Here is a 72,089-nt window from a genome sequence, read left to right on the forward strand (position 1 = left end):
GTTATAGATGCATCTCTTGCACTCTGCACTTGAGTGAGTTATTAGTAGAGGGTTGTCTGTGTACATGAGGCAATTGCTACACTGCCTCAAGAGACCCAAGTCAACAAGGTTGGCAGGAGAAACAAAGTAGTCCAACTATCCATTATGTATTGTCTTGGTCAACATTTTATTTTAGAGATCTTTCTGATGCTGATATTGTCCACTGGGAAAGGTCATTAACAAATGTGCCCCCTGACGCTGGGTTATATTAAAAAACTGTCTCGTTCAGCGTCTTTTGTGTCTTGGACCTTTACATAAAGTTTCTGAATGTAGTTTGCGTGCGGATTTTAACAGGAACACACTTTTACACAGAGCATATACTTGTAGCCCATTTCTGCAGCATAACTACTTCCTAGCATTAGGCCTAGGGGCCTCTACCCCTGGCTATGAAGGGTAGGCATCACTGATGCATGCATGCATGCATGCAGATCCAACTTTGGCTGTTTCTAAAGATGCGGATCCATAGCTCAACATTCTCACCTTACCCATAATCCTCCTTTCTAGTCAGAATTACTTTAGACCTCATTTGCCACTTCAGTGAATGGACACACTCTTTAGTAGCTCGGGCATTTTAGAGCATATAGGATAAGTGCTGTCATTTACAGTATATTATAACTACTCTTATTCTTGTTCTTGTTTTTTCTCCCCGTATACTATCACTAATATGTAAAAAAGTATGTTTTAATCTTGTGTATAGTACTCCTTCCACTTAAACCTAATGTTTTCTTAGCATAGTTGAACTTCTCATTTCTCCTACTTCTACCCTTTAATAGGTACTTCTTTCCTTCTATTTTTGGTAGTTATGTTTTTTTAATACAATCATTGGTAGGCTGTACTATTTTTCTTTCTCCTTTGTCTTTTTTCTGTTTCTTCAATGTTGAATAAGCTCAATTGATTTAAAAAATGCACCTCCTGTGGGTGCGCACAAGATCCCCAACTCCCATGTCCACTAGGAGTGTGTATATTGGGCTCTGCCCATTTGGACATTGAGTGTGAAATCTGTGCGAGGCCCAACCACCATGCTTGGTTGAACACTGTAACAAGTTAGTCCTCAAGGATTTGTTGCCATCTACTTCATCTTCTGGTGGATCTCCCCGTCCTTCCAATAAGCTTATTGAGAAGGCTAAGGGGGATTCATCTGCCAAGGGTAAAAAAGGTAGGAAATGATCCTCTGATTGTCCTCCCTCCCTGATTTCAGGCTTGGTTCCACCAAGAAGATTGTTAAACCATCAGATCTGTCTGGCTGTTCAAATCTGACTGGATCAAACTCCAAATCTCCAGCTCACCGCTCTCTCACCTTCACTTTGGAGCCAATTACTTCTTGGATCATTTACCTTCCCTACAGAAGACCCAGAAAAGGACTTCCAGGCTATCCTCTATCTCATCATCTCTCAAGCTGGCCAGAAGCCTAACTGACACAGATGTGGACAAGGTGATGTGAAACTTTCTAAGGGCTCAGATTCTGTTGGGGAGTTCTACTGGCTCAGTCTACTATCTGCCCCTAACCAGGTGATGACTCCTACTCTGATCCGGCCTTTGGAGCCATGCATTGGATCTGAAGGCTCGGCTTTCAACTCCATTGACCTCTCTAATCCATTTGGCACCAACTTTGTAAGAGCTGGAGAGATCTTGCCGCTGGATCTGGGGGTTGAGGTCGATACTGATGCCCTCAGAGCATCAGCTTTGGACAGCTCAGACTTGTGCCTTGAGGCAGAGTCATGGTAATTCTGTGAACCATCCTGGGCAGTTACTTTTTGCTCCTGCCAGGGAAGCCCTTGCTTCTGCTATGTTTTGTGCCTTAAAAATAGTAGAGAGAGCCTTCGCTATCACTGCAGATAAGACATACTTGCCCCTCTCAGGTCCACCTTTTCCACAACGGTTTACTGTTATCTCTGAGCCTGTATATCTTGTCACATTGGGGCAACAGGTCCTAACAAGCATTGAGACAGTCCTCCTTCAGGATTCTGGTCACATTTCTGAGTCCTGTCTGGAGCATCCCACTGGTTAGCCTCCTCAGAAGTGTACATGCAAGAAGGGGCACGTTAATTCCCCACAGTTATCCCTGAGAGAAGACAACAACTTCGATGAAGGGAAAAGGTCATCCAGATTACCCCTTGATGATGTCTTCGGTGAAATACTAAAGCTTTTGAGACAGGTGGTCTTCTGATCTTCCTTCCCAAGAGAAGTCTGTTTCTTGAGGCTTTTGGAGCTGGCTCAGCTATGTCCTTTGTAGTCCCCCCGGAGGACATGATGGTGGACCTCATTTCCTGCCAGGCCTGGAAGGAGCCAGATAACATGGAACCAGTTCCTGAAATGTATTTATTTATTGACATTTGTTTACCAGGAAAGTCCACTGGGTCAAAAACACATTTTAGTGGAGGCCTGGGGAGAAAAGCTCCACAAAGTATTACACAAATGCAAGTTTAACATGGGTATAATGAGATTACATCCCTAAAAGCAGAGATATGCAATTTAGTACAATACATAGTTTACATTATTAAATCTTTAGGATCACAAATACAGGCCTGTCAAGATATACAAAATCAGCAGTTAAACTAGAAAAAATAAATAACTGTATACAAGACAGTAGTTATAGATCCTGCTGGCAGACATTTTGCATATCATAAATAATTAAGGGACAGCTTTATGGTGGTTTGCCAGTGTTGCAGGGACAGGAGGGGTTATTCAGGTAATATGATTTTAGTGTCGATTTAAAAGTTTTTATACAGTCAATTTGAGTTATGGGGGGGATTCCAAAGTTTAGCAATGCTGTGGGAGTATAGACATTGTCCTGCTCTTTTGTTGGGTTTGGTTATGGTTAACAGCTGTTTGCATGAGGATCTTAGTGTTCATATAAGAGTATAAGTTTGTAGGATGGAGCTGAGTGCTGGGTAGCTGTTAAGTTTATAAATTAGTTTGTGGGCTAATGTTAGTTGAATATAGTACAGATGGTGGGAAAACTCAAGTCAATTTAGTTCTAAAATAGCCTGGCAATAATGTGAGCGGTTAGGCTTTCCTGAGGCAAATGTAGCTTTTTTATAATAGCAGGATTGTTATTACTAAGGATTAAGTGAAGGTTTGTAAAGATGGCACTACCATATAGAAGGGAAGGGATGAGTAGGATGCTAGTAAGTTTAATTGGTGTGATTGTCTAGCTAGGTACAGTTTGTGATGGTAAAGTTTGACTAATTTAAAGTGTGTTTTCTTTATTGTGTTGAGAATATGTGGTTCAAAGGAGAGTTTGTCATCTGTAGTCATGCCTAGCAATTTAGCTGTTTTCACTATTTCAATTTCTGTACTATCTTTAGAAAAGATTTTGAAATGTGTGTCTGGTGATTTTGTAGAAAATAGTAAAAGTTTAGTTTTTGGGGGGTTTAACAGCAATTGTGCATCGTTTAGCCAAGATTCAAGTCATGTGAAAGCATTTTTCATAACTGTAAGAAGGTGTGAGAAGTTATTGGAGGTAGATATTATTGTGGAATCATCAGCGTATTGGATGAGATTACCTACTGGGGAGGCTTTTGAGGTTCATTGATGAAGGTATTAGAGTATTGGCCCTAGATTCAATCCTTGTGGGACTCCTGTATTGTTTTCTTGATAGTCAGATTGTAGATTATTCCATCTTACTGATTGTTCTCTGTTGTTTATGTAAGAGTTAAACCAGATGAGAGGTTTAGTGGAACATCCTAGTTTAGATAGTTGGTTTAGTAGTTTAGTATGTGATGCTGTGTCGAAAGCCTTAGATAAATCCAGTAAGATTACTGAAGTAAGGTGACCAGCATCTAAGGCTTTGTTGACTGTATCAGTTAATTAGAGCAGGGCTGTGATAATGCTATGGCCTGGACGGAACCCATGTTGGGTGACAGCAAGAAGAGCATTATCAGAGAGGTGTTTATGTAATTGTGTATTAACACATTTTTCTAAGATTTTTGATAATGGAGAAAGAATAGAAAGAGGATGACAGAGGGTTCATGAGAATTTCCCCCTTTGTGTAATGGCGTAATAGATTTTTTTCCACAGCTGGGGGACATAGCATTCTGAGATCGAATGATTTATAAGAATGCTAATTGGATATGCTATTGCATTTACTGCTAGTTGTAGATTCTGGGGGCAGGTTATCTGCAGAAAGAGAGCAGGGTTTGAGTTTGTTTAGAGGTTTGAGTGTAACAGAGGTGGGTACAGGCTGAATTGTAAATGAGGAAGCTAAGGGAGTTTTTGTAGAGTTATCTAAGGAAGTGGGTTCGTTGTTATGTAAAGAATTGAAGGTATAATGAGAGCTTTAGTTTATATTTGTTGAGAAGTCTTTGATTAACTTTTGAATGGTAGTAATGAAATGGGTGTTGAAGTCATGGGAAATCTGTTGTGGAGTCTTATCAGGTGCAGGGGATGGGTTTTGTAAGGTGCCAGGATTAAAAAGTGAAGAGAAAGACTTCCAGAACTTTTTTGGATTGTTGTTTAAGGAGGATAGCTAACAGGAGAATTATTATTGTTTGTTTTATCTTGTATGACTAGCTTTTTGGCTTTATTACGCAGTTGTATGTCGTTAAGTTCATTTTGTTTTGTTTTATTTTTGTCATGTTTTCCATTCTTTGTGTCTAAGTAGGAGTGTTTGTTTGGTCTGTTTTGTTAACCATGGGGCATGATTCATTTTTGTTTGCTTTTTCGTATTGGGGCTAAGCTGTTGAGATTGTCCAGAAAAAGTTTGCTAAAGTAGTTAACAGCTTCATCTAAAGGGAGTGTTTTTAGTGGGACCCAGTTTTGAGCTTTTAAAATGCTTATGAATGTATTTTGGTTGAAATGGGTGAGGTTCCTGGATGTTTTGTAGGAGTGTGTTTTGATTGTTTGAGGGTGGGTCCTATGGATATATGCTGGGAGGTGGTCACTTAGTATGTTGGGTAGGGTGCCCAAGTTTGAGTAATTGTGAGGGTGGGATACTAATATCCAGTCTAAGGTAGACTTGGATATTGTGGATAGGCCATGGGTAGGAGTACTGATAAGTTGTGTGAAGTTATGGAGATTTATACTATTGACTGGAGAGGTGGAAGTTAAATTTTGCCAATTTATGTTGGTGTCTCCAAAGATTATGTTCTCTTGTGAGACATTTTGGTTTATCCAGGATAGAAAATCCTCTAGAATGGGAATATTATATCCTGAGGGGATGTAAACTACATCAATACTTGTTGCTATTAACATGTAGAGATGTTAGTAGAAATTCCAGATTTCCAAAGAAAGGGACTGGTTTGGGTAGGTTGTAATATTTGATGAGTGTTGATAGAATAATGCTACACTGCCTCCCTTCCTGTGGAGTCTTATCGGAGCAAATAATATTATAGCCTGGTGGAAGGATTTCAGTGTCAGCAATATGTGGTTTTAGCCATGTCTCAGTTACTGCAACAATGTCAAGCATGAAATTCAGTGATTTTATTACAAATACTGCATCTGTTTGTTATGAAATGTAGGTGTGTTTTGGTATACGATGTGGGCCAGGATTGGGGTGGATGTTCCTACATTGTGTTAGAGAGGTGGAGGTAAATAATAGTATGGGGTTGATGGCTCTGTGAGAGGGGTATGTGTTGGTATAGTGGATAAAATTTATACTTGGAGTTCAGAGGGAATGGTTTTATTTTGGCTTTATTGTGGATATATATGACAAATAATGAGGGTGAAATGTCTGAGTAACTATCTGTGCAATCAGTTTGTGGAAGGGTTTGCGTAAAGGATGTTGGTGTAGTTGATTTTAAGGTGGTATGTGTGGAGGTATCTTGGGTTAGTAGGGCTAAAACAGCAGTGAAAGTGATAATGAAAAGTATGAATGTCGTGATGGATTGTGTTGATGGGGGAAGCCATTGGAAAAAGGATGCGAGTGTGATGTGTGTAGGAGTATGGGGGTGGGTCTTGGGTATCTAATTGTTTGAGGGATAGTATTGGTGAGTTAAATCTAGGGGGGTAGGAGTAAAGAGATTATAAATGTAATTAATCAGGGGGTGGGTGAGAATAGGGGTAGGGAAGGGGAGTGAGCCCGGAGCAGGTAGCGCCAAATCCGAACAAGCCGTGAAAAGCAATTAAAAAACAACCTCCGCCCAGAAACAGCAAAGTGAGTCAAAATGAGATAGGAAAGTGACCAAAAATAAGTCGCTAGGTAGGGGTATGTGAAAAGACACACTTTCACTGTAAGAGAATGTTTTACTGGGGAGAAAGGTTCAGAAGGCCAAATGTTGCAGAGGAATCACAGAATAAATAGCCTCAGCCCATTTAAAAGGCTAGATGCTATTTAGTTTCATGAGTGTGCGGCATGGCTGAGGGATAGATTTATAATTTAGGAAAGGAGTGGACAGATGTAGTATCTAGGGGTTACTGAGGGTTCCTAGCAGCGTATTCCGATACAGTTTACACAGGAGGTAAAAAGGTGTACAGCAATATTACATAGTCATACATTTGGTTGTTGCTTGGGAGGTCTATTCCCGCGTTGTAGCTGGTGAACCCAGTAGTGTGGATTAATGGGCACTGGCTCTAGGTGGAGTTTGCTTCGCAATTTGCAGAGTTAGGGGAACTGTAATAGAAGACAATAGTGTAAGGGTGATGGGCAAACCAAAAAACAACTGAATACATAGAGTGACTCAATACAGATATATTAGCAGTCACTGCTGTTACCAACATAAATTTAAGACTGTGGTTCAGTTATTTGGAATATGCGGCAAGTATGTAACCCTTTACAGACACATTACAAACCTTTGTCGGTAGCACTATATTACACAGCCATGTACATGTTAGAGCGACTGAGATGTGTGCACTGTAATTATAACGCAAGGCTACATACAGCTATGTTGGTATTACAACACAAAGATGTATGGCTGTCACCACAATGCTACATGAAAGAATGCTGGCCTAATTCTTCTGCTGTCATAAGGTGTACGATCTATACCACAAATGCACAACAAACAAATACAACTCTGCACTCTAGTTATCCACAATGTGAGTGACAAGCAAGTTGCAGTAGGAATTAGCCTGTCAGCTAACCCAAACTGTTATTTAAATCACAGCAATAACCTCTGCTCCAGGTAATAAACTAAACAGCAGAATTGCATAAGTATTCCATTCTCAAATAGACTTTCTAAAAAAAAACTATATACAATATAAATCTCATAAGATACAAGTTGACAGCTTACTCGTGAGCACGCTGCAGGGAGATGCTCAGTTGGGGTAAATGTGGATTTAAAAAATGGCTCTCGTAGGTAAAAGGCCTGACCGGTACCTGTTGCACCTAAGGATCAGGCCCACTGGAGTAATGGTCCCCAGTAGATGTTAGGGTGGTAGGAGTGGCCACCAAAAAAGAAGTTGCTGACCAAAGTTCTACTGTCCATCCATCCAGTAGATAGTCCAGAACATTGGACAAATTTGAGAAGCATGTGTATGCATCAGTGACCTTCACACTAAGGTCACTTTTCTATTTGGCATACATCACAAGACTTCAAAGGGACTTGATCAAAGGGTTCTCCAATGGCCTTTCTGGGTCCATATCTGCGGAGGACAAGAAGACCGTTTTTTGCAACTAGTCACCCTGCAGCCCCTATCAATTACCTGTATGAGATTAATTTCCCATGCTTTAGAAGGTGCTTCAAGAGCTATGGGTTCTGGAATAGTTGAGATGGCATGCCTGGATGCACCTCTGTGACTTTGAAGAGCCTTCATACATCAGTGCTCCCTTTGAGGGGATCTACCTTATTTGGCCCTAAGGTTAAAGAAACCCTATCCAGAAGTGAACAAGATGAAAAGATTGCATCTGCTATAGGTGAAGAATTAATTATCAAGGTGATGCTTACTGTGATGGATCAGAAGTCTTCTTAAGGCACTAAGGTCTTGCTGGCTGGATTCTGCTGAAATCAAAGTCTAGTTATAATTGCATTCACAGTCTGTTGCCCACAGAAACTTGCAGAGTATAACTGATGCAGCACCAAACTGTCACTTATACACTGATGCAGTAATTAATAAATAGCTTTTCTATAACAAACCACACGTACTACTGTTGCAGTTTTAGTTACACTGTACAACATCTTACTTCTTGTTCAGCATAAATGACAACGTTCTTGTACAAAGTACCTCTCCTAACAATTTAATTTGCTATAGTGTCTTTATAGTGGTTTTACATCCCATTTTTCCCCTTGGTTTTCTGTTTTGGTCTTTGTATGAAAGCATCTGTTTGCTGTTGTTTGCAGAAACATAGGTTTTCATCCTGTAGAGAAACAATACTGATTTTGTGCAAATCCTGACTTGCTGAAAGCATATCCAGTCAAACTTTCCTTGCTTAACAGTGTAATATGATAGAAACATGTACAGATTGTTTTCCTGTTGTCCATTCTTCAAAGAAGCTGCATACATCTTGTTTTTTTTAAATTTTTGCTAAATCTGTAAGAGGTCAGCTTTCTTGTTGACAGTGTGAAATGCATACTGATTCTGTAGAAAAACATGTCCATTAAGCAAATTCCTTATTTTTCAAGCCACAGTCATTTAGCATGGATGCTAATCACATATTGCTAAACTCTACTTCTGCATTTAAGCAAGCTTTATTTTATACCTTACTTATGTTGCATATTTGTAACAGAATTACTTTCAACCCTAATACATTGTTGAGCATACTCTTGCAATAGGGATCTATTTTTTTTTTTACCCCTCAAAGGACCTTGTCCCAGAACCAGAGAGGTAGTAGGAAAATATGCTTCCGAATTTGCAAGGCTCTTCCCAGGACTTCTATTGGGACAGGTCTCCCTGAGGCAGAGGGGGGAACTCTAATAATACACTATGCCCTTGTGGCAGAGGAGGCCAGCAAAATCATGGTTTTAGGGGATTCCTTCTCTGAGAAACCCTACCAGTGCTCCTGAAGGTTTGCCTGTTTGCTGCTCTCTGGAGGCAGTCTGGGGAGGGGGGCAATTATCCCTTCATCCACAAGCCTGGACAGCCATCACCAAAAACATTTGGGTGCAGAGGATGATTTCAAGAGAATTATTACATACCCTTTTCCCTACAGCCCTCCATTTGATCTACAACACTTCCCAATGTTCCTTCCAGTCAGAGAAAACCAGCAGTCATGAAAGTACAAAAGATGCTGTCAGAAAGAGATAAACTGACCAGGAGATAGGTTCATGGGTAGGTACTAGGCTATCAGCCCAAGGGCCTAAGTAAGCCTAGCCAGCAAGGTTCCCTGGCTTAAGCCACCCAAGAAAGTTTTTTTTTCCTGTGCACCTGTCGAGCAGAGCCACAGAAGTGATCCCCGGGGTGTATTTCCTATATTTCATAGATAATGTTCTCTGAAAGCATTCAGATTTTCCCAGCTGGGAGAGCTATAAGGATGAGACAAAGCCAGTTAGCACTTAGCAGAAGTACAGGCTGTACCATGTCTTAACATGGATAACATGTCTGTGAGTGTGGCTGTCAGTTTGGGACATTTGTTTCTATTAGTAGGATAACACTTCAATATTTGAAGATGTACATAGTTTTGTGTGTTATTATTAAAGTGATAGATTTTAGGGGGTATTGGGGGCTTTTTCTGATGGCTTTCAATAAAACAAACAGTTTTGTAAGATGTGACATATGCTCAAACGGATATGATATGAAACAACTATATAAAAGTTCAACCTGCCAAAAAGTGTATGCATATAACACAAAAGCTGACAAAAAAGGTGTTATACAAAAAAGATGGGAATAATAACTTTTTAATACAATGTTGCTTTCTGCAATGTCTTAGAATATCAGTGGTCTTGCAGAAAAATACAAAAAAGAGGGAATAGTGACCTTTATTAAAAAATGTTGAGTGCAAATAGCTATATTACGGGAGACGCACTTGGAAAGAACTGAACATGTGAATTTGATAAAGAAAGGTTTTCAGGATGGTTATTCAGCGTAACATCTGGGACAAAGGAAAAGAAGAGCACTTATATTAACTGCAAGAGGAGCCCCAATAGTGATAGAACAGGATAAAAAAGATAATGGCAGATTTGTAGTGCTAAGGGGCTACTGGCAAGGGAGTAGGATTACACTGGCATGTATTTGTATTCCAGCTAAAGCTGCTATAATGGAGCTTAAGAAAATTCTGGGAGAAATAATCAGTTTTCAGCTAGGAATATTACTTATAGGTGGGGTCCCAGAAGAGAAAATATAACAAAGGGGGTAGATTTTTGAATGAATTTATGAAAATGTTTGCAATGGAAGATGTGCATTCGGTAATAGGAGTTCGGAGTGAATTTACATATTATTCGGGCTAGGCTAGACAGTATTTACACTTCACAGGAACATGTGCATTTAATTGAAGGTCTTGATAGGCACCCAATAACTATTTCAGATCATGTGCCAATCTTCTTCTCTTTTGGCTGTTCCCATTAGGGGTCGCCACAGCAGATCATCTGTTTCCATTTCTTCTTGTTCTCTGCATATTGCTCTGTCACACCAACCACCTGCATGTCCTCTCTCACCACATCCATAAACCTTATCTTAGGCCTTCCTCTTTTCCTGTCACCTGGCAGCTCCATCCTTAGCATCCTTTTCCCAATGCACCCAGCATCCCTCCTCAGCGCATGTCCAAACTAACACAATTTTGCCTCTCTGACTTTGTCTCCAAACCGTCCAATCTGAGCTGACCCTCTAATATACTGATTCCTAATCCTGTCCATCCTTGTCACACCCAGTGCAAATCTTAACATCTTTAACTCTGCCACTTCCAGCTCTGACTCCTGCCTTTTTGTCAATGCCACCGTCTCCAACACATACAACATAGCTGATCTCACTACCCTCTTGTAGACCTTCCCTTTCATTCTTACTGGTACCCATCTGTCACAAATCACTCCTGACATTCTTCTCCACCCATGCCACCCTACCTGTACTCTCTTCTTCACCTCTCTCCCACACTCATCGTTACTCTGAACTGTTGATCCCAAGTACTTAAACTCATCCACCTTTGCCAGCTCTTCTCCCTGCATCCTCACCATTCCTCTAGCCTCCCTCTCATTCACACACACACATTCTGTCTTAGTCCTGCTGACCTTCAATCTTCTCCTGTCTAGGGCATATTTCCACCTCTCCAGGGTCTCCTCAACCTGGTCCCTACTCTCACTGATAACTAAAACAAAAACATGGGGTAATGAAGTAAAAATGAGACACTGACACTTTCCTATCTATCTGTTGAAAAGAGAGGAATTTAAGGAATGGGTAGTGGAGATTATTCAGAAGCTGTTCGAGAGGATAGAAATTACTTCTGAAAATAAAGCTAGGAAGAGGGATAAAATTAAAATGGAGTTTAAAAATAGGATGGAAATGAAAGAAAGGGAGCTATGGTTAAGAAGTAACAATTATTTAGTGGGACTGACAGATGTTAAAATATTGCAAAACTGGGGGGAATCTCACAGAACAAGAACAGGATCAGCTTCAGAATGCTAAGTAGAAAATAAGGGATTACCTCAGTAATATACACAAGTTTAGAAAGATTGCTGTTAAGCAACTGTTTTTGATAAAAACACTAGAGCACACATACTTTTACTGTAATGACTCTGGTAACAGAAAGTAGAAAGGGCTGAAGCCAAGCTTAGGGAGCCTATAACAAGGAAGGTAACAAGAGATCCAATTGAGATATTAGAAATATTTCGGAAATTCTATGTAAGTCTGTATAAGCAGAGAAATATAGAAATCAAGAAATGGAAATGTTTATGGAAGAATTAAGTATATCAAGGTTAGAGGTAGATGAGGCTCAGTTGCTAACGGTTAGGATAGGAGGAGATGAGATTAAAATTGTAATGTATAACCAATCTACAGGAAAGTCACCAGGAACAGATTGGATTCCTTTGGAAGTTTGGAAGCTAGGAGGGAAAAACTGATAAAGACCTGGAAGGTTTTGTTAAATAGTATTTTAAGAGGAGAAATACCAGCACCCTGGAAGAAAGCAGTGGCAGCTGTAATACCTAAAGAGGGTAATCATACAGGCACATTTCAATACTAAACCATGATTATAAAGTGATCATGTCTATAATGGCTAAAAGAATGGCAAAAGTAATGCCAAAATTGATAGCTATGAAAAATATGGTTTTATGGAGGGAAGGCAAACATTTGACAACATTAACAGAACATTGATTATCCAGAGGGAAGCAGAATGCAAGAAAATACCAGTGTTGTTGGTGGGTCTTGATGTGGAGAAAGCATTTGACAGAGTAAGTTGGGACTTCATGAGTAGGACAATGGAAGCATTTTCATTTCCTGAAAAAAATAATAAGGTTGATCAGGGGGATATATGAGGGATCAGAGGTGAAAATTAAAGTGGGTGGGGTCCTCTCTGATAATTTTTGCTTGAGCAGAGGAACCAGGCAGGGGGTGTCCCCTTTCTCCTTTGTTATTTGCATTATATTTAGAACCATTTGGGAAGAAAACAAGGGACCCAGAAATTCAAGGATATAATTGGTTTGGTAGTCAAGAAAAGCTGGCTGTATTTGCAGATGATATTACTTTATACCTGCAAAACCAGGAGGAGACATTGCAATGTTGTGGAACATTTTGAGACAGTTTCAGATCTTTTTGGGATACAACATTTAATGAATCAAAACAAAGGCAATAACACTAAATTATGCAGCCAAATATGAATTGGTTCAGAAATATCCATATTTATGGGGACATGATAAAATGAAGTATTTATGAGTATCGATTAAAAATGATTCTGGTGTAATAGCTAAGTATATGTCAGAAGCAACTAAACAAAAGATAATACAAAAACTGAGAAAATGGAAGCTTTGTTATATGGTTATGGATGGTAAGATACAAACAATTAAAATGATTTTAGTCCCTTTAGACTTGTACAAAGGTCAGGCATATTTTTATCAATCAGAGAAGATGTTGTGGATAGTAATTAATAAAGAGCTGAAGGACTTTATTTGGGAGAGGATGACTGCAAGAGTCAAATATGATAAGCTGATTCTTCCGTAGAACAGGGTGGATTGGGATTACCTGGTTTGAAGGGGTTATTTCAGAGCTACACATTTAAGGCTCCTGTGCATAGCACAAGCAGAACTATAATTCATAATGAATCTAAAATCAACTGTACTAGAAGTAGTGAATATAGTGACAGAGATAAAACAACTGGAATTGAGATCTTTAGAAAAGGGTAGGAGCAAACAACTACATAGGAAAAATGGGAATTGTAGGAACAATACATACAGGGGAGGAATGAGGTTTAAAATAAGGCAGGACTTAAATGAGTTATTTAATGTTTGACTGAAAATGATTGGGTAGATTATAAGTGATGCATAATTTTTGCGGGTCTTTAGTTGGTCGTTGGGCGGGCTGGCCATCCGGCGGTGTGTTGTCAGGGTCTGGTTTTCGGGTATCTATTGGGCGGGTGCTTAATCAGGCCTGTTGGCAGGGGGGGTGGCTGGTTGACTGACACTTCCCCATCTCACAAATGGCACTTTTTCAAGCCCACCCCCCCAACTATGTATGCCAAATCTGAGGTCAAACTACAGGGGGAAAAGTGAGATGGGGTGGTGTTGGCTGGCTGGTTCAGTGGGGTGCTCGTTTGGTGGGTGGGCATTCAGCGGTTGGGTTTCGGTGGTGTGCCATTCAGTGTTTTTTCTGTTTGGCGATGGACCATAGACCCATGTTTGCAAGTGGGAGTGGATCAGTATGGTTTGTGATGTAAAATGCTTGCAACTAGGATTGTGTGTTGGTGTGAATTGTTTTTATTTATATAAATGCATGATTGCCTATGTCATAAGTGATGGTTTAATAAAGATGTTTCTTGTTTACAAAAAAAGGAGAGACAGGAATTGAATAATTTATGTAATGCTGCTTGGGTTGTATTATATATAGCAATATGTGTAATGTATAATGTTTGTAAATGTGAACTTGTTAATACAGTTTGATTACACTTTTATAAATGTAAATTTGTTTATGTCACAAGTGATAATTCAATAAAGGTGTTTAATAGAAAAAGAAAAACTGCTGTCCAAAGGAGTCATCCAAATGGATCCCCCAGACCAACAAAGATTCAGAACTTACTCGGGGAAACTTTCTGGTGCTGAAAAAAATGGGAACCTGAAACCTATCTGGGATTTCAGAAACTTAAACCAGTATGTCAAATGCCCCAAGTTCTGAATGACCATGGTTCAATACGTTCAGTCGCCTTTGAGCAAGGATGATTAGATGTGCTTAATAGAGCTCCAGGATGTGTGCCATCACATCGAAATACACAGGAAATCCAGGAGGTTTCTTCACTCGGAGCCAATCATTACAAGTTTAGAGCCCTTGGTATCACCACAGCCCATAGGGTGTTCACCAAGTGCATAGCAGTTTTTGCAGATCACAAGAGACTGTTGGGATTCTGGGTGTTTCCATACCTCAATGACTGGCTGTACTTTAGTCCCACTATCCTCTACTGATTCAAGTCAGGGAGTAGAGTAGAGCCAGTCATTGAGGTATGGAAACACCCAGAATCCCAACAGTCTCTACTCTACTCCCAGTATCCTCTACTGATTCAAGCCAGGGAGTACAGTAGAGCCAGTCATTGAGGTATGGAAACACCCAGAATCCCAACAGTCTCTACTCTACTCCCACTATCCTCTACTGATTCAAGCCAGGGAGTAGAGTAGAGCCAGTCATTGAGGTATAGAAACACCCAGAATCCCAACAGTCTCTACTGTACTCCCACTATCCTCTACTGATTCAAGCCAGGGAGTAGAGTAGATCCAGTCATTGAGGTATGGAAGCACCCAAAATCCCAACAATCTCTACTCTACTCCCAGTATCCTCTACTGATTCAAGCCAGGGAGTAGAGTAGAGCCAGTCATTGAGGTATGGAAACACCCAGAATCCCAACAGTCTCTACTCTACTCCCACTATCCTCTACTGATTCAAGCCAGGGACTGCTTGCAACCATATCTTTTTTTAGTACCCATTCCAGCTATTTTAGATTTTCTTGTTTCCGTATTTAACAGTGGTGCTAGTTATTCTACTAGAAAGAGTTAACTTGCATCTATCTCCAGTTTTTATTTAGGACATAACTAGTCCTCTTCAGCCTCATCTAGATTATGTAAAGCTTTTCTTAAAGGTACCTTTTTACTTTGACCCTCTTTAAGGATCTCTACTCCACCCCGGGAGTTAAATATACTTCTTCAAACCCTGACTCATCCCTGATTTGAACCAGCTGCCGAGGCAGAATTTAATTTTTTTCTGGGAAACTATTCTTCTAGTTGGGACAAGTATCAGAACTGAAGGCCCTCTCTTCTAAGCCACTATATCTGCTTTTTCACAAGGACAGAGTGTGTCTTGTCTGCACTAATCCTTGCTTTGTACCTAAGGTTGCCTCGGAAACAACTATCAAGCAATCTATCAGCCTACTTGTTTTCCTTCCAAATTTTTCCAATAAAGGAGAATGCATGCTGCACCTTTTAGATGTGCATATTCACAAAACAAAAGATTTAAAAAAATCAGACCAGCTGTTTATTTCCTTTTTCAAAGCCAAACTGGGTAAATGTCGTAAAGGTAACTAAAGCCAAGTGGCTCACTGATTTAATTTCCTTTATCTGTAAATAAAATGGATTGACTCTTCCTAAACCTCATAAGGCTCCTACCACTGGATCTGCAGCCACATTGTCTAACTTTTGGTCTAGAACCCCTATAGATGACAACTGCTGAACTGCCATTTGGTCAAACTTGCATACCTTCATCGCTTAGTACAAACTGGACATATTATCTAGGAATAGGGCAGTGTTTGGCTCTGCTGTACTCTGGAATATCTTACTTTGAGAACTACTTTGGGATTTCTCTAGCTGGGGACTGTACCCCATCAATTGAGGAATGGATGAAAAAAACATCAGATATAGTTACGTACTTAACATAACTATGCATCTGTGTTGTCTGTTTTTGTCCTCCCACAACCTCCCACCCTCTATCCCCTTTCCTACTTAAAATGTTTATTTCCTAGCGTCCTTGTTCAACCTGAGGAGTGTTGTTTTGCTTTAATGTTGATAAGCTCCAACTCTTTCCTCCTTTGTCTCCTCCCTTATATAGTTTTTAATTGAGATGATGTTTAATTTTTCACTGTATTGATGTTCTTCATTCCACATTGCTGCAGTCCTAACCATAGGGTAGTCCGCTGTCCAGTCGGCCCGAATACCAAAGTATATGGCTGACGTCGGTCAAGGCGCATTAGACTGATGTCAGGACGTCAGGGTACTAATGCGCATGACCGACGTCATATCCTCAGTCTTTTTTGCCGCATGGTCCGATGCAGAAGCAGTTTTGCGAGTGCAGGTTGGCGTTCTGAAATTTTCTGAAGTCGGAGTTTCAGACCGAATCAAAGTTGGCTAAGTACCCGTTGGGAACATTTTGTTTTTTCTTGCCTCAGTATTTAACCGGATGTCAGAAAAAGTGAATAACTGTATTTCTTGTGGGAAGCAGATACCTCATAGGGATTACCATACTTTGTGTATACCTTGTTTAGGGCCTGAGCACGACGTTGTTGGATGCCGCTCTTGTGCTAGATTTAACAAACGCACTATTAAGAGAAGGTTAGACTGTGCCAGGTTAGTGTTTGGGAAGCGTTGTAATTATAAAATGCCGTTGGATGCTCCGGAAAGCGCAAGGACAAAACAGCAAAGCCTAGGGTTGATGAACCGCAGTCCCGGACGCCGGTTCTTTAGAAGGCTCAGTGGAGCCAGAGGTTTTGCCAGGAGTTTCTTTGGAGTCTCAGGCAGAGACTTTACTGTTACAGGATGTGCCCTCTCAGGAGGTAGGCCAGGCTGAGGGGCTTCTCAGGTAACTGTTCTTCCCTCTCTTCCCAAGGTAGTTAGAGCCTCTCCTTCTGTTTCCAAAACTTCTTTGAGAGGTAGGCCAAGTTTAGCTTCAGTGGGGGCTTCTCCTGGCACTTCAGGTTCTGTGCCTAAGAAACATATGCTTAAAATGGCAGAAGATTTGATTACTATGATTAGAGGTTCTATGCCCTCCGGATAAGAGGCCTAGGGTGGAACCTGAGTTTGAGAGTTTTGAACAGTGTTCAGAGGCTTCTGAGTCTTCTGAAGACTTGCAGGAGTATCCTCCTTATTCTGATTCTGATGTGGATGATTCCACTCCTACAGCTTCTCCTCCTGAGGATTTCTCATTTTCAGAGACTCTGCATTCCATGAGGGAGCACTTTAAATGGGAAGGCCAAGATTACTCTGATTCCAGGAAAAGGCTTAGGAATTCTTGTTTTACCCCAGCATAGGCCCTTAGCTATTCCTCCTGTGTTGAATGTGGTGGAAGATGTTTTGCAGAGGCTTCCTTGAACCCTGATTCTTTGCCTCCTGCCCCTGTTAAACCTGATAGGTACTATAGGGTGCCTGAAGCTCATAAGTATCTTTTAAGAGTCCTAGGGCAGACCCGAAACTGTTTCTCAGGGGCCTAAAGGTGTTAAGGCCTCTGTTGTTAAAAATCCTGTTCCCACTGATAAAGAGGCAAGGGTTTTGGATAGATGGGGAAAGAAAGTGTATACTTCTTCCACTTTAGCCATGAGGGCGTTGAATTGTCAGTTTCACATGCTAAAATATCAAAATTATCTCCTTTCACAATTGAAATCTAAGGTGGATGCTTTGAAGGCATAGAGTGTAAAGAGTTGCTGGATTTAGTTCATGTGTCTGAACAAGTGGGTAAGCATTCTTTGCAATGTGGTTTTGATGCTGTGCAGGCCTCCTCGAGGGTGGCTGCCACTAGTTCTGTTCTTCGCAGGCATGCCTGGTTGAGGGATCAGAATTTAGCAGAGCATGTTAAGACAAGGATTTTGGATGCTCCTTTGCAGTCTGATGTGTTGTTTGGTTTGCCTGTGGAAGCAGTTTTAAAGAAAATGGAGGACAAAGCTAAGTCTATGCAAACTGTTAAAGATTTTTTGCAGGTGCAGCCACCGAAGTTTAGTAGAAATTGGCCTACTAAGGGATGGACATATCCTGCTTATGATTCCCAGTCTAGGGGTAGGTCTAGACGTGGTAGGGGCAGAGCTCAAGGTTCTTTTAGGCCTAGAACAGGGAGTTCACCTGCTCAGACTTCTGGTGAGGGCAGGGGTCAGTCCTTTAACAGACCCAATGACCTGCCTTTTCAGCTGCCAGTAGATTCTCGTCTGGCAGCTCCTTTGGGAGGAAGACTGTCTCTTTTCAAAGAAAATTGGGATTTAATCACTCAAGACAGATGGGTGTTGGATATCATTCACCACGGTTACAGGTTTTATTTCCATACATTTCCCCCTTTCAAAGGCATGCCAGACGTTCCTCCTCCACAAAGGAAAGAGGCTCACAAGCAAATTTCTCTGTTACTCCAAATAGGGGCCATTCAGCCAGTCCCTGTACCAAAAAGGGGCCTAGGATTTTATTCTCGCCTGTTCCTAGTACCAAAGAAGGGGAACATGTGGAGACCAATTTTGGATTTATCTATCCTCAACACTTATCTGGACATTCCCAAGTTCAAGATGTTGACGTTACAACAGCTTTTACCTCTGCTGGGCAAAGATCATTGGATGGTAACTTTAGATCTCAAGGAAGCTTACCTTCATGTGCCTATAAGACTAAGTTGCAGGAAGTATCTGCGAGCTGGAAATTCTCATTATCAGTTCTCTGCATTGCCCTTTGGCTTATCTACTGCCCAGAGTATTCACAAAGGTTCTGGCTCCAGTGATAGCTTACTTCAGGCTAAAAGGAATTCAAATCTATCCTTACTTGGACGACTGCCTGATTCTGGCTCAAGAAAAGGAAGACCTTCTACAGCATCTGGAATATGTCATAGCAGTGCTAAGATGCCTAGGGTATTCTGTGAACGAAATAAAGTCCAGTCTAGTACCCTCTCAAGACATGTGCTTTCTGGGTGTGAGACTGAATACAGCAGCCCAGATGGCCTTTTTAACCCCGGACAAACAAAAGAATCTTTCCAGTTACTTCCATCAACTATCTCTTCAGTCCGGGCTGACTGCAAGGACAGTCCTTCAAGCCTTAGGGTTCATGGCATCTTGTATTCTGGTGCTTCCCAATGCCAAACTGCATATGAGGAAGCTGCAATGGTATCTCAAAATGTGTGGACACAGCACTGCCAGGATTTGGACACTGTCATTCAAATAATACCTTGCATTCAAAAAGAATTTTTGTGGTGGGCTCAGGAATGTCACCTAAACGAGGGACTCTCTGTGACCCGGCCAGAGGCGAGTCAGATTTTAACGACAGATGCCTCGGACATTGCTTGGGGAGCTCATCTAAATGGAAAGTGGATACAAGACAAGTGGCCTGCCAGACTACAGCATCTACATATCAACATGAAGGAGATGTTAGCAGTCCAGTTTGCATTAATGGCTTTCAAGGAGTTACTTCTTCCAGGGCAGGTGTTGATTCTAACAGACAACACAACTGTCATGTGGTACATCAACAAACAAGGGGGAACACATTCTTACCCATTGTGCAGGCAAGCAATGATTTTATGGGAGACTGCGCTCAGCTTGCAACTAACTCTTCAGGCAAGGTTTCTGCCGGGAGCACAGAACTCCTTAGCAGATGTGTTAAGCAGACAAATCATGGATCCCCACGAGTGGAAACTGGATCTTCATGTATTTCAAAAATTGACAGTGTCATGGGGAACTCCAGACATAGATCTGTTCGCTTCTCCACTAAACCACCAGCTGCCAAAGTTTTGCACAAAGAAGTTTCATCACACAGCTTGGAAAGTGGACGCTCTGTCTTTCAGTTGGAAAAATCTTTATGTGTATGCGTTTCCACCTCTGCCTCTTCTTCCAAAAGTGCTTCTAAAGGTCAGACAAGACAAGCCAAGGATGATTTTAATAGCTCCAGATTGGCCTCGGCAGCACTGGTACCCATTACTGAGGAGTCTGGTAAGGAAGCCTCCATGGCCTTTACCCTTGATTCCTCACCTGTTGTCTCAGAGAGAAGGTCACCTGCTCAATGTCAAGCTTCACTCTCTTCATCTAACAGCCTGGCATATTCTGTGTTGAAACACAGCAGGTCTCAACTTCCTCAACAAGTTTTAAATGTGATTATGGAAGCTAGAAGACCTAGTACAAGGAAAGTGTAATGAAAAATGGAAGAGATTTTTATTTTGGAGTGCAGCACAGAATTTGGAGATTTCTGAGCCTAATCTGAGTGTGGCTCTTCAATATCTTACTGAGTTATTGGACAAAGGTTTGTCCTTCTCTTCCATTAAGATTCATGCTGCAGCAATTTCAGCTCACTATGATTGTGACCCACCATTGTTTTCGCATCCTTTGTTCAAGCAGTTTCTTAGAGGGGCAAAGAATATAAGACCCCCAATAGAGCTCCTACTCCTGCTTGGGATCTCAATTTTGTGTTGGAAAAACTTACTCTACAACCTTTTGAGCCTGCGGCTACTGCTGAATTGAAATACTTGTCATGGAAGACTGCTTTTCTGTTGGCTATTACTTCTGCAAGAAGGGTTTCTGAGTTGCAGGCCCTTATGGCAGTAGAGCCCTTTGATTTTCCATAAGGATAGGGTATCATTACGCACTAATCCTTCCTTTATGCCTAAGGTGGTTTCTAGTGTGGCTTTAAACCAAACTATTCATTTGCCTACTTTCTATGCAGATCCCCAAAATAAGGGGAAAAGATTTTGCACACTTTAGATGTACATAGGCAGTTGCGTTATTATTTAAGCAGGACTAAGGATTTCAGGCAGTCTCAGCAATTGTTTGTTTCTTTTGCTTTGAGTTCTCAGGGCAAGCCTGTGTCTAAGCAAACTATTTCTAAGTGGATTGGGTTTTGCATTTCATTTTGTTACTCCCATCATGGCAAGGAGATTCCAGCTGGGATTAGGCCTCATTCCACTAGGGCTACTGCCACTTCAACAGCATTTCTAAGGGGTGGCAACTAAGGATATTTTGGAGGCAGCTACTTGGAGTTCAGTGCATACTTTCTCTAAGCATTACCACCTTCCTCTCTACTCTAAATCTAGGGCTGGTTTTGCCACAGCTATTTTGCAAGGCATGTTGACAGCTCCTGCTTCCTTATGATTTGCCAGCCTCCCTTACCTCTGCTTTGGGATTCTACCCAATGGTTAGGACTGCAGCAATGTGGAATGAAGAACATAGTACAGTTTTGTACCTACCATAAATGTAGATGTTCGAGGATCCACATTGCTGCAGTCCAATTACCCTCCTCCTTCCCCTCTGTGTTTAGGGGTGGTGGTGTGGGCTAGTATATATATATATATTCTTGTACATTTGTATATATTGTATATATGTTTGATGCAGGGCTTTTTGGTGTTTTGGTTTGGGCCTTGTCTTTTTAGGGTCTTCTGACATCTGGGGCAAGAAAAGACTGAGGATATGACGTCGGTCATGCGCATTAGTACCCTGACGTCCTGACATCAGTCTAATGCGCCTTGACCGACGTCAGCCATATACTTTGGTATTCGGGCCGACTGGACAGCGGACTACCCTATGGTTAGGACTGCAGCAATGTGGATCCTCGAACATCTACATTTATGGTAGGTACAAAACTGTACTTTTCTACCTGATAGCTGCTTTAAGACAGGTTGTTGGCTGAAGGCAGGGCAAACTTGATCTTAAGTAATCCTGACTAAAAAGGAGGATTATGAATAAGGGGAGGAGCTCGAGCTACAGAGCCAAGTCTTTAGAAGTGGCCCAAGTCCGATCTGATACCCCATCAGTTGAGTAAGGAAGAAAACGGACAACCCAGATGTCTAGTTATGGTGGGTACATAACTTCATTTTTCTGGGATATCTGTAGTGCCAAATTTCTTTACTTAGCTCTCTCTTACGATTCATATAGCCAATTCCTCCCCAGTATGTGTGTATGTGTATATATAGTGTGTGTTTGTGCATATATAATACATACAAACACACACACACACACACACACACACACACACACACACACACACACACACACCACATACATACATACATGCATTATATATATAATGCTTCTGAATGGCATCACGGTTGGATTTGATAACCCAAAGGGTGAACAGGATGAAAAGAAGATAGCATGGATCCAGTGTTATAGCAAGTACATAACTTTTGTTTAACCATCATGCACAGACTTAGGAACTTGCTCTATGATCTTGGTTCTTTAATTTATTTTCCTAAATTCTAATCGTTTATAATACTTATGCATTCACAGAGACTATATGAACAGAGACATGACTGAGCTCGGTAAATGTGTGTCCCAGGCAGGTATGTCCCTAGCCTTAAGCGGCATTCTACTGTCATCCCAGAATGATGCCTCAATACAAACAGAAAATGATTGACTTTAACAGTTGACTTAGTTTTTGGTGTCATTCCAGGGAGACCAGTACCTGATAGCCTGGGAAGATATGATTGACAGACCGTGATGCTTTGCTAGAGATGGCTTGCATCTTTCTCACTTGGGCTTCAGGCTTCTGGCAAAGACCCTTGCCTCCCCCATAGTGCCTTTTTAAGAAAAATCATGAGGTCGATACTACCAACATAAAAATTTCAATAAAACACAAATTAAGGGTCATGCTGCTAAATGCTAGGAGTCTAAACATGAAAACTGCACTCATTGCAAGCATTCTTAACCCTGGAAAATGCTGACATTTGTGCAGTCACAGAAACTTGGTTTAAAGCTGCGGAGAGCACCCCAGCCTTACCTGGTTACTCATCCTATCATACATTCAGAGCCCAAACTGTGGGCAGCAAAGTCAAAGGAGGTGGAGTTTCAATATATATTAAAGAGACACACATCTCCAGGCTGGTCAAACAGTATGACGCACAGGAGAACACTCCAGGTGCAGTTAACCATTGACAAGACCCCTATTCATATTATAGCTAGCTACAGGCCCCCCCAAATTTGACTCAAGATGCCCACTCCACCTGTCTGGACCTCTTCAAATCTATCAAGATTCAACCCTTTACCCTGGTCCTGGGTGACGTTAATTACCTAACTATAGATTGAAAAACTACTTATGCCAGAACACAAATGCCCAGAGATTCCTCAATGTTATCAATGCAAATGCCTTGGGAACAGCTAGTCGATACCCCCACAAGAGGTAATACTATCTTTGACTTGGTATTAACCAGCATGAGTAACCACTGCAGCACCCCTAAGATCCAACCATAAAGCTGTCACTTTCAAAGTCACCATCTCTCCTGACCCCCCTCTAGCTAGGGTAAAATAATAAATCTTCTTCAAAGCTGATTACAGCCTCCTGAGGGATGGTATAAACATCTTCACAGCCCCTTCCCCCACTGTAGGAATTGGCACCAATGTCCAAATCTACACCAAAGGTACTATGCAAGCATTTATATAGATGAATGGAATCAGAAATACCTGACAGGACAAAGTCATCCTCCACAAGGAAGAGTAAACCTGTCTGATGGACATCTGTAATAAATAAACTATTTAACAAAAATAAGAAATTGCTGTCCAGGATCAAGAAGGAGCAGGTGCCCAATTGCAAGCAATCTCTCCTTAGCCTGAACAAGCAAATAAGAGCACTAGTGAAATTCTCTAAAGCCAACTTTGAGTCCAAATTGGTCATATCTACTAGAGACAATCATAGGGCTTTCTTCACATATGTCCGCAATCTCAAAGAAAGCACCCGGATCTTTTCAGGACTGGTGGTCAAGGAAACCACATACACAAATGCTGTAGATATAGCCAATCTACTGGCTGACAGATTCAGCAAAAACGTCTCCGCTCTGTCCCCCCATCAGTAAATCAGGACATCCCCAGTAGCTGCTCCCCACCCCTTATTTCTAGGGAGCAGGTCATCACTTTCCTCTCAAAGGCAAAAAATACAACCTCCATGGGACCCAATAACATCCCAGGCTGCATTCTACATGAACTCAGGCATGAATTTGCAGCACCATTAAGCACCCTGTTCAACCAAACCATGAGTACCGGCTTTGTTCCAGCTAAGTGGAGGACAGCCACTGTCACCCCTTTACACAAAGGTGGAGCATCCACTGATTCAGGAAATTATAGACCCATGAGCCTAACTAGCCTGATCTGCAAGGCCATGGAACAGATTATCATGGACCTCATTGGCAATCTCCAGACACTTAACCCCACACAGCATGGCTTTGTCAAGGGGAGGTCATGTCTGTTAAATCTGGTCAACTTCTTTGAGACAGTCACCAAAGCCATGGACGAGAGGAAGATGGTGTACATCGCCTACCTTGACCTGGCCAAAGCCTTTGACAGTATTCCCCTCTTGGGCATAGTAGATAAACTCTCTCAACTAGGCATCAATCCATATGTTATCAGATGGGTAGCAAACTGGCTCACTCATAGAACCCACCTAATGAAAATAGGGGAAGCCACCTCAAGCAGTAGACCCGTAATATGTGGCGTACCCCAAGGATCGGTCTTGGGGCCTCTGTTATTCGGGATATACTTTTCTGAGGTGCAGGCCAAAACCAATGGGCTATGGCTGACCAAGTCTGCAGATGACTTCAAGCTGGGCGCAGTCCTCAATTCCCCAAATGATGTGGACGTCCTGCAAGAGGGTCTCACCCAAACAAATGACTGGTACCAGAAACATGACCTCAAGCTGAATGCCAAAAATCATTCAGTTTTGGAGAGAGTGACGTCCCCATATATTGTCATATTAATAACGTCTTATGTACACAATCAGTAGTTAGTGAGGGATTTGGGCACCTAGTTTGACAGCAGCCTGACATTTGACCACCATGTTGCTTTCATTGTACGGAAAGCTTTCTACATGACCCACCTCATAAGTAAGAGCATCTCATCCAGGGACAAAGAGGTCATAACATCCCTGTATTCTTGACTTATAAGGTCAATTATTGAGGAAACACCCCCTTTGACATGTACCTCGCAAAGCACATGCAGCAGCTGGAGAGACCACAGAGGTTCCTCACCAAAAGAATCCAGGGCCTCAAATATTTACCCTACACGGATTGGGTAAAAGCCCTGTCCCTCTTCTCAGTTTCATAAGACTTCTCAGAGGTGACTTCTGTGTGGCATACAAAGCAATCTCAGACCCCACCTTGATGGAACTGCTGCATATCCGTAAGTCAAGCTCCATTCGAGCAACCCATACATGTGACCTCAACATGGTCTGTGATATCAACAGGACTTGCTGGCGGGACAGATTTGTGTCCCAGAGACTCCCCCCATCTGTGGAATAGACTCCCTCTCCACATCAAGCAGAGTACCTTATTATCCCTTTTTAATCCCAGTCTGGAAAACTGGATGGGAAACAGAAAATACACCCCTGGGTTTCCACCTGAATCCCTGCTGAACAGGGGCTTTGGGCGCTGACTTATCTAAACATGGGCTAAACTCTTGGCTAGGCTTATAAGGGCCTCAGGGCCAATAGCCTAGTAGCTTCTTATGATCCTATGAGAAGGTTGAGACACTCCCACTTAACAAGACATATTATTTCTATGTAGTTCTCCCATAGTCAAGTTCAGACAACAGCCTAGAAAAATAAATTTAAGCAGTATGCTCCATTTAAAATTTAAATTGAAACATCATGCTCCATTCAGATTAATAAATTCTGTTAAGTCTGTTTAGTTGTAAAAACTGTGACATCATCTTTTACTTTACCTGCACAGCTTGCTGTATGTATCCAATGACATAAAGACAGCTACTTTAGATTAAAAAAAAAGACTGCATACATAGAAGCAAATAAGGCAATATAATAACCAGAGTCATGAAATTGTTGTAGCTCTTCATCCAAAGTGTACCTTCACTCACACAGGTCAGGTTACATGAACCCTGTAGCTCCCTCACACTCCTTTATCCCTGTTTCATCCTTCTTTTTTTCATTTTGTCATTCCCTCAATTACTGCCTTTCATTCATCCCTCCTTCCTCTTCTATTTGCATTTCTCACATTTCTGTTCTCTCTACTCCACTTCCCTTTGAATGCCTCTGTCTGTCTCTCCCCATTTCTCTGTCTTCTCCTCGTGTTATCCTTTCCTGCAGCTGTTTTACTTGCCTCTTCTAATGTCTTCATATCTCTCTCTAAAATATGTTGCTATCCCTGTAGCATAAGCCATCTCAGCCATTCTGTCTACATTCTACTCATAAAGCTCTGCTAAGCAAAACTCCATTTTTCCATCCATATTTTGACTTTGTAAACTGCTTCTTGAACTAAATGTTGTAACACATTTTTGCATCTGTAAATGTGCATATTTTATAGCATGTATATTGTAAATATGTTTTGTTCGTTTCTTATGTGATTTTATTCACCTTGGCTGTGCCTTCATATGGTCCATTGAGATCAGTGCACTACCCCAGTAAACAAATATAAATAAAATAAAAAATAAAAAAAACACGGCTAGACCTCGGGCTAAATTCTAAATTTATTAAGGTGAACCGCTTTTCGTTTGTAGATTCACAAACTTCATCAGACCAAATAATTAGATGCTAAAACAGTTGCTTAAATATCATACAAAGGAAATCATAATTAAAAATAACCAGCAAATGTTAGTTACATACCACATACCATCTATTAAAACTGATACTCCATACTAATAATGTTGCATTCATTAAAAGTTGTTAAAAAATATATGTTGCTACTAAAATTTATTATACAACAAAAAAAATCAACCTGCAGAATCATCATAAATTAGTGCCAGAACAGTGCTAACATTCTTTGGTCTACCTGAGAAAGAGTTTTTGGTTTTAATATGCTATTAATCGTACAATAATCATTAAGCCAAGGACAGACATTTGAATATAATGATAACTGCCACGTTAACTCTGCTTTTTCAAAATGTGACATCCATGGGCCTCTTCTAAGTTCCTCATTTACTAGTTGTATACCACAAAATTCAAAACTGTGACCATTGTACATATACACATGCTTGACGAGGGCATTAGTTAAACTAGATTTCCTTATAGCATATTGATGCTCATATACCCTATCTTTTAGGGCTGTAGTGTTTTTTCCTGCGTAATAAGTGGGACACTGATTACATCTAGCCACATAAACCACTGCTTTAGAATTGCAGTTCAACCTATGATGTATGTTATATTTGTTGCCATTGATTTCCACATACTGCCCTTGATAGATAAATTTACAAAAACTGCACATACCACAATTTTTCATTCCTTGCCCTTGTATTTGTGTCCGACTACCCATTTCAATAAGTGCTTTTAAATTTTTACCTCCTCTTGCTATCATTTTTACCCCTTCTTTAAATTTATCCCTTATGGATACTTCTTCAATAATTCTCCAAGTTTTTTGAAATTATTGCTTGAATTTCATAAAATTGTGTGTTAAATGTAATAAAGGCAGCCATATAATCAATATCTTTACTATTACTATATCTTAAACAAGGGACTAAGGAACCATCCTGATGAAAGATTGGTTTAAAATTACCACTATTTCTCTTATGTTTAACCTCAGTGAAAAGCTCCTGTAATATTCGTTTCAGATAACCCCTACTCATAAACATTTCCATTAAATGCCTGCATTCTTTGATGAAATCAGAATCCTCACTCACCATCTTAGCGGCCCGGACAAATTGCCCTTTTACAACCACCTTCTTGTTGGACATGGGGGGAAGCACATGAAATGCAGAAAAGAACTGGAATAAGTGGGTTTTCTATGTATTTTTGGTAACAAACCTATTCCTTCTGCCCTTACTGAGGTTAACATCCAAATAATTTCTTGCTCACCAATTGTATGAGTGAATTGTAAGTAATGTGCAGTCTTAATATAAACCAGGAATTCATCTGCCCTTTGTTGGCTTCCATTCCATAGGATGAATAAATCATCCAAATAACGTAAATATAGCATAATATTGTTGGCATAAACACCATCTTGGATGTACCTCTTCTCCCAACCTACCATTACCAAATTGGCAAAGATAGTGCCACAAGGTGAGCCCATCGCAACACCCACTTTTTGAAGATAGTAATTATTGTTGAACATTAAAAAGTTGTTTGGTTAATTTCTCCCTGTGGCACCCCGTTCAGATAAAAATTTTTATATTTCTGAATACCTTCCTGTTGAGGTATGACTGAAAAAAGGTCCTTAACATCGACCATTAAAACAACACCTCATCCATGTACTCTGTAGAGTTGATCAAACTAAGGAAGTGCCAAGAATCCTTGCATATTTGGACCTGTCCTTCCAAAAACAACTTAAGCCTACTGTCTAAGAATTTTGCGCAAGCATATGTTATTGAGTTGTTACCGTCTGCTATTGGTTGCAAGGGTCGGTTGGTTACATCTTTATATATCTTGGGAACGCAGAAAATAGTCAGGATGGTGGGTGCAATCACATTTAAATAATTGTAGATGCCAATACTTATTCTGTTTTCCAAAAATAAGCCATTCAGTAACATACTGATTCTCCTATATGCTAAATTCAACTCGTTCCTAGTTACTTCCTGGTATGTCAGTAGTGAGAATCTCATACATTCTTCTGTTGTAATCCTGGATATCCATGATGACCAGCCCTCCCCCTTTGTCCGATTTCATTATAAGAGTTTTCTGTTGTATCAGATATGCAAGTATATCCCTGTCTTCCTTAGACAAATTGTCTTGAAACTCTTTTTGTTCCTTAGTAAATACCTTGTGTCCAACTCGCATATTTTTTCAAACAAAGCCAAAGCCGGATGTAAGGGGGGGTTATAAGTGCTACTAATACGTAATTCAGTGGATCCCTGTGACTGTCCCTCACCAAACAAGATTTTAAAATTAAGCTTTCTTAAAAATAGCTTTAGATCCAACATCACTGTGGCCAACTCTGGTCCACTAGCGGGGACAAATGTGAAACCTTTGCTTAACAAATTAGCCATTTCTTCATCCACAAATGTTCCTGAAAAATTATAAACCTTAAAATCCTTGTCAGTATTTGTGATAATCGTAGGCTTAAATATAGTAGCAGCAGAATTTTCCAGTAAACTATGTGTACCTTCTAAACTACCTACTTACAAACTATCCTCAACCATTAATAATTGGCACTCGGAAGGCGACCCTGTACCTGGGACCCCCCCCCTATTTCTTCTGGAGGGTGTGTAACAATCCTGGTTAGAAATATGATTTTTGTCTACCCATGTTACTACTGTTGCAATTCCTAATTCTTTCTGCTCTTAAAGGTGGAAGATCCTGCTCATAATTGCTGCTGTCATTACCCTCTACAAAGTCTCGCTGCTCATTATTGACATTTGAGCCATTATTGGCACTCGCACGCCCAGGTTGCCCATCACCACTTATACTAGTTTTATTACCACATTTAACACAATTTTATGAAATTCAAGCAATAATTTCAAAATATTGGAGAATTATTGAAGAGGAAGTATCCATAAGGGATAAATTTAAAGAAGGGGTAAAAATTATAGCAAAAAGAGGTAAAAAATTTAAAGCACTTCTAGAAATGGGTAGTCGGACAAAAATACAAGGGCAAGGAATGAAAAAATGTGGTATGTGCAGTTTTTGTAAATTTATGTATCAAGGGCAGTATGTGGAAATCAATGGCAACAAATATAAAATACATGATAGGTTGAATTGCAATTATAAAGCAGTGGTTTATGTGGCTAGATGTAATCAGTGTCCCACTTATTACACAGGAAAAATCACTAGAGCCCTAAAAGATAGGGTATATAGGTTCATAGGTTGGTACTAGGCTATCTGCCTGAAGGCATTTATAAGCCTAGCCAGAATGTGTTGGCTTTCGCGCCCCCTTAGATTAGTTCCCTGTGCCTCTGTCCAGCAGAGCCACTGAAGTGATCCCCGAGGTAAACTTTCTGTTTCCCATCCACTTGTCAAGGTTTCTTTTGAAGAGTGTTAGTGAGGAGCTCTGCCTAATGTAGATTCAGATCTTGTTCCAAAGCATGGGAAGTCTCTGGGACGGGAATCTATCCCTCTAGCACGTCCTATTTATTGTTGTAGCGAGGTTTAGATCCCTAGAGCATGTGGCTCGAGGGGGTAAGGTTTTCTTTAGGTGGCGCATGTCCATCAATTCTGGGTTGGACATGGCCTTGTATGTCAGGCAGAGATCACCTCTGAGTAGGCGGTATGCAACCGAGTACAACTGGAGCTGCTTAGAGCATCTGTTTGAGGCCACTGATCCTCTTGGTGAGGTACTTCTGTGGTCTTTCCAGCTGCTGTAGGAGTCTTGTAAGGTACATCCCAAATGGGGCATTGTACTCTATGATGGGTCTGATGAGTGATGAGTACAGGGGCACATTGTCCTCTTTTGATCTGGATGCGAACTCTTTTGTGATTAGGTGGGCCACGTAGAAGGATTTTATAACCACTTTGGCAATGTGATTATCAAAGATGAGATTACCATCTACTTGGGTCCCCAGATCCCTTATGTCTTCTGTATTTAGGGGACTACCACCTATGTGGTAGTTTGTGGGTACTTTTTTTTTTCCAAAGGAGATGACTATGCACATTTTGGCATTTAGCTTGAGGCCATGATTTTGACACCAGATATCCGTCTCAGTGAGACCCTTTTAGAGGATGTCTGTGTCAGCCGGAGAGTCAATTATAGCCCCTAGTTTGCAGTCATCTGAGAACTTGGTCAGCCATAGTCCTGTGCTTGCCTGTACCGCTGAGAATTATATGCCGAACAGGAGAGGTCCTAGGACTGAGCCGTGGGAAATGTCATTATAACAGGTTTAGAGTCGGACCTAGCTCCCGCAACTTTCACCATGTAGGTTCTGTCCGTGAGCCAGTTGGCAACCCATCTTGGGACATAGGGGTTTATGTTCAGGCTGTTGAGCTTGTCTATAATACCAGAATGGGGAATGGTGTCGAATGCCTTAGTGAGTACTAGGTAGGCTGTGTGTACCACCTTTCCCTCGTCTATAGCCTTGGCAACTGTCTCAAAGAAGTCCACCAGGTTTAGGAGGCATGATCTGCCCTTAACAAAGCCAAACTGGGTGGGGTCCAGTGTTTGGACGTTCCCAATGTCTCTGTTAGAGTTTCATGATGATGCGCTCCATAGCCTTGCAGACCAAGCTAGTCAGGCTTATAGGGCGATAGTTCCCGGGGGCTGTTGTGGCTCCACCTTTGTGGAGCAGAATAACAGTTGCTGTGTGTCACTCTGTGGGTATGTAGCCTGTGGAGAGGCTGAGTTTGAACAGTGTGTTTAGGTGAGGGGTTAGTTCATCTTTGAGCTTGTGTAGGGTGCAGCCTGGGACACTGTCTGGTCCCATTGATGCTGTGCTTTTGGCTTTGGAGAGGGCTGTTTTAATCCGAGTGTCTGTGATTTCAGGGACTCTACATTCTTCTGGTATGGTTATGGGCCCTTTTGGGGGTGAGAGGGGGTGAAGTTTGCGCTGAACCTGTCTGCCAGGATGTTGGCGATATCGGTCGGTCCAGAATATTTTGTGCCATTCTGCACTAACTCCGAGCAGATCTAAGCATTGCCACTTAGATTCTTGACATAGCTAAGGAATGCCTTGTGGTTATCGTTGGAGTCCTTGGCAATTTTTCTTTCAAAGCTCGCCTTGGATGATTTTATGAGGGATCAGAGTTTCTTGCTGATACTGATCAGGGATGTCTTCCCTTCTTGGGATTTTACTCTCTTCTGTACGAGTTTCCTCCTTCTATTGTATAGCTTGTTTATGGCAGGAGTCCACCAGACTGGTTTCCTTTTCTTGGAGGAGTGAGTCTTGTTTTTTCTTGGGATGGCATGATCCATGCGTTCTTGTAGCTGCTCGTAGAATGCATTAGTAAAGGGTTTCACAGCTTGGACAGTGTTATCCTTCAGCATTGGGGCTTTGAAACTTTCTACCTCGGTCTTAAGTAACGTGAAGTTTGCTTTTGAAAAGATTTTCACGGTAGTTTTGTTGTCCGGGGGTGGGGGTGGAATATGGATATCCAAAGTGATTTGTTATGGTCAGATCTAACCAGCGAGGGGTTGACCTCTGGTGTGGAACACCGGTCGCCCATGTTGGTGATGACCAGGTCCAATATGTTGTCACCTGTGGTGGGAGTGTTGACCAGTTGAACCAGGGCGTTTAAGTTTATAAATTCTAGGAATAGTTGGGCAAGGGAGTTAGTACTTGAGTAGTTCTCCCAGTTAATGTTTGGGTAATTGAAATCACCTAATATTAGGGTGTTTGGTAGGACCTTTATGTTTCCCAGTGTTTCCAGAAATGTGGAATGGGGGTCCTGGGACATGGTGGGTGATCTGTAGCAAGCTACAATTTGAATTGCAGTTTTGCGCATTGTTAGTTGCACGTGGATGATCTCTGAAGCATCGTGCTGTGCCACTAACCTGGAGGTGTGGGTATCCTTGATGAATATGAATACGCCCCTGCCTTTTGTATTTCAGTTTGGGTTCTGTGGCCGAAATGTATGGTATGAGTTGTAGCCTGGTAGTGCTGGGGTGCTCTCTGGAGCCTTAAACCAGGCTTCTGTTTCTGCACATATATCGATTTTCTCCATACTGAGGAGTGCCTCAAGTGCGTGCATTTTGAGGTTTAGACTTCTGGCATTGAGTAGCATTAACCTCAGTTTTTTGTTACTTGTGCTATTTACAGCGGTGGGTTTGTGTTTTTTGAGCCTTGCCTAAAAAGGCACTATGGGGGTGGCAAGAGTCTTGGACAGTATTCGAAAGCTTAAGGGTGACAGGTGCAAGCCATCTCTAGCGATGCAGCGTGGCTTGTCGAGCATGTCATCCCAGGCGGACAGACACTGGATCCCCTTTGAATGACACCAGAAACTTAGCCAATTGCTGAAATCGAGAATTTTTTCTTTATACAGTGGTAACATTCTTTGTGAGGGCAGGATGCTACTCAGGGTCATACCGGCCTGGGCTACATGATCAGAGAGCTCTTCCATGTCTCTCTTCATGTAGTCCAGGGAGGTACGGCTCAGGTCATTCACACCAACATGGACAATGACAGTCATATTTGTACTTGTCCTGGAGTGGCCTGAGTGCTTGTCTTATGTGGCGGATCCTGGAACCTGACAGGCAGCTAACAGTAACCTTCTCCTTATTCAGCCTAGTAAGTGAGGCGTCAGTGTGCCTGACTATAGAGTCACCTATTACTAGTATGTTGGGTATGTTATTTTGCCTTAAGGGCTGTGATTGCATGGCACACTGGTTTTGTGAAGTATGTGTTTCGTGGTTTGTGGTGGTGGGTGCAGGTTGCTTGGATGTTTACTTTGGAGGTCTCTGTTGGTTTTGCAGATTTTTGTTTAGAGCCTGTGAGTATGTTTTCATATATTTATGTGTGTTTTTTGCCGGTGCTGGTTTAATGGATCTGTATAAGACTGGTGGTGTGATGCAAGTATTTCCCTTCTCCTTTTGACTGTCTGATCCAGTCTTGGGTTGAGAAAGCTTAGCCTCTAGTCTGGCTGTATAACTGCATCTCTCGCATGTATTAGTGTTTGGTGGTAGGAGGAGGGGGTTGTCTGTGTACATGAGGCAGTTGTAACATTGCCTCAAAATGCCCAGATTCACCAGTTGGACTGGAGAGTATGCCTGAAACTGCCCTTTGGACATGCCTGGATAGGTACAGTGAACTATTTTACTGGATGGCTGGTAAGGTCAGTTTAAAAGCACAGAAAAGGATACTTATTGTTATATATCGCAGATCAGAGTTGTAGTCAATGCCCCTAGTAATAAAGTTGGAAGAAACACAAATACAGTAAAAGCAGATGAATAAAGTGCAGTTTTTTAAATATATATATATATATATATATATATATATATATATATATATATATATATATATATAAAACAATAGAAAACGAACAAACTGACTTAAACAAGTTACCCAATTAACCAGAAAAAATCTCCAAACTGAGCCCTGTTCCAGCAGTCTTCAGACAAGTTCTAACTGTACACCCCTGCTTACTAGGGTGCAGGGGAACCTTCTCCAAAAAAGATGGCCTAGATCAGTGCTCAAGTTATACAAACAAAGCTAAATTCAGCAGGCCTGAATCTGGTCTATGCTACAGCAACAAGGCGCGTCAGTTTCAGAAAGAAACAGTTCAAATAAGCAGTCACAATAAGCCTGTGACCAGAAATTCCCAGCTCAGAAGGGCAGAATCCAGCCTCTCCTCTCACAAGAGTGCAGACCACAAACCTTAATGTAGAATAACTGGCCTGAAGCCCAAGTGCTTAAGCCAGAACTAATGCACTTTTAAAATAGCAGACACTGGGCCTTCAGTCAGCAATTCCCAGCTTAGAAGGGTGTAAGCTACCTGTCCTGCCACAACAGTGCAGACCACAAACCTTCTTAATGTAAAACAGCCTGTATGAAGCCCAAGTGCTTAAACCAAAAGACTTAGAATAACAGTTACAATTTAATCAGGCTACGACCAAGCAGTAATAAATGCAGCAGAATAAATAAAATTGAGTACTTTTAAGAAAAACAAAATAAAGTAGGAGGAAACACAAAAACAGTAAAAGCAAATGAATCTTCTTCTTTCGGATTTTTCCCGGTTAGGGGTCGCCACAGCGGATCATCTGTCTGCTCATGATTGGCAGTGGAATTTTACAGTGTTGAGTTGCCTGCCTGGCGCCCAACCTTCCACAGAAGGCACACACACACGCACACCTTCACACCTAGGGCCACTTTTAGAGTGTCCAGTCCACCTACTGCATGTCTTCGGGATGCGGGAGGAAACCCACGCGACCACAGGGAGGACATGCAGACTCCGCACAGAAGGCACCCCAGCCGAGAATCGAACCGGAGAACCTCTTGCTGTGAGGCGGCAATGCTAACAGCTGCACCACTGTGGCCGCTCAGTAAAAGCAAATGAATAAAGTGCAAAAAAAAATTTTTTTTAAAGGATATGAGCATCAATATGCTATAAGGAAATCTAGTTTAACTAATTCCCTCGCCAAGCATGTTTATATATACAGTGGTCACAGTTTTGAATTTTGTGGTATACAGCAAGTAAATGAGGAACTTAGAGGAGGCTCATGGATGTTACATTTAGGAAAAAGCTGAGTTAATGTGGCAGTTATCCTTATATGCTTATGTCTGGCCTGGGCTTAATGTGCGATTAATAGCATATTAAAACCAAAAGCTCTGCTCAGGTAGACCAAAGAATTTTAGCACTGTTCTGGCACTAACTTACAATGATTCTGCAGGTTGATTTTTTGTTGTATAATTTAGTAGCAACATCTATTTTTAACAACTTTTAATGAATGCAACATTATTAGTAGGGAGTATCAGTTTTAATAGATGGTATGTAACTTTAAAATTTGCTGGTTATTTTTAATTATGACATAATTTGTATGATATTTAAGCAGCTGTTTTAGCATCTAATTATTTGGTCTGATGAAGTTTGTGAATCTACAAACGAAAAGCACTTCACCTTAATAAATTTAGTGTTTAGTCCGAGATCTAGCCGTGTTTTTTTTTTGTTTGTTTTATTTTATACATTTGTCTTGGCATCTGTTAATTTTTTGATAAATAAAATAAAATAAGACCCTTAAGTCAGAATAAATGCATTTAATTCAAAACACAGCCATATATTTTTGCAATATCTCCCAGTCGGACTTATTTCTTAACTAACAGAATTGTCCTAATTTTTAGTTGCACTTTCTTAAAAGCTTCTGCTACTTCATGCCGAACCTGAAATAATAAATAAGCACATATTATTGTGTCATATTATTCCCATTAATACCATGATATATTTGAAGTGAATTTCAAAGCATTTGAATTCACTCTCATTGGTTTAAAAAGCTATAGCACGATGCTCTCTCTTCTTCCTGTGGTGGTGGTATACGTATCCCTCTTCCAAAAGAAATCCAGAGTTCTGGTGATCCTTTAACAAAACAGGTGAGATAATGCTTTCACAATATTGCATTCTGGACATACATGTATACATGCATGTGGCCATTAATATTTAACACTGAAATGGATGGTGTCTCTTGGAAAGATGAATGTCTTGGATGCAAGAGCATTATTCATTTGTCAGGCTGACACAGAGCTCTGTAGCTAACCTCAGGTATTGAAAAAAAATCAATTTGCAATAATTTAGAATGAACCCTTTCAAAAGAAGGTTCTAAATTTTAGGAGCATAGCACTTTTAGAATGATCCACTAGAGAAATTTTCTGTATCCAGAGAGCTTTATGAATGTGGTCATCAGGGCTGGTGCTAGCATTTTGGGGGCCCCCAGCAAGGTTCAAGTTGGGGGCCCTACTCAAGAGAACATAAAGTGTTACCACATTGCCATCGCACCCCCTTCCCTGTCAAGCTCATCCAGCATCATTTAACCACTAGTGTCACTACATTCAGATCATTAAGAATTGATGTGCCAAGCCACACACTGGCATTTAGTACCATTGTTACATTACGGCAAACCCCTGTACCACAGCAAGGTAGCTACTCACAGGTACACTGACTGGCATTTAATACCAGTGTTACATTATGACAAACCCCTGTATCACAGCAAGTTAGCGACAAACAAATACACACACTGACGGGCATTTAGTACCAATGTTACATTATGATAAACCCCTGTACCATAGTAAGGTAGCCACTTACAGGTACAGACACTGACTGCGTACTCAACTGCCCAGATTTTCAAAGAATGTCCAGATGTGACTCGTGTTTGATCTGTTCCTCACAATTTGTAGTTTTCTGGATTTTTGTGGCAAATCATTGATGACTGAATTCATCAAATGACAGGCATTTCAGCATAACTTCATATCCTTCAGAACATGCATAACACCTTTTATTCTAGCAACTTTTTCAGTTTATAAGAGCAATATTTAAAGTTTGGGGCTGGAACCCCATTATATGTGGCTTTGTCCAGATTTTGTGCCATGAGATCAAGAGCTATGACTGGCATTTAGTAGCAATGTTGTTACATTATGACAAGCCTCTGTACCGCATCATGGTAGCCAGTCCCACAGATGTACACAGAGACACCCACACTGACTCCTCACAAAGACACCCACACTGACTGGCATTTAGTAGCAATGTTGTTAAATTACGAAAAGCCTCTGTACCGCATCAAGTTAGCCAGTCCCACAGAGGTACACAAAGATACACCGACACGGACTCCCACAGAAAGACGCACCGACCAACACAGACTTCCACAGAAAGACACACCAACCGACAGACTCCTACAGAAAGACACACCGACTGACACAGACTCCCACAGAAAGACACACTGACTGATACAGACTCCTACAGAAAGACACACTGACTGACACAGACTCCCACAGAAAGACACACCGACTGACACAGACTCCCACAGAAAGAGACACTGACAGATGCAGGCTCCCACAGAAAGACACACTGACAGATGCAGGCTCCCACAGAAAGAGACACCGACAGACGCAGGCTCCCACAGAAAGAGACACCGACAGACGCAGGCTCCCACAGAAAGAGACACCGACAGACGCAGGCTCCCACAGAAAGAGACGGCGACAGACGCAGGCTCCCACAGAAAGAGACGGCGACAGACGCAGGCTCCCACAGAAAGAGACGGCGACAGACGCAGGCTCCCACAGAAAGAGACGGCGACAGACGCAGACTCCCACAGAAAGAGACGGCGACAGACGCAGACTCCCACAGAAAGAGACGGCGACAGACGCAGACTCCCACAGAAAGAGACGGCGACAGACGCAGACTCCCACAGAAAGAGACGGCGACAGACGCGCGGGCTCCCACAGAAAGAGACGGCGACAGGCGCAGACTCCCACAGAAAGAGACGGGCGACAGACGCGGACTCCCACAGAAAGAGACGGCGACAGGCGCAGACTCCCACAGAAAGAGACGGCGACAGGCGCGACTCCCACAGAAAGAGACGGCGACTGACGCAGACTCCCACAGAAAGAGACGGCGACAGACGCAGACTCCCACAGAAAGAGACGGCGACAGACGCAGGCTCCCACAGAAAGAGACGGCGACAGACGCAGGCTCCCACAGAAAGAGACGGCGACAGACGCAGGCTCCCACAGAAAGAGACAGCGACAGGCGAGGCTCCCACAGAAAGAGACGCAGACTCCCACAGAAAGAGACAGCGACAGACGCAGACTCCCACAGAAAGAGACAGCGACAGACGCAGACTCCCACAGAAAGAGACAGCGACAGACGCAGACTCCCACAGAAAGAGACAGCGACAGACGCAGACTCCCACAGAAAGAGACAGCGACAGACGCAGACTCCCACAGAAAGAGACAGCGACAGGCGCAGACTCCCACAGAAACAGACAGCGACAGACGCAGACTCCACAGAAAGAGACAGCGACAGACGCAGACTCCCACAGAAAGAGACAGCGACAGACGCAGACTCCCACAGAAAGAGACAGCGACAGACGCAGACTCCCACAGAAAGAGACAGCGACAGACGCAGACTCCCACAGAAAGAGACAGCGACAGACGCAGACTCCCACAGAAAGACACACCGGCAGACGCAGACTCCCACAGAAAGACACACCGGCAGACAGACGCAGACTCCCACAGAAAGACACACGGCAGACAGGCGCAGACTCCCACAGAAAGACACACCGGCAGACAGACGCAGACTCCCACAGAAAGACACACGCAGACAGACGACTCCCACAGAAAGACACACCGCAGACAGCGCAGACTCCCACAGAAAGACACACCCGGCAGACAGGCGCAGACTCCCACAGAAAGACACACCGGCAGACAGACGCAGACTCCCACAGAAAGACACACCGGCAGACAGACGCAGACTCCCACAGAAAGACACACCGGCAGACAGACGCAGACTCCCACAGAAAGACACACCGGCAGACAGACGCAGACTCCCAGAGAAAGACACATCGGCAGACAGACACAGACTCCCAGAGAAAGACACCCAGACACAGACTCCCACAGAAAGACACCCAGACTCTCTCAATTAGGACAGAAGCACACTAAAACAGACTCTTGCACACAGGACAGACACCCACACATGATAAAGACTGCACTACAGCAAGACTGAACATTAATACCCACACAGACAGGACAGAGGCACCCACCGACACAAGTACAGAGAGAAGACCAGGCAAATTTACTGCAAGACTGAACATAAATCCACATAAGATTAAGTCAGCACTACCACAAAACAGAACTGAGACACCCCTCCCAAACACAAGACAATGACAGCAATAGAGCAAGACTGAAACAAGCAGCATTAGATAAACTGACATCACTCAAGGCAATTACTGACATGCAGAACAGTCACACTGCAGATGTACACAACACAGCTACGGGACACAGAAAAGACTACAGACACAACATACAAGGGAAAGCCATGGGGATTACAGAGCCTGAGGCAGACTTGAACCCAAACAAACCCAAAAGAAAGCCGTAGGGATTACTGAGCCTGTGGCAGACAAGACTCAAACCCAATGAAACACAGAAGCGAGCCATGGGGATTACTGAGCTTGACACATAGACTTAAACCCAAACAAACACGAGAGCCATGGGGATTACTAAGCCTGAGGCAGACAGACTCAAACCCAAAGAAACACAAGAGCCATGGGGATTACTGAGCCTGAGGCAGACTCAAACCCATGCACAAGAGAGTAATGGGGATTAGTGAGTCTGACACAGGCAGACTCAAACCCAGAGAAAAATAGGTGAAGACCAGTGTCATTCGTCTTCCATGTGCATTTACCTCTTCAGCTTCTGACTACTGCCACTTGTCTGTTCTTACTGCACTTCTGTCCTACCCCCCCCCGAGTCCTGCCTCTCTCCCAATTGTCCTAGCATCCTGACGAGTCCTGCCACTCCCCTGCTGCTCCCGACTAGTCCTGCCACTCCCCTGCTGCTCCCAACTAGTCCTGCCGCTCCTAGATGCCTTTGCCTAACATCCTGCTTGTTCCATCCTCATGGTCCTACCTGTTGGAGGTAAGCAAAAAAAAGTGAATACACCGCATACAAGCCACACTAAGGTGCTACCTGAAATTTACTGCCTGAAAGGAAATACGAGCACATACCTACAGTTTTACTGGGATCTTACGAATTTTCTTCCGGACAAAGTCTTCATTGAGGCTGCCATGTGATACACTTTGTCCCACTTCATGCTCAATTGAGAGCACAGCTAAGCCTGAAAGTCTCTCCTGACTCATTGACAAATGCAGGTATGTATTTGAGTTTCAGCTTAGAAAAGCTGCGTTCTGCAGTAGCCACTGTAACGGGTGCAGTCAAATAAATGCGCAGTGAAACATAAGTATTTATATATATATATATATATATATATATATATATATATATATATATATATATATATATATATATATGTCTTGCAAGTGGTTGCAAATGAGGAAATTTAACAGTCAGTGGTGATGATTCATTATCAATCATTCAAGAAAGGCTTTTAAGTTCATGTCTAAGGTCAGAGTCATCAATATCACAGTGGCCACTTATCCTGTCAGTCAGTTGTTCTTTCAGAGCCTTGCAGTGTTGCAGCAGTATGTCTTCTAAAACATCACTCAAGGCCTTAATATTTGATGAAAATCCAAAGGCCTTATCAAACTGAAAGCTGCTCAAACCGGTCAGTAAACGATTGGATTGTTGTGTCCAGCAGCACATTGAAGAACTCTAAACATAGTTTTACTGCTGGATCCTGTACAGTCTCATCTTCTCCTTCATAGTCAAAGAACCGCTTTACTTTCCTCGGTCTCTTTTCTTGAAATGTGGTGCCAATATCCAGTTCTTCTGCTATCTTGGAGGCTTTGCCCATGGCATGTTGAAATCCTGTCTCTCTCTAATTCTTCAGCAGGTCCATAGTGGATGCTAGCACTTTGACACATGTCGAAATATCAACAGATGGACTCTGCAGAACTTTGTTTGCATGGTTTACCTTTGTCAGCAAATCATACTAAACCACTAAACATACAATGAACTGGTATGACATAAGTTCTGAGCACAGTCCCCTTGCTTGTTGATATGTTGCATCATTTGTATATACTGCTTGACCTATCTCCTGTAATGCCTCAATGACTTCCTTCAACTGGTATCTTACTGCCTTGACAGAGTCTATCCTGCATTCCCAGCGAGTCTCTGACAGTGGCTTCACAGTGACATTTATGTGCCGTTTCAAGTTCTGCCATCTGCTTGTTGATGCTGAACAGAGTACGTAAATGTTCTGCAGACATCCAAATAATGACACTGCCTGTACTGATGAATGTGCCCCATCACTAACTATAAGATTTAAATTATGGCAGGCAAATGGCACATAAAAAGCCCTTGAATTTAATCTGTTTTATCCAGGCCTGCACTCCAGCTCGTTTACCCTTCATGTTGCTGCCATTGTCGTATCCTTGTCCTCGACAGTCATTAATGTCCAGTTCATGATTTTGAAGAGTCTGAAGAAGAGCTTCTGTAAGTCCTGCCCCAGTTGTATCATTCACAGGCACAAATCCCAGAAAATGTTCAACTGTGGCTGCAGTCCGTGAAATATCCACATACCGAACTACTACAGTCATTAGCTCTTGATTGCTGATGTCTGGTGTGCAATCAAGAATCACAGAAAAGTACCTAGCTTCCTTCACCTTCCCTACAATGATCCTTAAAATAGCATTTGCAAACAGCTGGATAACTTCATTCTGTATGTCCTTCCCAAGATAGTGATCCATTACCTCTTTATTCCGAATATGGCGCAAATGTGCAGCCATGACGGAGTCAAACTGCAACAAAAGTTGCACTTGGCTTAAGAAATTGCCATTGCCATAGGTGTCCAGGGCATCACTTGTACCACGGAATGCCATGTTCCATTCTGCCAAGTATTGGACAATAGCAATAATGCGCTCTAACACACCACATCAGTGAGTTATCTCCTTTTCAACCACTGCTCGTCTCTTATCGTCCATAGTCTGCCTACTCTTTATTCTATTGTCCATTTCCTTCCACTTCACCATGCATGCAGTATGCTCCGGTGCTCGATCATGGCTGTGTAAAGCTTTGGACATCCCTCTCCATGCTTTGTAACCATCTGACCTGAGAAGATGGTTAGAATGTTCAAACAATTTGTATGCAAAGCAAAACAGTGCATCCTTTGAGATTGAATATGTCAGCCAAGTGCGTTTGGCTCTCACTTTATTAGGCAGCACATGGAAATAGTTCTCCGATGCAAATCTTCTTTTCTGCTCATTGCCTGGGAACTGTGGTAACAATGCTTGCACCGGTCCATGCTGAATGGCAGCTACCCTAAACTCATCCCTTATCAAGTCTGGCCAAGTCCTTAGATCCTCAAAAGATGCACCTGACACTCCCTACAAGTCATAGGCCACATCTGTCACTACAGAAGTATAGACTCCTTCTGTATCAAAGTCTGGTGATCCAGGCAACATTTCTACAGTTGAATCTGCATTTGCTGACATGCTTTCGCCCATGGTAACGGCTGCAAGTCCACAGGAGGTAGCCTGTGGTGTAGCCGCAAGACAGTGGTCACTTTCTATTGAAAGGATGCTGGCCTCACAGTGGTCAGACTGTAATGCAGAACCATTGTGTTCTCCTAAAGGCAGACTTTTTCCTGATTCTCCCCTCTCCGATGACCCACAGAAAAATTTCATAATGGAGCCCTGTCTCTTTGAATCCTCATTCCTCTGCTGCTGAAGCTTTCTTTTTGCTGCTCCTGACAAGTATGTATGCTTCATCTCTAACTGGAAATGGAAGTAAAGCAGAATTACTACACATGCAGAGTCATTTTGTCATACTGTTAATATGAATGCATAATAACTTGCATTGACATCAGTCACTATTGCACTGTAGGCAGAAAGACTGAAGAATTAATAACCAGTAGGCACAAAAAAGTAATGAGAAAGGTATTTAACATAGAACTTTAACTTGGGCCTAACACTACAGGTGAACTTGAGCTTTTATTACACAATTCTTCCCATTTCAGCCCCCAAACATATGAAGAGGTCCGAAATGATGCAAAAGATTGATATTACAAGCTCTCTGGAACAAACTAAAGTCTGGAAGAAGTAACGACTAGGAGAAGCCCAAGTCCCAAGGGGAACAGCAAACTATGAGGCAAGACAGTTGACAAAAAAAGACTACACATGCCCGCTACCTCTCAATCTGTTAGCACACTTGAACAAGCAAAATCATTGTTTGAACAAAGGAGTGAAATCATGGATTTACTAGAAAACCTCATTTGTGAGGGATGTAGAAATGACGCACACATTGGGAGACATGCCCACAACCGCTCTTGGCACAGGATCTGTGTACAAAAGCATAAAGCCAGGGAATGTACCATGCATTATGTGTGGAGGGTATGAAACATGATCCATTTCTGCTAGTAGCCTAGCCCCTACATATTGTGCAATCGTTTTGAGAGAGAACAGGCCAAAAACCAAAAACATCTGCACACACATTCTCACAGGCCCCATCAACCTCCTAAACTGTCAACATAATTCAGACAGCCAAAAATAACTGCAGAAGAAGGCGTAACATCATGGATAGTTTAAAACATTAACTTAGATAGCAGAGCAGTGTTTGCAGTAGTATGCATTAAAGACATCAGTACATTTTGTGGAATTCTCAACCCCCACACACACACACACACACACACACACACACACACAGACAGCCTCTGCACAACAATCCTGGATAAAGTGAAAACCAAAAACATAGGCATAGCATTAACAATGTGCTTATACAGTGCATGGCCCCGCATTAAAAAAATCGCAAGCAAACATTGATCACTGCAACATTCTCACAGACCCTAATTACTCTCCCACCATTAGGCTTTTAAACAATGTACAGGCCCCATCAACCTCCAAATAGCATAATGCAAACAGCCAAAAATACCTGCAGAACAAGCTGTAACATCAGGTACAGTTAAACAGTACTATAAACCTAGACAAAAGAACAGAACTGTGTTTGCATTAGCATGCATTAAGATAGCAGTACATTCTGTGGAATTCTTACCCCCCCCCCCCCCCACCCACACACACACACACACACACACACACAAGTCTCGGCACAATTTTGGATGAAGTGAAAACAAAAAAAGCTTAGCATAAACTATGTGCTTCTACAGGCCGTGATCCCCTATTAAAAAACTCCAGGCAAACAGTGGAACACTGCAACATTCTCACAGACCCTAACCACAATCCACAACTTTCAATACAATAACTATGAATAATGAAAAAAATTGAAGTCATTGCAACAAGGCATATCAAGAACAGTTACAGTACTATAAACGTAGATGGCAGAACACTGTTTGCATTACTATGCATTAAGATGTCAGTACATTCTGTGAAATTGTCACCCCCACCCCAGTCTCTGCACAATTTTGGATGAAATGAAAACAAGCGTAGCATTAACAATGTTCTTGTACAGTATGTGGCCTGTCAAAGGAAAAATATACTTTAAAAATGATCAAAACACGGTAGGTTCAGGTTAAGGCACTTTAATCTTGCAGCAAGGAGACAAAAACGTGCTATTACAGAGTTTGTCTAACTAGAAACAGGAAATACTTTCATTTTTATACATTCTCTAACTAGACATGGCCTACCAAGCTGACGTAACAGATTACCAGTCTTTTCATCATCATCTGTTGACCATCATTCCCATGAATTTCTGCTGATTTATCAATTTTTGTGAGAAACTTCCTGAGGAAAACAACATGGCCTTGATTACTACCAGTTAGATACATGTTATGTTACCATTCAAGGTACTATGGCTAATTCAAGCACAATGCTAACAGTTCATTTCTCTAATCCTTTGTCTACTTTATCTCTAAGCCTCTGCAGCTGCACATGTTCTCATGCTTTGAACAGAGCTGATGGTTTAAAATCATTACATTTACAGAATATAGTATTGTTCATTCATTCGTTCCTGACCTAGCAGATAAGCACCTGCTTCTCAAGTACATTTCCAAAAGGCATAAACATGAATATTGCTGTGCTAGCAATTACTAGGTCAGAGGGCATCTTGCAAGTTTCAGAAAGCATACTGCAGTTTTCAAAAAGCATCTTTTTCAGTCTCATATGAAACTCAATTTATATATAACACAGTGCATGTAAAATAGAATGAAAGACATATTAATTCTTTTGATTATTAATTAGCTTTAAGCATACACAAATTAATACATATTTTTCAAACATTTCCCTCCTGTTAATACTTTTTAATTCTATTTTCAAAAAAGAATAAACAGTTTGCTTTTTTTCCTAACCTCTTCCAATCAGGATTTGCAGTTAAGAAAGTCATTCAGTTTAAACTTTTATGAAAGTGTTTTACATTTTAGCAGCTCTTCAAATTCAGTACTTTGATACATAGTCTCAGTTACTGATATATTTATGAATTCTTTGATTAATTTCTTCATGCAGGGGATTCCACAACAAACACAAACTCCTATTAGGAGTAATCCTACCCCAATGGCAATCAATATGTTCATTAGGATGGAACCCCCCCCCCAAATACATTCTGGAAAAAGTCTGTCAGAGGGTTTGGGCCTGGTTTGGTCATGGCCGACACCTGCTGAATCACCTCGAGATGATCGTTAATCTCATGCTGATGATCAGGAATAAACGCACAGTATTCTTCTTTGATTAAAGCGCACGTCCCACCCCTCGCCGCTAGGGTGAAGTCAAGAACCATTTGGTTTTGGAGTACTACAGTTCTCATGGCATTCAGTTCATCGGTTATCAGTTTAAGAGCAGAAAAAATCGCATTACTCATTACTTCGAGAAGTTTAGACAGTTTTCGCAGCTCCCAAATCGATTTAACTGCACCATATGCAGGTAATATACTTGCCCATGATATGACAGCATCACTCAAGTCCATGTGAGCAAGTTTGGTTCCCACATTATGATGGTCTTTCCAGCCTGCTTTGATCTGTCCCACTGGATTCTCAGGTTTTTTTAAGTCTTTTTGGTTACATCTCGGGTATTTCAAATACTTCCCTGAGGCAAAACTGCTGTGTGTCGTATGGCCGGGACCAGGTATCCCAAAAAACAACTGCCAGACCAATTCTCAGGTAACCATTTATATGCTTTTTTACCACACACAAAATAACAGTCCTCTACTTTAGTTGTTACTTTGTTACGAAATGACTGCCCTGCATGAAACATTTTCCTATCTATTACAGATAACTGTTTAAAAAGTACAGGATTACGTTGTACCTGATCAAGAGTCTTGTGCATAGATTTAAGAAATGAGTTATAATCTGTACTACAAGATCCACCTAAATCATTTGCTTTTGTATAACATTTATACTGTACGGTGACATTACACTTGCTCCATCCCACTTGGATGGTATCATTTTTGTAAAAACAATCAATTCCTTTTTGTGTTAAAGGCAAATACAGTGCTACCTTATGTGCTTTAATAGCAACTGTGTCAAAAAACAGATTTTTCCAGGTCTCATTGACCCCTAGGGGGATAGCAGTCATCAATAAACCCCCGTATGCTGTTGGTATGGCCGTGCAGACCCAGCAGTTCGAAACATTAAAAGTCTCAGCATACACACGTGTAATTGCCTGATAAGTGTTAAAGTTCGGATGCCAGTCTATGTTTGGCTCATTACGTTTAATTTATTTATTTTTATTTATTGCAGTTGGTTTACCAGGATAGTCCATTGGGCCAAAATGAACCCGTTTTCAATGGAGTCCTGGGGAGAAAAGCTTCAAACAATCAAGATTACAGTAGGTTATGAATGATAAATATACAAATGTAAAAAATATGAAAGATAATTATACAATTTAAAAAAAAAACAATTCAAGCAAACAATAACAAATAGTACACAAAAGTTACAAACTAATGCAAAGTAGTGATTGAAACTAACAGATGGTACAAACTAAAAAAGGAATAGTGCAAGTAAATATTTAGAAGTCATTTTGTCCTAGGATTGAAACACTTAAATGAGCAGCATCATATATTCATGCAAATTTCATAATAATACTTTAATCAGTTCAACTTTTGTGTCAGGAAAAAGGAGTGGCCACAACAAAAAGAACAATGTGATTAGCATAGCTATCAAAATGATCATGCAAGTTTTCTGAGGTTGCTCAACGTCTCTATTTACTCTGTACCTGGCCATTATGTTCTCGTTGTACAACAGTAACAAAGTTTTTGTCCAATTCAAAGTTCTTAACCAGTTTACAGTGCGTCACATGAATCCAGGAAGCTCGCTCCGCGATCTTGACTGCAGTGGGTATCGACAGTAGTACCTGGTACGGTCCTTTCCACTTCGGAGAACTCCAGTTCTTTTTTTTCACAATTTTCACCCAGACCCAGGTGCCTGGGGCTACTGGTGCTTCCGATTTCGGTTGCTCTTTATCTGAAACAGAATTTAACTGCAAAAGTTTGTTATTCAAAAATCGCCTCATATACCCTGCAAGTGAACTGTCAGCCTCTTGCTCTGCAGACATGAGAGGTTTCCACTGAGGTGTATAATATGCCCTCCCAAACAAAGTTTCACAAGGAGTTAATCCCTTCGCATTTGGAACATTTCTCATGCTCAACAGTGCTAGAGGCAAACAGTGAACCCAGTTCTTTTGTGTCTCACTTATCAACTTCCTAAGCTTATTTTTTAACACGCCATTATGCCTCTCAACTAATCCTGCAGATTGGGGGTGGTAAGTGCAGTGATTTTTTAATGATATTCCGAAATAACGACTAAGTTGTTGCACTGTTTGATTCACGAAATGTGTACCGTTATCACTATAAATCTTTTCCGGTATGCCAAATCTGGGTATAATTTTTTTAATAAGGACTTTTGCAACAGTAGCTGCATCTGGATTTTTAGTTGGAAAAGCTTCCACCCATTTGGAAAACATATCTATAATGATAAGGCAATACTTTTTATTCTCACATTTATTTAGTTCTATGAAATCCATACAAATAGTATGAAACTGATATGGTGGTGTAGGGAAACTCCCTTGCTTAGGCTTCAATGCCCCTTGTGCATGATGCGTGTTACAAACATGGCATGCTGCACAAAAATTTTTTGTGTAGTTTGTAAATCCATACGTTGTAAACACTCGATTCACTAACTGTACCATCCCCCCTGTTGAGACATGGCTCTGCCCATGGCTCAACAAAGCTGCATATCTAAACAAGTTAGATGGCAAAATTGGTTTCTTTTTCTTGGAGATGTACAGTCCCTTTTCAAGGATTGCTCCTCATTTTATCCACTTTGTTTTTCTACATTTGTAGTAAGTGTCTGCATTGTTTTTAACATTTCTAAATCTAAAATCTCAGAGGGTTGTAATTCCTCACTCAAAAGAAAAGCTTCTGAGGCTGAAGCTGGCCTGTTTTGCAGCTGTATCAGCCCGCGCATTACCTTTCGAAATTTTATCCTGTTGCTTAGTATGAGCTACGCATTTGCAAATAGCTACTTTTTGAGGTAACTGAATAGAGTCTAATAAATCTAAAATAAATTGCGCATGATTAATTGGTTTACCAGTAGATGTTATTATTTCTCTATTTTTCCACTGCTGCGCAAAAACATGTACAGTAGAAAAAGCATACTGACTGTCAGTAAAAATATTCACTTTCTTACCTTTTGCTAAGGTACATGCCCTTGTCAAGGCAATCAACTCTGCTGCTTGTGCAGATAAATTGTGTGGTAAAGATTTTGCTTCTAAAGTTTTAGTATCAGAAATGACTGCATACCCCACTAGGATCTGTCCTGTAGGACCCCTCCTGCACGAGCCGTCCACATAGTATGTCACCTCGGCATCATCTAAGGGAACATCTGTAAGGTCTTGTCTAGGTAATGTTTTTTTGCTCAATCTCCTGCAGGCAGCGGTGCGATTTGCCATCTGCAGGGGTTGGGAGCAAGGTTGACGGATTCAAAGTTGTGCATCGTTCAATTGCATATGAGGTTGGCTCAACAGTATAGTCATACAGGTCAGATGTCTAGCAGGAGAAAGGTATGCTACTTTTTCTTGCAGTAAAATAATTGCAACTGCATGAGGCACTCTCAATGTGAGAGGGTGGAATAACACTACTGAGGCCGAAGCCTGCACTGCCATTGCAGCTACAACTACTGCTTGCACACAGTGGGGCAGGGACCACACCACTGGGTCTAACTGTGATGAATAGTAAGCTATGGGGCGTTGCTTGTCCCCATGTTGCTGTGTCAACACTGATGTCATATAACCTTGCTTACAGTCTACAGTTTGGAAAAATTGCTTATGATACTTCGGTAATCCTAGAACTAAGGATGATGCTATCAGTTGTTTCAGCTTGCAGAAAGCTGATTCTGCTTCTGGTGTCCATTGTAATAAATTCTGTGCTGCCATCGGCTTTTTTAATATCAAATTAGTCAGTGGAGCAGATTCCAAAGCATAATTTGGTATCCAACTCCGACAAAAGTTAGTCGTTCCCAGGAAGGACATTATTTCCTTCTTGGTAGTTGGTCTAGGTGCTTGTAATATTGCTTTTTTTCTATCTTTGTCTAATATTCTACCTTCTTTGGATATTACATATCCCAAGTACTTAACTTGTTTTCTCCAGAGTTGTAGTTTGTTTTTGTTTACTTTGTGTCCTTGAGTAGCTAAAAACTGCAATAATGCTATGGTGTCCTCTTTACATTCTTGCTGGGTGGGGGCTGCCAGCAGAATGTCGTCTACATAAAGTAAAATCTGACTACCTTTCTGTGGGATAAATCCCGCCAGGTTGCTTGCCATTTCTTGTGCAAATATTGTTGGACTTTTACAATATCCCTTGGGTAATCTCGTATATGTATACCGTTTCCCCTGAAATGTAAATGCAAACCAATGTTGGCTGTCGGGGTGTATCGGTATTGAGAAAAATGCATTACTAATATCTACCACAGAAAAATACTTTTGCTGAGGCTTTAAATCATTCAGTAAGGTGTGCGGATCTGGCACCGTTGGTGCCCTGGGTATAACTGCATTATTTACAGCCTGTAAATCTTGGACCATACGCCATTCCCAGTTTGCTTTCCTGACAGGAAATAAGGGTGTATTACATGGTGAATCGGGAGATTCTATTAAGACTCCTTCCTTAAGTAAAGCTGCTATTATAGGTTTGATCCCTATCTCTGCATCCTTTCTCAAGGGATACTGTCTTTTCTGAGGTCTAAATGCTGACTTTGGCATAATTGTAACTGGTCCTGCTGTTCGTATAAGTCCTACTTCTGATTTCCCTGTTGACCAGAGAGTCTCTGGTATGTTTCGCAAAGCTTTTTCCTCTTCTTCCAATAAGAGTAATACTCAGCTATTTTCACTAGCCTGTGAGTGCACAGCTGGGTGTGTCTGCGTTATCCAATTCAATTTCTGCTTCTGTACTTCTTGTTCGGAGAGTTTTAATTCTGTCTGTTTTTCCCACCTTGTGACTTTTTCTCCTAAGTCTGCCCATCTTAAACTTTTATTTTTAGTTAAGCTAACATGTGGCAATCGATTAGATTTGAAAAGTGCTAAAAATTCCTGGGGCAATGAACAGCTTACTACACTGTTTCCTTCTGTGTCCCAGTACATGTTTCGTAACGCTAATCTGTTTGCATGGTTCTGAAACAATTCCTGCTCATATTTTTTATCAGGTCCTGGTCTACTACAGTAATATAGAGTACAATGCAACAAATGCTGTTTGTCAATGTCGAGGGAGGGGGATTTACTGATGGCTACGTTCATCAGTTCTTCGGTTACTGCCCCTGGACCAGTCGTAACCAAGTCCTGGCTGTACCAATAATATGTCTCACCCTCCGGTCTCACTACAAAAGTATCCATTTGTCGCTGTGCCTCCATACACTGCATGACTGGAACTACGGCTATGCCAAATATCTGCATTATGTCCCTACCCAAAAGGTTTATTCGGCATTTTGCAGAAACTACAATTTTACTTCTCTGGGTCATTCCTGAAATGGGGTCTGTTATTGCTATGTCATGGGAGAGTGGCTCCCGATACAGCTGTCCATTAGCTGCTTTCACTAGTATATAATCTGGTGATTCTGAATCTTCCAGTAATTTGGAAGGATGTATCAGGGTCCATGAAGCCCCTGAGTCACACAAAAATTTGACTTTCCTCCCCTCTACCAGAAGGGTCACTTCCGGTTTTGTATCTGCTAAGTAAAGCTCTAGGCTCAATAAGGCCAAGTCTAAAATTTCATTTTCTTCAACGTCTACAAATTCATGTACATCCTCTACCCCTTCTGTCACATCCTCTACCCTTGCTATCACATTTGCACTTGTCATTTCCCGTTTATTTTCATTCAGTGATTCCTGACTATCATATAGTCATTCCTCATCCTCCTTATTTTCTGTAGTCACCTTTTTATTTAGCCTGGAATCCCTTGCTAAATGTCCTTTTTCCCCCGCATTTAAAACATTCACCTCTTTTCTTTCTTCCTTTAAAATCTTCTGAGCGTTTGTCAGATTGTTTATTTCCCTGGGTATTTTTCTTACCCTTTCTCCCAGTTTGTACTACAAATACTTCTGACCCATCTTCTGCTGAAAATACTTGGGTTTTCTTTTTCTTTTTACTATTAAAATGTCTCTCTGCATGTCTTGCATATTCAAGTAATGGCTGCAATCTACTCGTACGATGATCTACCATGTGCTTCATAATAAAGCTGCTAATGGGAGTTATACTACCTTTCAAGAATGCATTCTTTAGCTGTTGCTCATATGGGGAATCATGTGTCTGGTTTTCTGGTATCTGCATTCCGCAGTGGTTATTAAAGCATTTTAATAATCTAGCATAATATCTATCAACCGTTTCACCTTCTTGTTGAATGCACTGATTAATGCAAGTCCAATCAGCCCGAGGCTTCCATTTTTCAGAGATTCGGTCTGTCAGACCTTTCACTCTGCCATCCAATTCTGCATTAGTATGTGGGAGTGGTCTAAGCTGTGCGTCACGGGGATTCCAGTCACCACTGATCATGTGCCAGTCTGGACCTACAATTTGTCTAACTACTTTTTTTTACTTCTTCTCCATTCAAATGGTAACTTAATCTCATACCCTGTAAGTCTTCTAAAAATTTTCGAAAAATTCACTTTCGGATGGGGAATTCCCTCCGTGGCTTTCCGGATATCTTCCGGTGTCCACGGTCTATAAACTAAAAGAGTTGGATCCTGTCCTGCCTGAGGATTTGGCACTTCTATGAGTGGACATATTTCTTCCTCACTCATATCTTGTGATTTTCTATTTATTTCATGTAATTCAATCTCCCCTCTCAAGTTGCGTGATCGTGACCTTGTCTTGATAGGATCCCTGACAAATGGTTTTGATGCTGTAGAAACAGCTGGGTATAGCGGAGGTGGATCAGCTTGTCCACTCGCTTCATATTCTGGTAAGGGAAGCGGAGGGGGTGAAGGAGGGGCCGTTGCTATTACCAAGTTATTATCTTCTTTGCCTAAGAAAATTGTTTTTGAATTTTTAATCTTTTGTTCCCTGTGATTTGCTTCCGCAAGCCACCTATGTGCCTGAGGGACTCCTAATTGTCGTTGCTTTTTTAATTGACCTTTTGTGTCTGTTTTTAGTTGCCTGACAAGTTTAATAAGTGCAAGTTTATCTAAATTACCATTGAATTTATACTTATCAACCCATTTTGTATAATACTTAACACTGTCGGCACGCTGTAATTGCATATATTTCGCGTCTTCAGTTAGGGGCAGGTCTCGGGAACCTTTCGTGCACTGATTTCCCATTATTGCCTTAGCTAAGCTGTAAATTGTTACGTAACCCTTCTTATCACGTGGTACCACGGTTTTACACCTTTTTACAATTTATCTAGAATAACTGCCTACCTATTCTGTTTCCCTGATCTATGACAAAACAGTAACCTTTTTTGTCCCTGATCTGCACATGCAAATCTTCCTGACAAAAACAGTTCTGCAACTAGTCCCCTGATCTTAAAACAGAAATAAGGTAATTCCTCCTTACCTGACCCTCCGTGAGTTGATCCACTGGATCGTTGACTCGTCCTCCAATCCCAGATCAGAAACAGTGGCTGGCCTCTTTCGAACGACAATTCAGTCGGAGGTCTTTCAAAACAGAAGAGCCGATTTGGCCTCTTCTCCTTACGGATGCATGCCACCGGGCCCAATTCTGACCTAGGCCTAGAGCGAGAGGTACTATCCGGCTCGAAGGACCAAACTGTCAAAGGAAAAATATACTTTAAAAATTATCAAAACACGGTAGGTTCAGGTTAAGGCACTTTAATCTTGAAGCAAGAAGACAAAAACGTGCTATTACAGAGTTTGTCTAACTAGAAACAGGAAATACTTTCATTTTTATACATTCTCTAACTAGACATGGTCTACCAAGCTGACGTAACAGATTACCAGTCTTTTCATCATCATCTGTTGACCATCATTCCCAGGAATTTCTGCTGATTTATCAATTTTTATGTGAAACTTCCTGAGGAAAACAACATGGCCTTGATTACTACCAGTTAGATACATGTTATGTTACCATTCAAGGTACTATGGCAGTTCATTTCTCTAATAATCCTTTGTCTACTTTATCTCTAAGTTACTGCAGCTGCACATGTTCTCATGCTTCGAACAGAGCTGATTGTCTAAAATCATTACATTTACAGAATATAGTATTGTTCATTCATTCGTTCCTGACCTAGCAGATAAGCACCTGCTTCTCAAGTACATTTCCAAAAGGCATAAACATGAATATTGCTGTGCTAGCAATTACTAGGTCAGAGGGCATCTTGCAAGTTTCAGAAAGCATACTGCAGTTTTCAAAAAGCATCTTTTTCAGTCTCATATGAAACTCAATTTATATATAACACAGTGCATGTAAAATAGAATAAAAAACGTATTAATTCTTTTGATTATTAATTAGCTTTAAGCATACACACATTAATACATATTTTTCTAACATGGCCCCACATTAAAAAAAATTCCAGGCAAATATTGAACACTGCAGTATTCACAGCCACTAACTACCCTCCCAACATTAGCCATTTTAAACAATGTATGGGCCCCATCAACCTCCAAATAGCATAATTCAAACATTCAAATATAACTGCAGAACTAGCTGTGACATCAGGGATAGTTAAACAGTACTATAAACCTAGACAGCAGAACAGTGTTTGCATTAGCATGCATTAAGATATCAGTACATTCTGTGGAATTCTTACCCCCCCCCCAAGTCTAGGCACAATACTGGATGAAGCGAAAACAAAAAGGCGTAACACAAACAATGTGCTTATACAGTCCGTGACTCCCTATTAAAAATATTCCAAGCAAACAATGGACACTGCAACATTCTCAGACCCTAACCACACTCCAAACCTTTCAACACAATAAGTAAGTACGGACAACAAAAAAAGTTAAGTCAAAGCATCAGTAGCACATTGTCAGTAAACAAAATAGTAGCTTAACAAGGTTTGCAGTAGTATACATTCAAACATCTGCACCTTCTGCAACTTTCTCACAGCTGCTAACTACCCTCCCAACATTAGGCATTGTAAACAATGTACAGGTCCCATCAACCTCCAAAGAGCATAACTCAAATAGCCAATAACAACAACTGCAGAACAAGGCGTAACATCAGGGATATTTAAACAGTACTATAAACCAAGATAGCCAAACCGTGTTTGCTAGCATGCATTAAGATATCAGGCCCTATCAACCTCCAAATAGCCAAATTCAAACAGCCACAAATAACTGTGGAACAAGCTGTACTGTCAGGGATATTTAAACAGTACAATAAACCTAGATAGCAGAACAGAGTTTGCATTAGCATGCATTAAGATATCAGGCCCCATCAACCTCTAGCATAATTCAAACAGCCACAAATAACTGCAGAACAAGCTGTAACATCAGGGATATTTAAAGAGTACTATAAGCCTAGACAGCAGAACAGTGTTTGCATTGGCATACATTAAAATATCACTACATTCTGCGGTATCCCCCCCCAGCCGATGCACAATAATCCTGGATAAAGTGAAAACCAAAAACATAGGCATAGCATTAACGATGTGCTTATACAGTATGTGTCCCCCATTAAAAAAAACTCCAAGCAAACATTGAACACTGACATTCTCACAGGTAACCATACTCCCAAACTTTCAACACATTAACTATGGACAACGAAAAAACTGCAGTCATTGCATGAGAGAGTAGAACATTGCAGTTATACACAATAGTAGCGTAACAGGGTTTGCATTAGTATACATTCAAAACATCTATGCCTTCAGCAACATTCTCACAGCTGCTAACTACCCTCCCAGAATTAGGCATTTTAAGCAACGTACAGGCCCCATCAACCTCCTAACCCCTCAGCATAATTCAAACAGCCAAAAAACTGCAGAACAAGGTGTAACAGGGATAGTGTAAAACAATACTATAAATCTAGATATCAGAACAGTGTTTGACAAACTTGTAAAAAAACTCAAAACCTACTGTAAATTCAGCTGACACTCTGAATTTCAAAAAATAGCAGCTAAAGCCAGTTCTTATCCTGAATACTTAAAAGGTCCATTACTGAGCAGTACGTCCCAACCATCTTGAAAATATCCTACATTATTCTCTCAAACTACTAACTACTCTCACCAACCTTAATCGCATCCCCCTAGCCTTCCACTGGCTCCAAAGTTACCCAACAGGTCATAAACAGCCATAAAATGTCTCCAGTATCTAACCCACTCTACTTCCACTCAGATTAGGAGTCTCACAAGGCTACAACCTTGCTCCACTTCAGTTTTGTGGATTTATTATCAGCCTCAGTACCTCTACATCCCTAGCACTCACAATCCTATATGCTGACATCTATCTACCATGCAACAGGTCATGTCCCAACCCAGGCTGAAATAAGTTCATCTTCACCACTTACCCCTACGCCTAAGACTGTTGACTTATCTCACAAGACTGCCCACCTATCCCTGCTGTATCCAACTACAATACCCTTCTCTGTCCCATTACGTATCTCCCCTCCTTTTCGTCATCCCTATCCCATTCTCTCTACCTTTTACATATACAGCATAGATCCTGCCAAAAAAAAACGAGCCAACTCTACCTCTTGCCCCAAATAACTAACTTATACACTTTCCTAACCAACGGGCAATAAAAAAAAATTAAATGTATATTACGTTCAACATTCCCTTATATTGTCCCTCGTACAAACAGATAAACCAAACTTATTTTACATATTTCTAGCACCTGTGTACTAAGAAGCCCATCTCCCTGGGCCTCCACTGAAAATGGGTACTATCCCAGTCAAACTATCAAGTAAACAAATTTAAAATATCTAAGTAAATAAAATAAGTAAAGTAAAACTGGTAAAACCACAGCCGCTCACCGTCATCTCTGGCCACCAGAGAGGTAACAAAATAAAACTGGTACGACCACAACCTCACCCCCCCACCCCCCCCCACCCTCTTAGCACAAAACTCTACACAAAGCCAAAATAAAACTGGTACAACCTCACCCCCCCCACCCTCTTGGCAGAAGAACTCCACACAAAACCAAAATAAAAAAAGTACAACCACAGCCCCAAAATAAAACTGGTACAATTACAGCCCTCACCCCCCCCCCAAACCTCTTAACACAAGAAATATGCACAAAAAACAACCCCCACAAAAATAAAGTTTAAACTAAACCCTAAAACACACCTTTTATGCTTTTTACAGACGGCTGCTTCCAATACTCTGCTCCGTCTTCATGACTCAAGACTCACCTGCTTCCTCAGACCACTCAGTCCTTTTGAAATTGCCCTTAAAAGGACAGTTTTTCAGACCTTTTGAGAAATTGCCCTTTGAAGGACAGTTGAAAAAAAGGGTATAATCCAATGACCACAACCGCTCCAAAGGCTGGAATCCACTGCTGATCCATTCTCCAACAGTCCAGCCTCACACTGGTATAAACCCGGCTCGATCTTCGCACTCTGCTGCTGTTAAGGAACACCCCTCTGTTTAAAAACAAGAGAAGTGCTCCTTATTAGCTGCAGGTGCCTTTTTAAAGGCAGTTTGTGCAGGACGTGATGGGCAAGGACCAATCTGGTCCTTGCTTCATCACTTCCTACTTTAAAAATTTAAAAAACACAAGCACTTAGTTCGCAGGCTGCTGCAGCCAATCAGATCCCTTGTTTTGGTGAGCAGACCTGATTGAGCGCAGCTTGCCAGCGAATCAAAGAAAAATAAAACGGAAACACAGTTCCAATTTTCATGGCGATGGCAGCCGAAGAAGAACTATACGGATGTCCATGAGGAGCCAAGCCGAAGACAAGCAATGGTCGGAGCAACCTGCGGCTGCTGAATGGGGGCCTTCATTCGTGGGAGGAAATTGGGGGCTCGCCGCGGGTTTCGCGTGTGCCTAACTCCTCCTATGGTGGTCATTATTAATACAGTTTACCTCCTGGATTTACTGGACTAGTCAGCAGCATGTGCCCTCACAAATAACTATTTGTATCACTACTTCTATGCTGGAGATCGGACAATGTGGGCAGTAGTGGCAAGTGGTAGCTCTAGCAGTTGAATTTAGGTGTTGAGCCACAGGAGCAATCTAAACATAGTGCCAGATGCACCTAAACACCATCTTTGAATGCAAATTTAATCATAACTACTTCTTTTTAAACCATTGCATAAGCAAGTCAGCTTAAAGACATCACAAGTAATCCTTTTAAACTGAATTTTTTAATACTTCTTTTTCTTAATCTTCAGTCAAAACAAATGTCTGCCTTTCCAACCTCTCTATGCCATTAGTCCTTCTGCTAATACTACATCCCACATTTTAGCTTAATATTTCTTGGGGACATCTTGTATATCAGACCTCCTAGAAAGAATATCTGAGCCTTTTTATCTGACACTTATGACCTTCCATGATTGATGTATTGGTTGCTTTACCCTGTCCACCAGTCAGAATTTGGTGCTGTTTTTTCTAAAGGTCCCAGTACATGTTGTGATATAATTTTATGAATTATGCTTATGTGGTGACAGCTACTAGGCTACTTTCCCTTGTAGGCCATTTTAAGACTAGGCAGATTCCCTTTTGTGAGAATCAAATCATGACCCTTGTGTTTGTGAGGTAAACACCTTAGCCATTACGTCAACCTTCCAGCAAGCTTGTGTTGCACCCTTGACACCCATAGATTGTACTTAATTTTCTCTGCAATTGAAGCCAACTTGAAACTGTTTCTTTGCATAAGCACAGGCATTTTTTTTCTTAATGTACATATACAATTAAATAGATGCATACAGAATTGTAGCTCTTAAAAATGCTATTAACTCTTTTCATATCAAGTACAGCACATCTCACTTTGGCAAATACATTTCTAAAACAATACACAGAAAGACAACAGTGGCATATGTGAGAACAAGCTTCAGCGAAACAGAGCAGGTGTGCTCTTGTAAAGAAAGAAATGAAAGTTGCAACAGAAATTTAGCAAACACTTTAAAGCCATAAGTCTTTCGGCTTTTCCCAGTTAGTGGTCGCCACAGCGGAACTCCGGTCCGCTCATGATTGGCAGTGGATTTTTACAGTGCCGAGTTGCCAGCCCGACACCCAGTCTTCAAAGAAGGCATGCCCCATTCACGCTCGCACCTAGCATGTCTTTAGTGTCACTCGACCGCGGGGAGGATATGCAGACTCCTGTAAAACACGGAAAATTTTACTGCATAATGCAGTATTATGTATAGCCAGCAGATGGCAGAAAATGCTTACTTTATTCCAGGTAATAGAAATCCAAGTTTTCACTTCCACTTAACAGCAGGTCCATGTCCTCTGGTTATCTACTTAAAATGATTTTGTCAGTGACCACAAATTTAACCGAACAGTCTAGGCCATTATTTCTCATGTTGGTGTAAGATACTTATTCCCTTTTGGACCAGATCTAATTTTAGACACATGAGGAATCCTTGACATAAAAGTCAGTGTAGTTGTACCAGTGCAGTACGTTTTAAATGTGACTTTGACAAATACTTTTTTCATCTGGTATATAAATAACTGGATTAACCCAGGAAATGGCTTGCTAGCAGCTAAAGTTAATGCCAAAAAGTGCCACAGAGTAGAGCTTGAGACTTGTTATCGTTATAAACCTTCTTCTTTTCGTGTGCCCTTTTCTTTGTTGTTGGCATTTGAAATCTGGTTGAATCCTGTACAGGAATAATTTAGTTGGTATGGTGGAAGAAAGTAGTTTACCTAAAAGACTGGCTTGACAGATCCCTGTTGAAGCTGAGGAACAGGCCAGCATTTCATCACTGAGAACTTAACATGGAGGACTGGCCAGCTCTCCTAGAGCTAAATTTGCAATTTTCAAGACCGTCCAGTCTTCACAGAGACTGGGCTCACACATACCTTGTGGACACTTGGACCCATACGAGCACCAGAAGGGAGTAGCCCCTCACAGGTCATACATCCAGAAAAAAGGGAATAAGTGTGTTTCCCTTTTCCCAAAGTTTGTATACTCTCTGGGGAAATATAGTTGGAGAATGTGGGTGTGGGAACAGATCTCCCACATTAAGGGAGTACATGCAACCCACTGCACAAAACAGGTGTGTGGTAGTGTAGTTTCTTACAGTGTTAATGGGCAGTGAGGTACCATGTGTCTGGGTTCTGGCTGCCGAATAGTCAGAGGTGGCATTTCTGTGTTGACCCTGTTGTTCAGTTAGTTTTTATTGCAAAATGATTTATGTGGGTAAGATTGTGATAGTACATTTTTAATGGTTGAAATTTTTTTCAAGGACTACACTGATGTATTGTTAGGCTTTCTGTCTTGAAGAGAATCATGCACTCTTGGCCTCTGCTTGTTGGTTTCTGGGAATGGCATTCTTTAAAACAGATTCCAGGTTAAGTTGTTTCAAGTATGTACTAGTGCTTCCTACTATTAACAGCATGTTAACAACTGTCATCAAAATAATTGTCTGTCAAATTGTTTGATACCCTTTTGTAATTTTAGTAAATGACATGTTGGTCTCTTTACAACTGCCTTAAAGAAATCCCTACTTTATTTATTTTTATTTATTTATTTACCGTTTGTTCATCGGTTAAGTAGACTTGTCTGTTGACCTTTTCAGCCATAACACAAACTCAAAGACAAAAAAATATATTGTGGTCTTTCAATCAACAATATTATGTACAAAATTAGTACATAGCATAATTCAGAACATGGTAAGATTGACTACAGTTAGAGTAACATTAAAAAAAATCCAGTCGCAATGGATTGAAAAAAAAAAAAGATATGTAAAATGCAAACCAAGATGTCCATAAAATATAATGCAATCATAAATGTTTGTCTTTTCGGCTTTTCCCGGTTTGGGGTCGCCACAGCGGAACTTCGGTCCACTAATGATTGGCAGTAGATTTTTTTATGGTGCCGAGTTGCCAGCCCGACGCCCAACCTTCAACGAAGGCACGCCCATTCATGCATGTCTTTCGGAGGCCACTCGACTGCGGGGGGGACATACAGACTCCACACAGAAGGCACTCCAGCCATGAATCGAGGACATACAGACTCCACACACAAGGCACTCCAGCCATGAATCAAACAGGAGAACCTCTTGCTGTGAGGCAACAACGCTACCGCTGTACCACTGCGGCTTATAATGCAATCATAAATATAATACATAAACTCCTCCTATACAAGTGAAATATCTGCATATAAGATGGCACATTAAGAGGTTGAGAAAAGTTTATTAAATTTATTCTTGTATTCATTATATGGGATGGTAAGTTGCCTAACCATTGTCATGGTAGCAGTTGCAGGTAGATTCAGTAAAGAGACATTCTTACTGTGCATCTTTGAAGCTTTTAATGGTTTCTAGATTTTTGATGTCTGTATAGGTTCATAGGAGATTACTAGGCTAAAGGTTCTAGAACCCTTACAAATCTAGCCAGTTTTACCCAGATTTTACCCAATTTTCTATCCCTAGGAGAAAGATGAGGGTCAGCAAGCAGGACTTTGACAATTTTTTACAGACTGCCTCTGGTTATATAAGGGACATGAGTGCCACCCCAGGAGTGACTCTGATTTCCCATCCATTGGTCCTGATTGCACTTGAAGGTGGTCAGGGAAGGGCTTTGCTTCCTGTAAATAGGAAGCCTATTCCAGAGAAGGGGACAATCTCTGTGATGCATATCTGTCTCTCCAGCATGAACAATTCATGTCAGAGATCAGATTTAGATCCTTAGAGCGGGTAACCCTCGTGCAGTTAGTTTTGCAAATATGCAACATTTCCATCAGGGCTGGGTAAGAGACTGCATTGTAGATCAGGCATAGATCACCCCTCAGTAATTGGTAGGAAACTCTATACAGTGACAGGGCTTTAAATTGGTCTGTTTATAACATGTTGGTTAAACCCTGTATTTTTTTTGTGAGAAACCTCAGCGGTTGCTTCAACTGTTGCAGGTGTCTGACAAGGTACATGCCAAAGGGTGCATTGTACTCTATTATTGGTCTGATGAGGGATGAGTATAGTGGTAGTATGACATCCTTAGAACTGGGTGACATGTCCTTGTTTATAAGTAGAGCCATACAGAAAAATTTCCTCACCACATGGACACCTAAAAGCAGGTGGTTCCAGATAGCAGATCCCCGTCTAGAGAAGGCTGTCTCACCTACTGGGTTTTTAAATGGAGAAGATACTAGAGTAAAAGTGTTGTTCTGTGTACTTCTGAGTACATAATGGTTGTCTTGTGAAGGTAGTTTCACTCTTAAGGAGGAGCAATAGCCGTGTTTTAGCACCTAGTAAATTGGAGTACTTAGAAGAAAAGTGTCCTTATGAGGCACTGAAAACCAGTTGGATTTTTTAATAAATAAGTTCTATCTGGAGGTTTGCTAATAGAAAAAATCCAGCAGATTTTATTCTCAGCAGTCTTTCTGTGAGAATTGTGGGATGAATGCATAATGAGAAAAAGAAGGCCATATTCACGTTTGGATATTAAAATATTTTTTAGCAATGGGACAGCAAGCAGTGGGTGAAAGAAGGTGACTGGTCTTGTAACATAGTTTTAGATGAGCTAGGACTTTATTAATTACAAAATCTATGTTTGTGCTAAAGGAAAAGGGTAGGTTTGAGTATTAGGCCTAGGCACCTCTGTTCAGTGACATTAGGCGTTCTGTTCCCACTAACATCCGTTAAGAGAGTAGCAGGAATGGTTGGTAGTTCCTGTTCAGTGACATTAGGTGTTCTATTCCCACTAACATCCGTTAAGAGAGTAGGAGGAATGGTTGGTACTTTCGTGGCTGAGGCAAAGACCATGTCATTCATTTTATTAGGGTTGATTAGTAGTTTGTTAGGAGTGGGCCAGATGCATAACTGAGTGAAATTGTCCTGTAACTTGGTATGCAGGTCAGAGTGCCTAGTACTGGATTCCAGGAGCAGCATATCATCTGCATACATTATTAATTTAAGATTTGGGAATTCCAGGTGAAGATCATTAACAAAGAGAAAGAAGAGAAGCGGACCTAGCACAGACCCTTGCAATACATCTGTATTAATTTTATCAGCAGTAGAGGATGAGAAATTGCTCTGGGCTTGGAAGGTTCTGTCTTTTAGATAGCTGCAAAACCAGCAGACAGAGTTAGCTCCAAAGTTGTCTTTTGAGTTTGTTGAGAAGAAGGGTATGGTTAACTGTTTCAAAAGTCCTTGTCACATCAACAAAGAGACCTGCAGTAGTAAGTCCCTCATTCAGGTTCCAATAATAGTATCAGTGGCCATTACCAGCGCAGTAAAGGTACTGAAGGCTTTGAAAAAGTCATGCTGCGTCTCACATAACAGGCCATTGCTGTTAATGGACTTCAGTAGTTTGTGTAAAAGTTTTTCACATATTTTGGTAATAAGACACAGGCTCAAAATAGGTCTATAATCCTTCAACCCAATGGGGAAGTGACTTCAGGTAGAAGGATCATAACCGAATGCTTGAATGTTGGTGGGACGGTGTTGAGGTGAAAGAGAAATTAAATATACGAGTTAAGAGTTTTAGTATTTTTTTCTGCTGCAAGCCTTGGGAAGGTAGGATGAAGACTGCTGGATGTAGATCCTGAATTGTTGAGTTTGAGAAGTAGGGACTTGGCCTGTTTTACTGAAATTTCAGAGAAGTGAAAGGTTGCTGCATAACAGGCTAGAGGGTATAGCGCGGGGGATGAAGGCTGTTCTTTGGTGGGGGGAGTAAATTGCTAGAAAGGCTTTAGTGAAATGTTGGTTACGGTGGACTGCAAAAAGTGAGCATAATAATAAGCAAAGCTGGAATGATTCAGCGTTAGAGGTTCATTCCTGGTAGTTGGAGTTTAGTGTCCCTGTTAAGCGTTTTCTTTTTATTTCCAAAACTGATTGGGTCTAGACTAGTTTGCTTCCTGTTTCTGTCTGAGGTATGGACTTTTGCAGTATTTGTTGCTATTCTTGTTTCTTCCCATAAACTCAGAAAAATTTGGATTAGCTTTCTATTGTCAGAGTTCCTTTTCCAATTCTTCCAGGTTAAATCTCTGTCTTTAATTTTGTTAATATGCAGTAAATGTCATGGGCAACACCGTGATCTAAGCCTTCTTTCTATAAGGTGGTTCGGTGTATCCTAAATTGTGGTCAGTTTTGTGTTGAAAAATTCTAAAGCAGAGGTGGGTTTAGACATGGCATGCAAGAGAGTCCAATCTATAGCACTGAGTAGGGTGTTGAGATTTGGTAACTTATTAAGGAAGGATCTTCCTTCAGTTAGTTGGAGGTTTTTTTAATATGTTTTGAATGAACAAATGTATTTAATGGTTGAGTGGTCACTCATAGCACTGGGGAGTATTTCAATGTGAAGGCACCTATTTTGGATGTTGGTTATTATTAGGTCAATTATGGAGGTAAACCAGTTTAATAAGTGGCTCTGAGAAGGGGCTTGTATTATTTGGGCCAGGCTTAATTGCTGCAACATTTTGTCCAGAGGCAGAGAGTCTTTCCCAGTAGCATTGATATTGAAATCACCAAAAGTAACTGTCACGTATGTCTTTTGGCAACATAAGTTGTAGATTTTTTTGTAAAAGAGAGACAAAGGGTGGAGGAATGTAAACTGCAGCAATCCACATGTGATATGGCTGCTTAATGTGATGTGAAAGACTTCCTAATTGGGATTCTTGTCATGTGCAGTATGAAAGTAATTGAAATCCACTAATTGAGGTATTCCTTTTGCTTAGAAATGAACCACTGCCTCCAGATCTAGGGCCTGATTTGTTGTCATTTTATACATATGTATATCTATATATGTATGTGTCTGTCTGTGTGTGTGTCTGTCTGTGTGTGTGTCTGTCTGTGTGTGTGTGTGTCTGTGTGTGTGTCTGTCTGTGTGTGTGTGTAACCTTCATTTGCCCGGCAGACATTTCAGGCAGCCCATTTGCCTGACGGTTCATTTGCCCAATTGGAAACAGGCAAGTAAAAGATTTTTCTCTCTTTCCCCACCTACATTGGTTTTATGGTGTATAGTTTTTTTTTTTTTTTTTTTGTTCACTAAAACTAATGTAGGTGGGGAGCTTAGCCCCCACACCCCCCTAACTATATTTTCTAACTCCAGGATCGCACTACAGTGGGGAAAAGGAGAAAAAAAAACTTTACTTCCTGTTTCCAATTGTTGGGCAAATGGGCTGTCTGAAATTTCTGTCGGGCAAATGAAGGTGACCCATATATATATATATATATATATATATATATATATATATATATATATATATATATATATATATATATAAAATAATTATTCGGTCATCCAGGTTTCTGATATAGCTAGAATATGAGATTTTCTGTTACTAGACATCCTTCAAGACTGGTCCATTTATTAAGACTACATGCATTAAGGTAAGAATTTTTAAGGTCTTTATTTCTGATAAGAGATGTGATTGGGTTCTGCAATTAAGGGCTGAGTTGAAGTGGTCATGGGTTTGATTGAAGTCTCCTGAATGTGGAGTTGAAGTGGTCATGGGTTTGATTGAAGTCTCCTGAATGTATGAAGTTTTGAGAGACTATCCTTAATTATTGTGGCAGGGTTTGGTGACATTTGTAGGAGTATAGTGTAGTGAATTTATTGCTGGTGTCAGTCAGTAGATGGTGTATTCCTATTGCGTGAGTAGGGTAGGTAGGTTCTTGACATGGATGAGAAAGAGGCAAAGTCTCTGTAATGAATATACTGAAGGCTAAAGTGACAGATAAAATAGTAAGATAGCATGTTATGGAAAGTGCCGAGTGATTAACAATTGGCACTATGACTCTGCAAGATAGATGGGCTTGTAAATTGTAGACAGCTCTAGACACACTGGACAGGAAAGTGTCAGAGGTGTAATAGATAATATAATAGGGTAACTGGAATGTGAGAGAGGAGGCAAAATGGAGAAAATGGATGGTATGAGTCTGACACAATAATGAATGTAACAATGTCTATTCCTTCCTAATATGAGGAGGTGGAAAGGTGGGTAAAAGAAACACCCCAGCCTAAATTTTGCCAGTGCTGTAAATCCAGTGCATTTCACTCATTTACAAAATATAAGATCTAGACAAAAGAAGGTAGCACACCATATGACGTATAAAGTCTGTGTCAAGAAATGAACTGATAGTGCAGAGTTTATCTGTAACCTAGTCTGTGGGGTAAAAGAAGAGTAAATGCAGCCTGCCACCTAGGGGAAGAGTTAAAATAGGCTGTGGTCCTCCTCTCATCTGGCTATCTGCCACCTACGGGAAGAGTTAAAATAGGCTGTGGTCCTCCTCTCATCTGGCTATCTGCCACCTACGGGAAGAGTTAAAATAGGCTGTGCTCCTCCTCTCATCTGGCCATCTGCCACCTAGTGGAAGAGTTAAAATAGGCTGTGCTCCTCCTCTCATCTGGCCATCTGCCACCTAGAGGTAGAGTTAAAATAGGCTGTGCTCCTCCTCTCATCTGGCTCTCTCATCTGGCTATCTGCCACCTAGGGGAAGAGTTAAAATAGGCTGAGGTCCTCCTCTCATTTGGCTATCTGCCACCTAGGGGAAGAGTTAAAATAGGCTGTGGTCCTCCTCTCATCTGGCCATCTGCCACCTAGGAGAAAAGTTAAAATAAGATGTGGTCCTCCTCTCATCTGGCCATCTGCCACCTAGGGGAAGAGTTAAAGTAGGCTGTGATCCTCCTCTCATCTGGCCATCTGCCACCTAGGGGAAGAGTTAAAATAGGCTGTGGTCCTCCTCTCATCTGGCCATCTGCCACCTAGGGGAAGAGTTAAAATAGGCAGTGGACCTCCTCTCATCTGGCCATCTGCCACTTAGGGGAAGAGTTAAAATAGGCCATGGTCCTCCTCTCATCTGGCCATCTGCCACCTAGGGGAAGAGTTAAAATAGGCCGTGGTCCTCCTCTCATCTGGCCATCTGCCACCTAGGGGAAGAGTTAAAATAGGCCGTGGTCCTCCTCTCATCTGGCCATCTGCCACCTAGGGGAAGAGTTAAAATAGGCAGTGGACCTCCTCTCATCTGGCCATCTGCCACTTAGGGGAAGAGTTAAAATAGGCCATGGTCCTCCTCTCATCTGGCCATCTGCCATCTAGGGGAAGAGTTAAAATAGGCCGTGGTCCTCCTCTCATCTGGCCATCTGCCACCTAGGGGAAGAGTTAAAATAGGCTGTGGTCCTCCGTTCATCTGGCCATCTGCCACCTAGGGGAAGAGTTAAAATAGCCTGTGGACCTCTTCTCATCTGGCCATCTGCCACCTAGGGGAAGAGTTAAAATAGGCTGTGGTCCTTCTCACATCTGACTATCTGCCACCTAGGGGAAGAGTTAAATAGGCTGTGGTCCTCCTCTCATCTGGCTATCTGCCACCTAGGGGAAGAGGTAAAATAGGCTGTGGTCCTCCTCCCATCTGGCTATCTGCCACCTAGGCTGTGTAAATAGGTTAAGTAGCCCAGCCTACCTGCCACATAGGTGGTGTGCATAGGTAAGGGACTCAGTCTATCAGCTGCCATGACCTTAGAGTAGTAGTATTATAGAGGATGAAAATATCTGTGAATGAAAGGTTAAATAGCACAGCCTACCTGCCACCTAGGCTATGTGCATAGGTTAAATAGCACTATCTGTCTGCTACCTAACTCTGAGTGCATAGGTTTAAATAGCACTGTCTACCTGTCACCTAGACTGTGCTGCTAACCTGTGCACATAGCCTATCCGACATGCAGATCTTTGGAGTAATAGTACAGAGGGTGAAGTAGCTGGAAAGCAAAAGAAATTGTGATGGTAACTGTAACATTCATAGTATTGTGATAACTTCCTGTGTTAAATTTCTAAAGATTTTTACACAAGTAACGTCTTTATTGAGTTATCACTTATGACATAGGAAATCATACATTTATATAAATGAAAACAAACCATATTGACATATATTAATTTGCAAACATTGTACATCACTTATAATCTATATAGTCATTGTCAATCAAACATTGCATAGCTCATTCAATTCCTGTCTTCCCTTAAACCTCATTCCTTCTTCAAAGCTTTATTCTGTATACATTGATCCCACTACTCCTATTTTTCTGTGCAGTTTGCTCCTACCCTTTCTAAAGATCCCACCTTCAGTTATTTTATCCGTTACTATATTCAGTACTTTAAGTACATTGGTTTAGACTTGAATTTCCTTTTTCTAGTAATTGCTTGTTTGGCAGCCACCAGAATTAAACTTGGCAAGGCCATACTATGTCTAGGCAATTCCAATTCCATATCACATCTCCAAAAACACAATTGCCTTAGTTAAACCAATTTGTTCATCCAGTATTTCAGACAGAGTAGTCTGCAGGGAATTTTTAAAGTCTGCCAACTCATTATACTCCCAAAAATGTTTCCAATTATCTGTTTCTTCCCCATCACACCATCATTTGCAATCTACCTGAGGAAAAATTATTTGGAGTCTGCTTGGGGTATCAGACGTATGTATACACTTCCAAGCAGAGATCCTAAATCATCTAGACTTTGCATATTTGGGACCCATACTTATATCCTCCTATTGTTTCTTTGTGAATTGCTTGTCCAGTCTCTCTTCCCAATACTTTCTAAGCTCATCTGATTGATTCCTATAGTTATCATGCAATATTTTATATGCCCTACTAATTATCCCTTTTTAACAGCAGCTTCTGTACTAGATTCTACTAAAAACTCTACTAACGCTGGGCTTTCACTTAGGATCCCCCTATTTGTTTCTCTTTGCCTATACTCGGATATCAATCCTTGATAAGAAAGGCAATCTAAAACTTGCAGTCCACATGAATTCTTGGCATCTTCCCATTCTGTTACCTTTCCCTCTGTAATTATTTGCTTTGCCAGTTTTATCCAGTAAATTCCAGCCCCCTCTTGCCTGTTCTTTGTATGCCTAATTGCAGTCATCCCTAACAGCAGAATCTTGTTTCTCCATCCCCATGTTGGTTTAGTTCGTAGAATACTTACTGCTATTTTTGGGTAGAACAGACTTGTTCTGTACTGTAATGTTTTTTTGTGAAACTGTATCTGCCTTTTTAAGAGACACTGTTTTTGAGGGAAAATGTCTTGCATATCTGTATATTATTCTAAATTCTACCCAAAGCCTGTAACAAAAGGCTTCTGCCTGTCCACTTCAGATATCTCTGTCTGCTTTGACAGCTTTTAATCTAGTGGCTGACACAAGTCACATGTTTATCCTTGTGCTTGAGGTCATTGACTTAACCATACTGTTATGTCTATGAGAAAATGGCTTTGGCCTGAACTCATGAAGGACATTCAGGATACCATTTTTTTGATACTTTGGCTCTCATGTGTACTCTTCTTGCATCTGTAATAGTCTGGATCATTCTCCACTGAAAATGATGCCTCTCAAGCCTACTTAATAAAACATAATGGGTAGAAATATTTGCCTGCTTGCTTGTGTGTCATGTGTGTGTGTGTGTGTGTGTGTGTGTGTGTGTGTGTGTGTGTGTGTGTGTGTTTGCTTACTCAGGGCTTAATCAGAGCACTGATCCACGTGGACATTTTTTTAGACTTTGGCAGGAGCACTGTCTGGTTAAGTGACTTGCTCAGTCACACAGAGTAGGTAAAATGGAGGGAATCAAACTCTAGACTACAGGAAGAAGATTGTTAACTTCTCATAACCTTAACTCAATGTGCTAACTGCCAGACAGAAAGGTAGGCAGAAGCTCAGTTGCATTTTTAGCAGACTGGATTTCAGCTAGCACTGTCCTGCAATCACCAATCCAAATTCCAGTTTTGTCGAAAAAATTTTGAATTGCATCCTATATCTCAATTCTAGTGAGTTCAATTTTTTTTTTATTTGCTAGCATTTGCACATATGTTCAAATCTGATTCATAATGTAGTGGTTGGTTCCAGTGTTTTATTTGGGTGAGAGCTGTACAGTTGAGATGAGCTGTAGAATTATTCAGAGCTCTTAATATTTTACAGTTTCAGACTGCCTATCAAGTCTTAAGACCACCTTCATTCTTTTGTTGTTCAGAAATACTGAATAGTGTTGGTATAACTAAGATCAACTAATATCACTAAGTGTACCATATAGCCAGTTAGAATCTCTGCATACCAGTACACCACAGAGGACCACATTAAAGTCTGTACCAAACTGTAATGACTGCTATAAGACTGGGGACATTTTTTTAGTGGATCCATATTGCTTAGAAGCTTCTGCTAACTGGAGGATAAATAAATTCTACCAAAACACCTAGACCCGAGTCACTTAGTATCTTCTACAGCAATAATCTTAATCCTTATGCTCACTAAGGAAAAGCCCCAAAGTTCAATGTCTTAAATACCAAAGCCTTCTCTTTTATGAGCGTGACAAATTACAATGCAGAATCCATGCATTCACAGTCCTCACTACCTGGGTGAGGGGAGTAATACAAAGCAATGCCATAATCGCCAGCAATTCAAGCTGCCCAATAGTAGGTGAAGAAGGAAAAGTTCTCTCCTGTCTTGCTACTTTGATGACTGTTGTGAGGCCTCTGAGTGCTGAACCCCCAGCATCCCCCCCTTGGATAGTGTGTCTAAGTGTTGTGTCACCTACCTGTAGTTAGCTAAATTATGTGTTTGACCAGCTTGATCCTGGGAGAGGTCTTTTTAGCCCCTTAGTCATAGTTCAGTGGTTGTAATAAAGTCCGAGTGCCATTATCTCAAGGCCTTCCCCATAGATCCAGTAGGGTTTGATTTGCCTCTTTGAAGAGAGCCTACTGAGTTTGTTCTGTGCTAGGATTCGTGGCTCAGACCACAAACTTCAGTCAGTTAAGTAAAGTCTTGTGAGATCCGCTGTTACAAGTGAAGGAGCACATGTCATGAAACATGGCCTAGCATTAGTACCATATCTATCAAATGCCCCAGATTTGGTGTAATTAACTATTTTTAACTGAAAATCACAAGGTGCCACAAAATTCCAAGAGGCCCCTTTAAATCATGATTTCTGGACTTCCCTTTGGTCATATTGACATTAATGACATGACATCCCTAGCGTCGCAGCCACATCTGTATGTGAGCAGGACCCTGACAAATACACTAGTGAGAAACACTAGCTGCTTTCCAAATTAGCATCATTAGCCTTGTCACTGCAATAGCAAAACTGTCATTGTGTTTCCATGCATGGTATCCTGTTACCGTCTGGGTCCCAAGCTGAGAACCTGTCTATGGCTGTGCAGTGGAAAAGGGCACTTTTTTTTTTTAATTAATCTTACTCTGCTGGTGCTGGCCATTACTGCACCACTCATAGCAAAGTGAGGTATAAAGAATATAAATTGGACAGGTCAGCACTGTACAATGGAAATAAATGGGACAAGTCAGCACTGTACTATGGATCAGCAAGTTTAAGTAAGGAAAGCACAGTTTTACCAGGTGTGGCAACACTGTAGTGTAACAGATTAAAAGTGCAAGCTATGACAGTAAAGTTTTCACCCTGCAAAGGCATAACTTTCAAGAAAATATTAAGATGCGAGTGAAGCTTTTCTTGTATAACGCCAGCCATTGTATTCTGTTGCTAATTGCTGGTAGCTTAATAAATTCTTTTAATCCAAATCAACATGAAGAATCAGCAGGTTCAGCCAAAAATTAGTAAGCAAAACACAACCGTGCTAAAAACACTTCAGCAATCCAAGAAACTTTATGAATCGGGGAGCCACCATATGTATAATAAATAATTTGTTGAAGGTTAAGCACTTTATTCCTTGTGGCTTCAAAGCCAGTGGACTTCATCAGAACAGTTACACAACAAGTACGCGCAATTAGTGTCCACATTAACCACATAACCTACACAATGAATACCAAAAGCGTACAATACCAAAAAGTGAAACAAAACAAAGCACAATAATTAACCAATAACTTTCCCCTTTTATATAAATAATTAACTATAGATCTAATTAAAAAGTTGACTTAAAAAATGAAATACATGTATATGCAAATATATATATGTAAACATATAAGAATGTAAAGTGTAAAACCATGCATTTATTTTTTCTTTTCTTTTTAATCAAAGCTTTGCAGAATTAATAGAACCATACTCATTAATACCAGGAGGCGAAGGGATGTTCAGTCTGTAACAATTCCTTAATTCAATTTTTGTTTCCCAATTTCTGCTCAAAAGGTACCTTTTCCTAAAATGGCCAAATAAAACCATGAGGATGACAAACATACTAACGTATGTCTATATAAAATCTAATTTTCACTTTTCTCTTTACTTTTCTTCTCTATGCCATAATAATGTTTGTATATCCTTAGCTGGAACAAATTCACATGTGAGCAAGGGGAGGGGATAGGGTGTACCAGGAGGCAGTGTTATTGAGGAGCCCAATAGTCCTGAAGTTTGATAGTTAAAGACTCGTGAGATATCTTGACAAGATTAGAACATTTGCTTTTGAATGTAACAAAAATATGTTTTTAACTTTAGATGTTAAATCTTTGTTTACCAGTATTCTGGTCTGTGATGGTATTGAATTAGTTAAGATGTATTTTGCCCCATTTTCTAAATAAACTGCTAGAAAAAAATGTATTTATTTATTTTTTTACTTTAAATATTATAAGCAGGTATGTGGAGTGGTTATGGTGGCCACTGCAGCTCTTTCCTTTTCTAACCTAGTTGTAGGATGGTGGGATTATTACTTTTTATCTAAGGTCAGTCTTTTTTTCCGTAGTGCCATTATATTTAGTGTTTTTGATTATCTGTTTTTCCTCTGGCGAGGTAATAGGGTAGAATGTGACCTTTTTGTCAATGTTAAATCGAAGCGTAATCATCCAGGATTTATGAAAAGTAACATCCTTAGGGGGCAGATGTTTCAAATCTCCAGGCTTACTACAGATAACAATTTTTTTTAAAGAAAT

Source organism: Protopterus annectens, chromosome 13.part0 (genome assembly GCF_019279795.1).
Source record: "Protopterus annectens isolate FY-2018-M chromosome 13.part0, PAN1.0, whole genome shotgun sequence".
NCBI lineage: Eukaryota > Metazoa > Chordata > Ceratodontiformes > Protopteridae > Protopterus > Protopterus annectens.